The following is a 72,089-nucleotide window of genomic DNA, read 5'->3' as shown; positions in this document are numbered from 1 at the left end:
CACAGTGATTTATAGCCATAAATATATATATATAACCTCTCCCAGATAATAAGCAGAAAACAAATGTAGAAATAATCAAAAGTTATAAGTTATGAAATAGAGAAAATTGATAAGGGAAGCCATAGAGCTCAGGAAACATACATGGTCGGCAGGGTTCCCAGGAGTGAAAGGGTGGGGATGTGAGTTGAAAGGGCCATGAAAGGTGAAACAAAGTTCTGCAGATCATTAGAGGAGATAAGGAACACTGACTATAGGGGGAAAAACTGCTGCTGAGAGTGCTTAAGAGCAGAGATTTCAATTACTACAGATTCATCTTTAACTTCGTAGAAAACAAAAGTCTGTCTAGATTTGCCATTGCCTTTGCAATACAGTTCCTCCTCTTAATGTTAAGCTTAAAAAGTCTTTAATTTGATCTAGTCCTCTATCCACTGCTCCCAGAAGGGAGAGCCACCGGTCTCTGACACAACTCTGACATGCAGATATGAAAGGCAGCGTTGATCCACAAGTTCTATACAGGCTTGAAGGAGGCTGCCAGGGGAACTGAAGACGGGTGAGGGCATACTACATGAAGAAGACATCTCATGTCAAAAAGTTTAAACTATTAATTCTGGGAAGTGTAATTTTACATCTTCCATGAATCTGATAGATGGATTAAAATAGTATGTTGTTGTCATCATCATCATCATCTAATAAAAATGGCAAGTATAGCAAAAGGAATCCATGGGTAACTCACAATTTTAAGGGAATGACGCAAATTACATGAAATTGACTTTTCTCCTCTTCAGATACTTTTGTAAAGATAGCAGGAAAGGAACTGCATGTATTGGGCTCTGATGTTTTTTGAAGCTATATGAATACAGATATATGAAGTGCATCTCAGCTACCAACAACAGTGGTTTGAAAACCAGAGGGATTATCTTATCTTATAACTAACTTCGGAGTATTGTAAACCAAGAGCATATTCAGCTTTGCATCCTTTTGCTTATGCTATGTTCCTTTACCTTTTTCTCTTAGCATCTGCTTTTTCCATTAAAATCTTGACTAGGAACCAGTCACCGAATGACAGAGGAAGATGTCCCTGCTCCACAGCAGCATTATGACTGTAAGTGCATTAAAAATGAGGAAGGTGTTCCAGTACCCTTGAAGTATGGATGTGAACAAAGATCTAAGATGGAAAGCCTTTAGCATGGATCTGAATGTCTGAGATAAGTTTGTCTAGTTAAAAATAACTGAAGACATAATTAAAGAGGGATGTTTGCAGCAGATGTCTGCATTTCAGATGCCACTGGGGAAGCTATGAAAATAGATGGTCAAAACCTTTTTTTTGGTTTAAAAAGAAAGCAGTGAAACACTGCTAGCTTTTCAGTCAACCTTTTCCAGTTCTCCCCTGGCCCTTTTTTGTTTACTGTATATGAAACCAGCTGGATATTACTGTCTATTCTTTTGAAAGCTGAAAATTATTTGAGATGTTTTTATTTAAAAATGTTCCTCTCTTCTTCCTCCAGAAAGCGATAATAATAGAGATTTTTTTGTCTAAAAAGTTACAAAAATTTCCCATAGACATTTAGAAGAAAAGAATTTTATACTGAAAGAGGTCATAACAGAAATGTTTCAACCACTTCTGTATTATAAAAATAACAACAGAACTAGTTTGCAGGTGTAAGACTAAACCAAGGCAAGACCTAAAAGAGTAGGTGTCTAGGGGACACAGATAGCTCTAAAATCTTACACTTGTTTCCTGCTGCCAGAGAAAATCCTTACTTCTTTGATTTTACTCAGCAGCACGCAGAATCGTAGGAAAGAATCACTACCATAAAATTGGCAAGCTTTTTCTCAGCTGTATAACAAAGAATACAAGGTATGTTCCACACCTGTAATTTTCAGTCATAGAGTTTTTAATCATATAAGATTTAATTGTTTTGGCTTCCAGAAAAAAGAGTTTTGAAATCTACTTAGTTAAGGCTGCTATGCAGGCTTGTATAATAAATCCTTCAAATTTTCTGCACCGACCCAGGTCAGTGGTTTGCTCTTTGAAGCTGAAGATGTCTTCAATGCAAGTGTTCAAAAGAATTGTTCGTATAGAGACGTCTGTTTTAGAGAAAGCAGGATGCATTGTTACTAGATTTATGCTTTATTGCAATACAGATTTGTCCAAAGGTATGCCACCAATTTTTAAGCGCATCAGAGGAGAAGTTGTAGCAGATCCTAAAACTCCTTCAAGAGGACTTTTTTTTCTCAACATTAACCTTGATTTGGCATTTATTTAATCCAGATCACAGTTTAATTGCATTTGAAAATTGAAAGGACACTGTCATATCTCTGTATGACGCACTGTTTTTACTGGGTGAATAAGGAGGCTTCCAGACAAACTATCACAATTTGTGGCAGAGTGATTTAAGAAATTATGACCCTCCAGTTTACCTCCCTTTGCAGAGCGAGTAGAAGCAGATATGTACAAGTGTCTAATGCTGCATGGGTTTCAGCCTGACAATGATGTGAGTTTAATGAACACTGGGAAGTATGGCAGTAGAGGAGTGAACACAGGTCTGTTTTTGCTGATTCTGAGAGGGCTGAGGGAAAAAATTCTGGCAGAAGACTAGTAGATACCACCTTGGAATATCTTCTTTAGTTAGCCTGACTCGTCAGGAAGCACTTGAAGTGTTTGAGCAGTTTTAGCTGCCAAACAAAATATCAAAAAATCAGCGTAAATAAAGCCTCAATTATCATAAGCAGAATCTCTCATTTGCCTGCAGAGATTTGGCACATGGACTTCCCACAGCCTTCGTTAAAGTAGTGCTGGTGGCTTCTGTGGGAGGAGAAAAGCCCCCAGATGTTTATTGCTGTATTTATTTATGGATCATGTTTTCTCCAGTCAGGTCACAATCCTGGATAGGAACAATTTTGATCTCTTTTTACATTTAGAGCTTGATTTTTATTTTTTTTCTTTAATTGTTTGATTGACTTATCAGAAAAGAAAACAGATATCATCTTGCTAACTTCCACTATTTGTCCTGCACGTGATTGTCATGTGTTATCTATGACATTTATGTTAATGTATATCAGTCATATAATAAAAGACTATCTCACAGGGTCTGGTATTTATTGCATGGATTATGAGTTCAACTTCTGATCTCATATGGGTAAGAATCTTCAGACATAATGTTTTACTCTTGGAAAGTGCTGATTCAGCAAAACTAAAAAAGATCTTGCAGGAACTTAATGACGGGATAAGCGATATCTCAGAGAAACTTTTTAGATATGCTGTTCCTGTTGGACAGAAATTGCAGCTTTCAGATGTTCCCTTCCTGAGCAGAAGCCCTGCTTTTCCTAAGAGTATCTATATTGCTTTTGGCAATTTACTTTGGCTAATGTTTTCAACAAATTCAGGCAACTTTGCCTAATTTCAGACCATTAAATGAATTAGCTGTGGACAGCTAAAGTTTAAAACTGAAGCATGTTGAGTCCAAAAAAACAGAGACACTGAACTAAGTGGAACAGTTTTGAAAATTAGATCGAATCTTCTGTATATAAAAGTGGAGTGTGGACTTGGACATTTCAAAGAAAGGAAATACACATTTTTGAACATTTACTGTTTTGTTTGTTAATGTTGTTAATCCATTATTTTTTAATTATTTAGCTTAGGAGAAAAAGAAAGAAAAACAATTTGGATTATTTCTTAGATACTGATGTTTGGCCTTTTTACTGTGCCTGTGTGTGGCATGTATAAAACATTACATTAAAAACTTTAAAGAAGTGAAGACTTTCCATGTTCAGAGGCTAGCTGAAGTCCTACAGGTCCTTAAGTGACTGTTAGAACACTTTTTAAATTTTTAAAACATTTTTAAATTTTTAAAACATTTAAAACATTTTTAAATTTTCTGAAGTTCTATGCTTTGCACAGGAATGAGTTTTACTGCTCACAAGCAATTTTAGCGTGAGTGGAAAATAATTTTGCATTTGAAATCATAATATCATCATAAATACATGAAGACGCATGACATATATTAAAATATAAGTGTAGTATTAATTTTCCCTAAACTTTGCATTCTTCCATGCAAAGTTAGAAAAACACACCCAGAGAAAGTATTTTACCAATTTCTGTCCTCGTATTCTTTCAAGAAGGGCAGAGACAGTTCAGATAAAATTGTCTTCCTGTTCAAGTCATTGGCAAAACCTTTGTTGCCTTTATGGGGTTGACTTAAACCCACTTCTGTCTTAAAAAGTAATTGTTCTGTTATGCATCCATCTACACCTTCATGTTGCTTTTAATCTTTCAGAGAGTTTTAGACATTTAGCACTGTTTTTCATATCTACTTGCACTAATCCTGATAAAGGAGCTAAATTGGACCCTGAAAAAGAAGATTCCTGCCCAATTCTACTCATTGCTTTAGAACTAGTTCTTACAGAAGATAAACTACTTGAGGAAAAATACAATATTATATTGTTATTTTGTCCTTTTATCACCAGAAGATCAGTATGATGCTTCTTTTTATTTTATTTTCATTTTCATTTTCAAACATAATCTATTAAAACTCTCTAGACATAAAAAAAATATAATTGGGCTTTCAATTTTGACATTTGGGATTTAATTTAGGATATTTTTATCAGTCAAATTTTTTTCCAAATTAAATTGTTTTTCATTTTGTTAAACTATATTTTTATTATAATACAGAGCAGTTAGTATGTATTCTTAAGACAACAGGGTATTAAATGACTCTGCAGCGTAACCTCTTTTGGAACCCTTATACACTCCTAAGATGAACATTTTAAACAATAGGGAATGTTTGAGACGTTTCTGTATAAAGTTAGTCACAAGGTTATAGGTTTGGTTTTTTTCGTACTTTGAGAAGAGTTTTTATTTTTTTAAAAATATTCTAAACATACCTATGAGATTAAAAATTAAAGGAATTCTGAAGGTAAAATTTAATCTGTTTTCGGATAGGTCATACAGGATACAGGAGATTTGGATTGAAATCCTTCCTTTCTTCATTCTGCGTCTCAGTAAATCCTAATGTTTCAGCCTTTAGCAACTTTGAGGCAAGGTAAAAAAATTATTTTCTCCCCAGATTTTAGTAATTCACTGTTTTTTTGAGGGGGGGGGGCCTGGAGAGCGGGATGGTTTACTGGATGATAGTCTCTCATAACTTTTTTTGCATGAGCATAGCTGTAGGGTCCATTCTCTTTCTTGGCAATATGAGAAGCATTTATCACTAGACAAAACCAGTGGGTGTTACCTGACCACACACACACTTTGATTTACCAGACACCTATATCTGTTACTGTGCACTTATTTTAGAGCAAGTGAAAAAAAAGAACAACCCTGTTCAGAACAAGATTCATCTCATCCAAAAGTAGGTGTATGAAGGAATGATTACTGCAAAACCTGTGACTACTTTTGCTTTCCCCTGAAGGTACATTGTACTTTAGACTTTCTCCCATTTAAGAAATGATTTATGGCTCTCTAATTACTGTAAGTATCAAGTACTGATTGTTTTAATATTAACAATGACTGTAATCTCCATTTGTCCAGAAGGGAAGAGAACATATTCAAGAATGAATAAAAGTTTTCACAGCTAGTTTCTGCTTCTTCCTGATGACTTGCAGCATATAATTCTCTGTATTCATTGATGTAAGGTCAAATGGTATTTTAGATCATCTACTCTAACCTCTGTTATCTCACATGTCATTCAGCCTCATCTAGTCACTCCTGTGTTGAACATAGTAACTTGTATGTAATGTAAGGATGTCTTTGAAAAAACTCTTTCAGGAAGGAATCCAGTCTTAATGAGGAGATATAGACAAGCCAGTGCTGCTTCTCTCAGACAGTGCTTGTATTTACACAGCACACTGTGTGGAGCAGAACGGATCCTGTCTCTGGAGAGAAGCTCTCCCTTTTGGTCATTCCAGATAATATATAATTTCCTTACAAGAAAACAACTCTACTGCTAAAGGATGTTCCCATGAGAACTTCTTGCTGCACTTTTAGATAAAGGCAAGGCCGTGCAGGTGGCATAATTGCCGGTACCCAGTGGGAGCTGCCTGCAGGCTCCTCTGTGGAGGAGTGAGCGGCTGAGTTTATGCTGCAGCCAAGGACTTTGTGCAGAACAATACAGGCCTGAAAGCCATGCTGTATGTGCAGCGCAGCACAGCACCAGCTTATGCCTATTCAGGCTGTTATGTGGATCACTAATACCTAAACATGCAATGGTTTCTTGGTCAGGATGAACACAGGCCCCAAATATTTACAAACATTTAGTGAAAGAATTAGCAGAACAAATAAGACACTGAGCGTTAAATCAGTGTAGCAAACTCACCTCATCAAGATCAAAGCTGAATAGGTCCCTCCTTGTTTCCTCCCCAATATGCTCTCTAGACAGAAATTTGGAGAAATTGTCTGATCTAATACAATAGAGGGTACTACAGTGATGCCGGATGATCAGCTACCCATAGAGCACCATCCTTTTGTTTACAAAATTAAAGGGGTCTTTTTGGCTATATTACACTTACAGCCTTGATCACTGGCTTAGGGCACATGGGATTATGGAGAAGGACAACAAAATATCTGATCTTCCAATTGTACATTGTCATGGTTTAACCCCAGTCAGCAACTAAGTACCACGCAACCGTTTCCCCCTCCCAGTGGGGTGAGGAGGAGGAAAGGAAAGAAAAAAAAAGTAAGACTTGTGGGTTGAGATAAGAACAGTTTAATAACTAAAGTAAAATATAATACTAACAATAGTAATAATGAAATATAATAATAATAGTAATGAAAAGGAATGCAACAAAAAAAAGGAAGGGGGGGGGGAGAAAAAAACCAGTGATGCACAATGCAATTGCTCACCACCCACTGACCAATGCCCAGTTAGTTCCCGAGCCGCGATCCGCACCTCCCGGCCAACTCCCCCCTGTTTATATACTGGGCATGACATTCTATGGTATGGAACATCCCTTTGGCTAGTTCAGATCAGCTGCCCCGGCTATGCTCCCTCCCAGCTTCTTGCACACCTGCTTGCTGGCAGAGCATGGGAAACTGAAAAGTCCTTGGCTTAAGGTAAGCACTACTTAGCAACAACTAAAGCATCAGTGTGTTATCAACATCATTCTCACACTAAATCCAAAACACAGCACCAGCTACTAAAAAGAAAGTTAACTCTGTCCCAGCCGAAACCAGGACATACATCTTGAACAGATGTGGGGATGGGAATGGTGAAAAAATCTTGCTGCATCTTGCTCTACTTGTGGACATGGGGAAAGAGTCTCTATTTAGTACTTAATATCCTGGAACAAAGCAGGCTCACTTGTATAATAATATAAGAAAATAATAATAAGAAAAATATATCTTCTCCTCAAGGTGCACTCTAAAAAATTTAAGATCAAAATACATACATCTTTTCATTGAAAGTTGACAGACTCTAGATACTGAAAGAAGTATAAATTTCTGTATTTAAATCTATTGTTCATTTTAGCATTAGGCAGAGCTACAGCACTATTTAAGAGCTGTAGAAAGCCACTGCAGTGATGATATTAATGATATAAAGCTGTCATGCAAAGGTTAACCTGGATTTTCTGAGGATGATAGATGTCCTATGGCCCTCTCTGACCAGCTGACATTTCCCATCTATCTTGCAAATTTTGCTACTTATTCCCTTCACTACTGCACACCTTCTATACCCTCCTTTCTTGAACTTGTTTGAAGTGGACCTATGTGTTTCTGACCCTAAGCACAGAAAATCCAGTTGCCAAATTCCTACTTTTGCTATCCAGGCTTTCTGAACCTCTTTTCTCCTCTGGGTATGCTATTGGCCAAACAGCCTGCAATTGGAATGAGTAACAGCTATAGCATAAAGTCATTTACGACTGAACTCCTCTTAGACCTTTGTTAATAACCAGAAGACTAGCTGCCATTATATGATTTAAGATTTCTTAAGCAAACAGGATGAGATAAAGTGAGCTCAGGAAAGTGTTTTTGGAAAGGCACAAAAAGAAATGTAATAGCTAAGGCAGGTGAAGAAAAAGCTGAAAGAAGTGTTTTATCAATGCCAAAAAGAAAACTGGAAGGACTATCAAAGGTGACCAGAATAAAGAAACTGTGACTGTGTGAAGACTTTAGATATAAAGTAACTGAATATTCATGGAAAGCTGAAATACAACATAATGACGTTCCTGAGACCCAGGAAGCCTGGCCAACGTTGCCAAAATCTTGTTATAGGGGATGGTTGTGTATATATCCAGTAAAGCTTGCCTGCTGGAACATGGGCTCTTTTTGTCTCTGCTAAGTCCTCACTGCCCATTGCGAAGGTCTATCACTCTGGAAATTGCATTATTTGATACTGAATCTCTGATTTTTCTCAGGGTCTATCCAGTTGTTTCTATCTTGTATTGTTAGAATCACAGAATGGTTAAATGGACATCTGGAGGTTATCTGGTCCACTACCCCTGCTCAAGCAAGGCCACCCAGAGCAGGTTGCCTGGGACCGTGTCCAGATGTTTTTTGAATATCTCCATAGATGAAGACTCCACGCACTCTCTGGGCAACCAGTGCCAGTGCTTGGTCACCCTCACAGTAAAAAAGTGTGTCCTGATGTTCAGATGGAGCCTCCTGTGTTTCAGTTTGTGCCCATTGCCTCTGGTCCTGTCACTGGGCACACTGAAAAGAGCTTGGCTCTGTCTTCTTTACACTCTCCTGTTAGGTATTTATATACATTGATCAGATCCCCTCTGAGCATTTGCTTCTCTAGGCTAAACAGTTCCAGCTCTCTCAGCCTTTCCTCATACAGGTGATGCTCCAGTCCTTTAATCATCTTCATGGCCATTCACTGGACTCTCTCCAGTATGTCCGTGTCTCACTTGTACTGAGGAGCCCAGAACTGGACAACATGATTCAGATGTGGCCTCAACAGTGCAGAATAGAGGGGAAGGATCACCTCCCTCAACCTGCTGGCAACACTGATAAAAATGGGTGTAGCAAACATAATTGTTTAAGCCACTTGTGCATGTAGGAAGCACAATTTTATCCTAATAAGAAATCAAGAAAGAGTATTGCAAGACCCATGATGTTGACTTTAACACAAAATCCATCTGCCAGTCTTGGTGGGAATGGTGGCTCTGACAGATTAAGATTGAAAGAGTGATGATTTTAAGGATAAGTGCAAAAACAATTTGCAGTGCTTCAGTGAGTCATGGAATATATATTCACTTCTGGAAGAAGATATTGCTGTCATGAAATCTCAGTCCTGCTCAGTGATCTGCATATTCCAAGAGTATGAGCCAAATCCATACTGCATTAATATTATGCTTTAAAAAGCAAGCAGGGAGATCTGTACCCCTATTCCTCTCCAAGAGGAGGATTCTGGAAAGGAGTTTCATGAAATGCCTTTTTGTTGGCACTTGTCCTATGAGACCTTGCTGGTAAAGGTGGCATGTTTGTATCTCTGATGAAGAGTCATATAACTCATCCATAAAGCAGGATCCCTCTCAAATCTCCACTGTGGTGAATGGTCTGTTCCAGAATACAGCATAATAGTCTGATTTACTAATATAAGCATTTCTCACTAATATGCTCACTAGACAGAAATTTTGGAGAAATTACTTGAAAAGTGACATGATCTTATCCAATAAAGGGTATTATATTGATGCTGGATACCCATATTCAAGTTGGGAAACAGCTAGCTAGGTAGTAGCTCTTCCATGGTGACTTTGATGTTGGCAACGTACGCTGAATAGGGCTGACATAATTCTCTTGTGTATGAAGAATAGTACAACTTGCAAGGCATCAGAAATAATTCTTTTGTTGCTCTCAGCGCTGGAGACTACACTCCAAGAAAAATTGGAGCCAAATAGAAAGAGTCCTGAGGAAATCAGAATGAACAGAAGCCTAGAAAATGTAATTTTATGGTGTGCAGCCAAAGAAGAAAAGCCCAAGGGAGAGCATGAGAGCAGTTTTAAATTACATAACACTGTTGTAAAGACGCAGGGAATAATCAGTTTTCCATGTTCAAGAGGGAGGTGGCAAGCAGTAATGGTTTTAAATTGAAGCAGATTAGATATTAGGAGTACGAACAAGCAGTAAGAATAATGAAGTAGTAAGTGAGGTTGCTTAAGAAGTTGTAGGCTCTTTATCATTACATGTCTCTCAACAAAAACTTGTCAAGCATGACATAAGCTATTACCTTATCCTGACTGAGGGGATTGGTTGTGGTGATGTCTCAAGAACTGTTTTGAAGTCTGTGTGTCTACCATTCTACGAATCTATGACACAAGTCAAACATTCTTAAAATTTTTCTCACTTCCATTTCATTTTTTTGCAGCAATGGTGTATTAATCATCCTCATCTGTATGATGAGGCTAAATACGTTGTATGGGTCTTCCAGAATGCTACTTATTAGTATGCAAGAAACTTTGAGTAAGAGGGGAGGCAATATGAAGGGAGTAAAAAATATAGAGCAGCTGACACATCTCAGAGAGCTCTAGCTGATTAGTGAGTAGCTGACTTTAAACATTCATATTCATGCTGTGGAAGACTCCAAGCAGGACTTCACTCTCAGTTTGTCTTCAGACAGATATCTGTGTTGCCAGTCAACCTGATGGATCACTGAAGTACCACTCAGTCAAACGAAATTAAATCAGATCTTGGATGATGTAGTGCTTGTGTTACTGCGATCACTAGAAAGAGAATCAAAGTTCCTGTGTGCAGTGCCAAGAATCTACAAACCATTATATATAAAGAAGTTTTGCTCGTAAGAAGGCCTTCCAAAATGGTGGGTGAGGGCTCAGTGTATGGCATATGTTCCAGCACTGGTGAAGACCTTCGAAACAGAGACAAGATTTAATACATAATGATTTGCACTTTGAGTGTGGTGGCTGTCACCATGTAGAGGTGAATGATTCAGGTGGAATAACAAAGTCTACCAAAACTAAGTACACTGGTCCCAGCTAAAAGGCTGGTTCCAACAGATATAGCTACTAAAGTCCAAGTGAACTGGGAGGAGCTTGGAATAGTGTTGGTGTCAGGAGAATCGTAAATGGGTTCAGCAATGGTGCAACAGTGTGGTATGTTAAAGAAAATAAATGCCACGCAATTCCATTATGTGCACAATATGTATAACCCCGAGGTTTTATTTTGTGGGAGAACAAAAACAAATGCTAAAAATTTAAAGTTCCCTATCCAGTTCTAATGGCGTCAGTCTGGAACATAAAGCTCATGTCACAGTTTGCTTATGGATAAACTTTGGGGCAAATACACATTTGGCAAAAGTGACAACCTCAGGCTTGTTAAAAGGATAGTCATATCACTGCCATTTGCAGTAGTAATACGCTCATGTAGCTGCTGTTGGCATGTGGTGAAGACACAATAATGGTTCAGTTCTAGCCATGGAGCAGTTCTGGCACATTTCTGACCATGCTGGTATCATATGCAGAAATGGCTCTGGCTGTGCAGATTCTGTTCCCACGTGACTACTAGAGGGTTTGAAGAATTAATCAATGTGCTTATCATAGTGTGCTACTAAAACCAGAGTATCATTTAACCACACAGTTTGGTTTTAGAAAGGTTTCTTGTTCACAGTGTTACAGACACAAATCACAGTTCTTTCTTCCAAGTGTTTTCTCCCCACCCTGTTTTTATAACAACTTCTGGAAGTATATAACGACTCTTATTACCAGAAAAGAGGAATCTGCTACCTGCTTCATCTTGCTATTAAGCAAGATGAAGAGAATGGTTCATTAATTTTCTTAAAAAAGAGTTTCATTTTCAAAACACATTTCCATATCTAAAAAACTATGAGACTCTTAACGTTAACACTGCTTGCCCTGGGGGTAGGACTATGAAGTAAATACACTGTTTTGCTGCAGTTGATTTCAGGGCTGTCATTCTAGGTTATGACTGCTCTGGCACATAGCCAGATGGATCCCTTCCCTCAGGGATGGGGGAAAAACTGTGAAAAAACTCCTCTGTAACTTAGTCAAACTAAGCTGGAAGCAAATAACTGAAGTATATGCTACAGAGTAAGTAGCAATTTTCTTCTTCTTTTTTTTTTTTTTTAAATTTTTCATTAAAATAATCATTTCAAGTCTTTTAAAAAAATTGACAAATGCTATTCAGCCAGCTCTTCAGTGCAAAACTCACACTAGCTGAGGTCTTGACATAAAACCTCTCCCTTTTAGTATATTTACAATGCTTCAAACTTTATTTTCTTGCATTTCTCCCTCTGAAATGTTGGTCTGTTCTGCAGAATAAATTTTCAAAAAATGAGTTATTCCAGGAGAATTGATCATGATTAAGTAGTGTTGAGATCTACCACTTGTCACTACTTACTTGCAGCACTGTTTGGTTGAGGCTAAGGGGTATTATGAATGTCATAAAACTGGGCTAAGCAACACAGTGCCAAGATGTCTGCATCCTAATTAAACTTTATTTGATCACTATGGAAAAATCCCATCATATAGCGATAACCAGACAAGGTGACATTACATTATGAGCTTCCTTAAAAAAAAGAAAGTGCCAGCAAATGCTATTTCTACTGTAGAAGGCATTCTTAGAGTGACTATTTCTTCCCCAAAGATGTCTACTCCTGTGCCTCCCTACTCCCATAGAACATGGGAGACAGGAATTGAAGTTTATTTGCTCGAGATTAGTCAAACTCCCCTCAGAGGGACATGTCCTAACCATGAAGTTGTAGACTGCTTTGAGTGGGATTGGCTGTGAGGAGGAGAAAATGGAGCTTCAGAAGTAATAAGTTCAGAGATAAGGAGAAAATGAGCACAATCACCAAATCTGGTGCCTTCAGAACAGCTTAGGGCTGATGTATTTCTGAATCTGTTTAATACAAAATACACTGACAGTCCCAGAAACAGATGCTAGAATCTAAGGTTCCCCTTCTGATACAGGTCCCTAAACACGTGGCCACACATTTCTCTTTGGCTGAGGGCAGCTTTAAGTGTTCCATGCAAGTGGAAGATCTTCAGTAGGAGTGACGGTCAGCTGGTCACCTGCTTCCTTGTCTCCTTTTTTCACATGGGAGTTTCCAGGTGTCTCTTCTGTGCATGCCCAGAAGTGCTTGATTCCTAAACAAGCTGAGCAGTGCAGAACTTGCCTGGTGCCCCATCACCCCAGGGAAGTTTAGGGCACTCTCCTGGAGTGCTGGTGGTGACCCATGTATTCCTGTTAATGAAATGTCCTTCAAGGGAAATTCAAAGAAAATTAAATTCCTCTGGGAGCTAAGGCACACTCTGAGAAGGGGAAGCTATAGCTCAAGTTCCCTCAGACAGAAAGACCATATTTTCCACTGCCTAGCAGGTGAGCACCTCTAAAAGTGTGCTAATGAGTAACAGTGTCAGTATTTTAATGGGAGAGAACGTTCACTGATAAATATTATGCAAAAGCCCTTGAATGTTTCCAAAATTACATACTTGGATATGATACACAGAAATATGCCTAAAGATACTCATGCTGGTTGGACAAGAGCCAAGCTCCTTGCGCTTAAGCATAGAATACTTATGAGCACATGATTGTAGGAGTGTGGGAACTTAGTATAAAAAACAAAGATGTTTATTATGATCAGGTATACCCTGATTCTGATAGAAACTGAGTGTGCATTTTCAAGATGACACTTTTGAGGGTAAATGCCTAGATTCTGCCTAAATCCTACATTAGGTCTCCCTATATCTAATCTTGGATTAGTGCTCTCAGCTCCATGTTTTTACAAAAAAGTCGAAAAATACATTAAGAAGACACAGGAAAAAAATCATAAAATTATTGAATGATGGAAGAAGCTCTTTGCAGTGAAAGTGTTAAAGAGCTCTTTCCCTTTAGGTTATTCAAACAACATATGAAGAAGTGACTTGATTAAATTTGTAAATACCCTCATAGACAGAAAATACCAGTTAAAGGAGGAGTCTGGCAGAGTCATAGAAAGGTGACGAAGACCAATTGCCAAAATCTGGAATCAGATACATGCAAACGATAGATTTGGTACACAGTTTTGATACTGAAGGTGACTATTGATTGAACAGTCTACAGAGGCAGTATATTTTCCATTTCTTGATATCTGCATATGAATGCTGTTTACCTTTTGGAAAAATGCTTTAGCTGAACATAACTTACATTTTGTCAAACACAAGGTACAGAAGTAACTGGAAGTAATTAAAAAAAACAGTCTAATGGTCCATTCTGGTTTTAAATTTCAGGAATCCAACAGCTTCCCTGTGTTTTCCTCATTCTGTACTGAAAAAGCTCTAAACCTATGCAATAGAGAGGATTAATAGTAGTATAAATTCATTGGCAAAAGCCATATATAGCAGTTTTGTACACTCATCAAATTGCTCTGAAGTAAATCTCTTTCCACTCTGACAGCATAATATTTAGTGAAGTGATGTCCTGTTCCCAGTATCCCACAGATATCTCACTGAGTGTGGCTCCAGGGACTGGGAATTTAGATTTACCCTGAACATGGCTCAGAGCACTGGGAAAATAAGAAACATTTTTCCTCAGATCCATAATGGTATCTCGTATACTTTTTACATATACAGATTGTGCAGTTGTGAAGATGACACTGCAGTGCAGATCTCAAATTCAGGTTTCCAGTGCTGAACAATGACAAATTTAAATTGAGCAATGACAGTCCAGCAGATGAAATTCAGTTAAAGAAGTGGGAGCTGCAGTAAACCTCTGAAAGCCAAATAACTGTCCTCAATACTCAGTCTGGACTTGGATATTATGACCTAAATCCTGCAACTCTTACTCAGGACAGTGATGGAGGCAGTTTGGCCTATTAATAAAGCACATGCTCCTAAGGTCTTGGCTGTCCACATGTGGCAGCTGGCTCCTTTCCTTTCTCCTCACCTGTTGGAAGTCCAATGCTAAAGTCTCAGTGCAGATGCCTGGCCAGCCCCCATCCCTGCTCCCCCTTCTGCATGCCCTGCTCTCAGAGCTGCTTTTGTTTGCTTGAACAACCCAAGTCTTCCTAAAATAAGACTGTCAGGTATCTTTGAGACCTCAGTTATAAATCGATCCTCTCTTTCTCACCTTAATGATCATATTTTGACGTATTAGTTGTTCTGGACTGGAGGTGAATCACTTGAACTAGTTAAGACCTGTCTTTCATTCATAAGCTCTGGGGTGAGTCCACACACCACTGGTGTGTCTGTCACAGTGTTGTCTTGATAGCTAGGCTGCTTAATAGACCTGTGGCTTATATAGAAAAATTGACTCATTTTCCAGTACAGCTAACAGTCACTCCAAACAGCATAACCCAGGAAGGCAGAAAGACCTTTTTACTGCTGTAAATCACATCCATGTGGGGTTTTTGTCAGCTTAGTGGTATCAGTAGGCCAGCTAGTCAAGCTGTGCAGTGGTGTCCTGGGTGGTCATATACAACACCTGGTTCAGGGTGTCAGAAGTCTTTGCTCTTAAAAAGATGGGGTTAATCTGCCCTTGCAAACTTGGGCATGTTTTAGATATCTTTACTTCCTTTTTTTACAGCATCTCATGGAATTTTTCTGAGGTAAAACATGTGTCCAGGCTGAATGGTCAGGATGCAGGAAGAATTTTCCTGGGTTCAAATTGCACAAATTATCTTTGTTCCAAGCTTGCAGTTTTACAGAGAAAGGATGCCCTGGCCATTTATCATCAAATGTCAAGTTGAAATACTCACATCTACCTGATTTATGACAATCCTGTTCTGCAGATTTGGCTATAGATTTCAGGAAACTCACAAAGCATGATAGCAAGTGGACATCACAAAAAATGGATATGGCAGAAAATGGATATGGCAGAATGTGACAGTTAAAAAGGACAAGTGCATAATGACCTACACTTTCAACTGGTGGGCTTTGCCAGGGCATTGTGACAGCAGAAGGAAGCCCCAGACCTGATCAGTTGTTTAGTGACTGGTCATTAAGTGGGATGAAATGTAGCAGTGTACGATCCAATGTGCAGCATTCTTTGCAGCTGCAAGACAGGTGTCCCTTGAATCTTAAGATGCACAGGGAAGTCTGAATGAGATTTTTCTATATATTGCATATCACACTGCCAATAAATATTCTTTTTCTTTTAAATATCTTACAGGTTTATCACAACAATCTGCTCAAACCTAAATGCTCTTTTCAAACAGTCATTGAAATCATTACCAGTCTTTTCCAATATTAACTTTCCCATATTTTTTAGGAACACTGAGGTAAGTCTTCTGATCCTCCACAGTGCAGATTAGCTCTTATTCTGACAACACTTGTTCCATCTGTCACTGAATATAGTTTGCTTTTCATAAGGTCTGAATTAGCATTAGGATTTCTTTTCACTTCACCAGCTTACACTTTTCAACTGGTTGCATATATTAGCACAAATTACATTTTTAAAGTGTCTTTCTTTGGGTAATTTGTTTTACCTCATAAATCTGTAATGCTGCACCTCCTTTGCCCCATGATACAAACAGCTCAGCTCCCTTCACAGAAGTCTAGGTGCCGTGCCTGACCAGCACCACCTGCTGAAGGAGAGAACCGTGCAGAACCTGTGGGCTCTGAAGCGCATTGAGCAGCTCCACTGAAGTCATATGTGTAACAGTAAGCATATGCTTAAAATTCTTTTTTCAAATTGTCCCAGAAAGTTCAGTACTTTGGAAGACCAAGTCCAGAGCATTTCGGTTTACACCACACAGGTGAAGGGGAACTGCTGTGGAGCAGAAGAATGCACAAACAGTTGCAGCATTGATCTTGGCTCCTGGAGGCATTTTGCACTTTCTGTAGGGAGCCTGGGTGGCAGACAGAGGGAGGGAAGGAGGGCAAGCCTTCTCCTTATCCTGGCTGCCAGGAGCACAGAGTCAGAGAAACCGCTGTCATTGCCACCGCTGCAGTCATGAGAAGGCACCCTAAATGGTTATGTATGTGGCCCTTAAAATGACCTCCTCCAGTTGACAAAGCCCCCCCTCTCCAATCTAGCAGTCATTAAACCTAATGCCGGATCCTGGGAAGTGTGGAAGAGGCCAAGATATTCTTGTATTTTCTCTCAAAGAGCTGCAGAGACGTGACGGTAGATTTTTGCCAACCAAATAAACATTTCAGTGTCCAATGCAATAGATGTAATGCTAATATGCTGCATTGGTCCATTAACTCAAGATATTTTTATGGACCAGGCAGAGGGAAGAATATCTTTTCTCATATTCATTGCTGTGATCATGCAATGGGGAGGAGGCAAAGGCAAGAAGTATCTGACTTTTACTGGCCCAGTGTGCCTAACATCAGACCTCCAGAAAATGTGGATTGATTTTCAGGTGAGCTTTGGTGCTGAAACTACTGCTTATCATGTGATCTAATATTTTCTCATTAATCATGTATTTCTTAGTCTATGCATAGCTAGCTCTTTTTTTGTTTGTTCGTTTTTTTGGGGTAGGTCCTGAACCACAGCAGAGTCTCTTAGAGATCATCATAAATAGTAACATATACTAGTGTAAAACATCAACACTTAAAAATCAAGCTATTTTTACTTAGATAACTAATTAAAAAGTGCCTACCTATTTCTAGGAGTCCAGATGCAAAAGACTGACATGTGCCCTTTCTTCTGTTACACTTACATGCACCTAACTTCATCCAAGGATGTAATAACATACAAAAGATCTTAAATGTACTTCCTAAATTTGCATTTCATTCAATCCATTTTCTCAATTAAAACCAATCATTTTATGCTAGACAGTACAGGAGTTCATTTGAACCACTAGATTTTGTATTGGGTAGACTCTTCAAAGCTATTGATCTTTTTTATGTGCATGCAGAAATGCATTTCACAAAGTGACACACGACGTTCTAAGATCTGCTTTTCTGAGCTTAATTCCAATCCCAGCCTTCAAGGATCAATTGTTTCAAACAGGTAATAAGTCAGTTTTTGTTTTGTTAACTATATTTTTTCAGGACCCAAAAATTTGCTTAAAAAAAAGTTGAATCACCATAGCATTGTATGATCATAACTGCATATTTAGTATAAATTTTCTATTGTATTCTATTCTATTCTGATTTCAGTGTCATCAAGATAACATCTGAATGTTAATAGTGCAGTAAATGGCATAATATTTAGTACATATAGGTAGTCTATACATGTTCTACTCATAAATAGACATATTAAGTGTGATTCATCTAATCAAATGCTGCATTTGTGATGCATGTGTCTAATCTGAATGGGCCCCTTAGACTCTTTTTATAATCAGTTAGAAGAACATTAAATGGGTATGATTCATCTCATTCTAATACAGATGTCTACAATAAATCATATGAATTGCCCCAGACATAGATTTTTCCCTCCCTAGCTCTTAAAGGTTAGCAGAAGGATGACAAAACCTTATTGCCCATTTCACTACAAATCTTCTACTATAGTATGTTAAATTACATGTTGGTGAGGCATGAAATAACAAATGGTGGCTTGATTCAAAACGCAGTGCAGCTTTTCTATACTAGTAATAGTGATAGGAGCAAACAATTATTTCCCAGTGTTACTGACTTTGAGTAGTAGTTTGAATAGACCTTTTAATGTAAATAGGGTCATTCATGCAATACAGTATGAATTGACTTATGGCCAGGAATTATATCAGGTTACCCATAAAACATTGCTGAGCTGCAGTTGAGAATAAGCTACATACTGGCACTCATTATTGTCGGTTTAGTCACCCTTTTATGGGGGATGACAGCCTGGTTCAAGTCTGCTGTTTAATGGTGGTCACAAGCTGAGGATGGTTTTCCCATACCCCCAGGGGAATCTTAGGCATTGAAATACAAATTCAGGTCTTCTTGGGGGAAACTAAGTGTTTAAATAGTGTTTAAACATGAAGTAGAAGAGGCAGACTCCCTTGCTCATTCACTTGAGCCCATCACAACAGATCTTCTACCTGCTTGAAGACTGGGATTGCACCAAGGTTTTTCACAGACTTACTGAGTGCTCATCACCAGACTGTTCATTATTGTTGCTTGCAGCTTGCACTCACAGAAAATTTCATTACAACTTGTTTCTTTTCCAAGAAACAGATGGTATTTTTCAACAGAAAATAATTATAAAAATCTTTGGAACCTGTTCTAGTAAAACAGAACAGTTCTTCAAGCTACAGGAACTTTTCACTTTATTGGAGTTTTGAGCTGACTCACTGAAAATACTCTAGTTTTTGAAATGTTTTCATTCATGTTGATTTTTGGAGAAAATGGTTGCTAACTTGGAGTGAGGGGTGCACTGTGAACTTTGCCCATGTGAAGGATCCTCCACTGCAGAAGATAAATGCTCAGAAACTTGTACTAACAATCTCTCTTAAGATGCATAATCTGGGGGCTAAACTCACAACATCTAGATCTGCAAAGAATTTCTAAAAATGTATTGTGCTGCTTTTCTATTTATTTAGATGCAGCTCTGATAAGTGGCTAGTTATCTTATTAAAGGAGAATTAAATATACTGCCAAGTGATTGATTTAAAAAAGTTCATATTTCAGAATTCACTAATGAACATTGAAACTTAGAAAAAGGGTTACTAGGACATTTTCATTTGTGTTTTGTGCTGGAGGCAGTTGGGTAAATTCACAAAGTTATCCTATGCTGTAAAAATAGAGTGAAAAGGAGGAGTTCCTGCTGGAATAGAAAAGTCATATGAATTTTGCCCAATATGCTCTATCAGAGAGCTGGTTGTTAAAGTAGTGCAGAGGGCCAAAAGGCATAGCAAATATGTCTGATGAGCGCAGTCCATGCTGCTACAGCTGGACTAGAGCTGGTACTCACATTAGTCCAGTTATCTCTACTTGTAGTACAAGTCAAAGTATAGGCAAACTGTAGCGAATGTGGTGTTCACAAGGATGTGTGAGGAAATGCCAAGCAGTGTGTACATTTTTTTAAAGCTCTGATTACAATTCAGCAATTAATTTTTTTCTGCTTTAAAATCAGGTGGAAAAATTGCAAGGTTAAAAATTTCCTTGATGTAATTGTAGATTTATAAGGATTAGACCTTAAAGTCCAAATCCTCACAGGTTTCTTGTACAGCAGAATCCTGAATGAGATATCATTGGAAAAAGTAAATGCATTTCTCTTTCCGCTTGTATAGCTCTACTTCCAAAGCAGGTATATCATTATTTCAGTAGTTAAATTGCTTTTTTTTCATCCACACAAATCAGAAGGTGTAGAAAGCAGTGCTGAAAAAAGCCAGACCCTCCCCTCCTCTCAATTTTCTTTATGTCACTAGTGCTTACTGAATTTTTAGACTATACATATAAATTTTAGAGAAAATGGCTTACGTCCCAGGAATGAAAATGTTAGTTCTCTCTCCAGCTAAAAGCAAGGATTTAATTTAATTTTTCTTTTTTTGTGAGACACTACCCCAATGTATTTAAATAGAGCAGATTATGAGACTATTCAAGTTACTTTTGTTCTCTTTTGCTGCTGGTCTAATGAATGGCAGCAGTTAAAAGCACCACTAATGAAAAAAATTGAAAAAACCTCTCCTCAAGTTTAAATGAATACATTTGTTATTAATTATTTTCTCTCTGTATTTTCTCTCTTCCTTAGCAAAAATGCTTTCAAGAAGAGCGTGTTCTGATTCTTCAGAAACCGAAGAATTGCATTTTCCTCCGTACTTTTTCTTATCTGCTCTCTCCTGTCCTTTGCCTCTTCTGAATCACAGAAAGGGAGAGGGAGATGAATTTTGGGGGCTGAAGCTAAAAAGGAGAGGGCTGAACTGGATGAGAAGGCATTTCTCTCTGCTCCCTTCCCAGAGTCCAGGGAAGGGTGCCAGCCCCCAGCTCCTTCCCTGTCCAGCCCTGCCAAATGCCAGCGCTTCTGCCCACCTCCACATTCCCAGCCCAGAAACCCTTCACCACCCCTTGGTGCCTGGAGGAAGCGCTGGGGAGGGTTGTTTGCCTGGGACACTTAATATTGCTGGTTCTCACTTGTGCTCCTCTCCCTACCCCTCAGTGACACTGCTTTTAACTTCTTGGCAATGGGCCCTATTTCAAAATTATCTTTCTCTGTGGTGTTTGTACGTGAAGGAATCAGGCAATCCAGGCTTATATGCAAGACTTCTATTTTGATCGCACGTCTTAAGTCAGACAAATGGCTTGAAATCTGGTGAGATGCATCTTTGCTGAACTTTCAGCTTTATCCAACTAATTCGCTGAAGTGACGAGTGCAGGTTCAAGTGTCCTTGTTCTTCCCTCTTAGCATGTGGCTCCAAAGCTGGCCAAAGCCCCTCCACATCTCAAACCACGCAGGAGACAAAGCAGTACATCATATCACAAAGCCAAGATAAAGTTTCATTGTCTTCAAGGAGTGATTTACAAAAAGCTAGGGAAATAGCTCTGGTATTCTCATTTCTCTACAGGAGACCAGAATATAGACCTGTCAAAATATTCAAACATACTCCTAAATCCAGATGAGCTGAATAGGCAGAAACAGGTGCCTAAGTATCTTGCTGAATCAGACCTGCAAGTACAGCATATTTAGAACAGACAATATTTGCAATATACAAAGATCTATTTTTCTGAAATAACTGTGTCCACAGAAAGGTAAAGGACGTCAATACACGTTCTGTAACATGATTTATTAACCACTGAGAATATCCTGGAGCAGAGTTTGTTGCACTGCTCAAGAAAACAAGGAAGTGCAGAGACGTCATTATACAAATCCCATGTGGAAAGAATTCTTTAAAATGAAAACCCCATTGAACAAAAATGTCAGAAATACTTATGAGAAAAGGAAGAAACCATTACTTTTGTCTTAAAGACCTTATTAAAAATACTTTTACTAAGGCTTTTAGTATTTTTTACTTTTCAGTACAAATGACCTAAACAAAACACAGCATGCTAGCCTTTATAGCCCTCCTGTTACATAGAGTATTGTATGAAAGAGACGTATTGATGAAGTTTAAATCTTAAGCTGAGACTGAAGCTGCTGGCCCAAACAGTTCATACAGCTATGGTGTTACTTTCAAAGGTGCTTATTTTCTGTTTGCAGGGTAGGACAACCAATTAAGAAATATATATTATTATCTCACATCCAACCAACCAGAGGAAGAAGGTTATTACTTTTTTTATTCAGCATCAGGAACAGACCTGGGTCATTGTTAGCAACATGATAAAGGTTCAGCAGTATGATGTCAATCTGCATAAGGACAAAACTAGAGCTTCCTTCAGTATCAGGGGCCTTCTCTGGTGTACATCCTACAGGTCTTGGTGATTAATTCCAATTTCATCCTTTGAAATGGGAAAGTACAATGGTAACTAATGGTCCCCTCAACTTCATTGCTTTCCCTAGAGCAATGGAGAAGGTAGCCACCTATGATAGTGTGGTATGGTCCATGTTAGAAGGCATCCTCTATCTATCTATCTATCTATCTATCTAGTGAGACAGTTCATACTTGGACACAGTCTGTCCTCTTTCACAGTGTGTGTGCAAAGAAATTGTGGCACAGCAGTGTGTACAGCAGCAAACAGCATGTGAACAAAATGAGGACTGGCCAGTTCCTCCTGAGTGGGAAAGCAAGAGAGCACTGATAATTAGGAAAAAAAAGGAAAAAAACACACAAAAAAATAGTTATTTTATGAAAGTCATGGCCTTTTTGGAATGAAACAATGTAAGAAAGCTCATGCAGCGTGTTAGTTCCTTTTATTTTTCCAGTTTTGCCAGTGATGCCATAGAAACTAATTTTCTGTTCCACACAGTCCTGCAAAACTGAAGGTGAAAGATTAAAAAGTCTGATTTGAGACATAATATGGTTGCAGCCTAAGAAATTTGAATGTTGGGTCCCAGGAGTTGGACATGTGGTAACATACCCTTGGACCTGTCAACTCCCTCAAGCACAAATATAAAGTCCTTTGGCAGTTTATGTATTTCTACTAAAAATCTAGGAATAGACTTTCCTTTTTTTCTGCTTCTTTCAAAGACTCTGAAGACTCTAAGACAGGTTTTCATAACACCTCTTAGGAGCGAAGGAGAAATGGGAGCGTATGTTAGCAGAAGCTGCTCGGAAGCAGTGTGATCCCAAGCTCTGTCTGTCAAGCAACTCTCAAGTCTAATGTTTAAAATAATAATAAGGTATGTGCAAGACTGGTTAAATGATTGCGGTGATTGTCACTGCTATTGGATCGACACTATATCACACATAGTTTAACTGAATTACTGAACAGTAAACATACTTTTAGCTTTACATAACACACTTAACTGTGTGGCAAATTTCCCTGCAAATATTCAAACGTGCAAATGTGTTGTATGCACAAACAAACAGGAAATCACTGCATCACTGAGATTGTTGTTGATTTGGATGGTGCCGTTTCCCTTTGAAGAGACACCCAGGTGATGCTGATTTTCTTTCAAGGCAGAGCTGACAGAGAGCACAAGGGACAGAACTCTGCAGCAGCATGGCCACGATAGGGGATCCTGGCCCAAACACATCCGTGGGTACAAACTCAGCCCTTTGAAATCCAGCTCCAGGAAATATTTCTGAAGGCAAGAATAGTCTTCCTATTGTATTCCTCAGCAAGATCACCTCTGGAGTGCTAATTATGTCTGTGGCTATTTCCAAACACTTACTTGCTAGGAACTGTGCACAGACATCCTCTCTCTCTCTTCTAGCTCTGCACATACCTTTAAGTTGAGTATGCCCTGTAAATCCATCTCCAGGTGGTAGTGGCATTTGGACAGAAGGTTTGGGCCCCAGTATGGCAAATCACATAGTCACATGCCTACATTGACTTCTGTGAGACTATCTACATGCTTAAAATGCAACGTCTGTTAAGTGCTTTTACTGGATAGGGAATGCTGCATATATCATACCATTACCAACTCGTAAGCTATCCAATTTCACTTAGGCATCCAGTTTGCTCTTGCAGGCAGTGTATTAGACTGGATGACGGGATTACAGTAGTCATCACAATGTGTGTAACAGGTGATACATTATTAAATCCCAAAGCTTTGACATTTAATTTTCTGGAAGCAGTTTCAGGTCCACAGTACCCTGGAGTACAGTCAGGGCTGGCTTCCTGATGGTTTGGAAACTCTCAGCTGGAACGCTCTGGTTTAATCACTGAATATTTTCCCCCTCAACCTATTACCGTAAGTTCAAATACAATAAAAGCTTGAAATGCTGAAATGGATGGTGGTTGCAGCACAATGTTAATAGTCCTGATCAAAACTGTTGCATTTTAAACAAGTGTTACATGCAAAATAAATAATTTTTAAAAGTATCTGAAAGTATGAGTGTGCCCCTTATCTGTATGCAAATACTACTCACCAGATTGCAAGTAAATATCTTGAAAGAAACTTTTTGAAATTATAGTTTTTGTGTAGGTTATAGTTATATGTGATGATGCAGTGGCAAAACTACACAGAAAATACTTATCACCAGCAGGGAATGGACTCAGTGTTCTAGTTTGATTCCAGCAATACTTTGCCTTTACATGGCCTTCTATAGTTTTTCCTTAGACCCACAATAACATTCTTCCTTCAGATCCAGATTTTCATCAGTACTATTTCAACTGAAAGACTTACTAAATCATCTACTTTTCAGCTTTTAAGAGCTATTTAAAACTCAACAGGATTGCAATATCTTCCTTTTTTCCCCACATCTATAGGCTGTTTTTATTTTCCAATGAACTGCTTATTCCCGTTGTGTGGGAAACAACATAATCGAGATCAGATGCTCCAAAACATTAAGGAAAAAGAATTATTTCTATCATATTCCTTTATGGACTTTCATTAACATAGAGAATTTAGTAACTAGTAAATAAAAAGTTTGAATATTTACACAAATTTCTTTGAAATACATCCATTTTATTTTCAAATACAGAGAATTAAAGCAATATGGAGAAAGTGAGAAAAATGCTGAACTGTAAACTATTTAATTAGTGTCCCACACAGGAAGACATTCAATGTCCTATTGACCTTGCTGTTAGGATAATTTCATGAAGTTGTGCTTCTGTGGTTCCGTTTCACTGCTATGACCTCAGAAGCGTAGAAACTTTAAAAGTGGAGGTGTGACAGGCAAAAGAGAAAAACACCAAGACTATTAAAAAAGACTGGTTTATCATTGTTATAAGTGTTAAATATCGTATCCCAAGTTAATGAGTAACTGATGTAACTCACTGAGCAGGTAAACAAGTTTGAGAAAAATCTCCTTTGGGGGGAGAACTTGCACATAGTGATCTGCTTTGATTCAAAAGGCCAGGCAAGGGGATAAAAAAAGAGAAAAAAAAGAAGAAAAAGAACAGAAAACCTGTAAAGTCACAGTTGTAACTCAGAAGCAAAGGTGGCACATGCAGGCACAGACTGGAACAGTGAGCTAACAAACTTGCACTTAGCAGGGCCATATTTTGGTAATACTTGATAAGCCACCTTGTGTGCAGACTGTTAATAAATAAATAAATAAATAAATAAATAAATTTTCAATGACAAGGTCTGTAGGTAGAGATAAGACTTTTAGTAGACTAATTCATACAGCTGGAAAAAGTAGACAAATTTTTTAGATCTGAAAAAACCCTTATATGTTGAAAAGTTATCATTTTGCAGCTACCCTGTAGGGTTTAATGACAATATTTCCTCTACTCGTAAAGTTTATCTCAAGTATTCCCTTCTTAGAATATTATGGTTACAATAACACCATCACAAATGTTTTATGATGCATTTTCTATGTAGAGCTTTGGCTTTACACTATGAATAGTGATTTCAAACCCCTTAAACTCCTTTTTCTGTATATGTGAGACCCTATGGGACTGGCAGATGCCACGTGATGGCAGGAGAAGACAGGGCAGTACCTCAATCCACAGTTTGGGAATGTGCAGCCCAGCCTTCCCCCTGTGAAAGACGTTTTCTTCTTTCCTGTGTCATGGATCCTGCAATGGGTTGGCAGACCACGGAGTGGGATCACAAAGCATGACCTCCACAGTGTTGCAAATAAATGAATAAAAGGCCCATTTGGGATGGGACAACAAGACAGGAGCTAACTGCAGGTGTGAGGAGGTGTATCCTAAGTGTTTCGGACTCATCAGGTCTCTGAATAACAAGAATACTGTAGCCATAAAACCTCTGGTCCTAGTGAAATGTTATCTTCACCCAATAAAGTGATAAGTGAAGACCTGAGATAAGAGGTGAAGTCCTGAGATAAGAGGAAGTGGTCTAAGAAAAGAACATGATGCAGATAAACCCACAGTGTGGTGAACACCCAAACTGTGAACACCTCTCAAGAACATTAGATTTTTCAACAGAATTTTTTTTCCACCGATTTTCTGTATTAGCTAGCAAAGTCCTAATAATATTGCTTGATTACATCCTACTACTAGAAATCATGTAGATTAAGTGTTGACAACAAGCAGACATTCTTCTAGCCCTCTTGAAATGAGTGAGAGTGCATCCTGGGCAAACACCAAGTTCTTCTCAGCATTCATAGTGAGACCAGAACCGAGCTCTTTCAGGACTGAACACCCTTCTCATGGCTGTCTTGGAAGCAGGGATTTTGAGAAAAGAGAAGCAAAGACATATCCCTGAAACATACAATTCTTTTCAAAGCTTAGGTTTAATAATTTCCAATGACGCACACTGTGAATTCACTTCTTTGTTTGCAAGAATATGTACAAAGGTTAATTCAAAAGTAGTATTCCTCCAAAAGGGCCTTTTATGTCTCTCCCCTGACTTTAATAGCTGCAAGCGAGTGCCAGATGAGACAGCTGTAGATAGGATAAAAATCAATAGTTACCCCGTTCTGAGTCATCAGTAACTAAGTCTCTTTTTGGTCATTAACTTACAGTTTCCATGACTTCACACGCAGCGTCAGATCCCAAATGCCTGCCACAGTCACTCTATCTTCTTATTACCAGAGGACTACAGTTTTTTAAAATCCACTTTTGTCTCCATACATTTGGTTCATCTATGTACAAATCATCATTAAAAAAGGCAATGGCAGAGTAATGAAGAATATTTTTGCAGAAAATCCCTCCTCTGGGAGCTCTAACCTTTCAAACAGTGGTGCAGATCCTCTTCTTACATCAGCTTGACACTGATGCAATTCCAGCAACAAGGCCACTTTTGAGTTACACTTTCATGAAGGAAGTGAAATCAGGCCCATCTATTGCAACTGATAAAATCTACATATAGATAATGCATTTTTCTTGGGAGAAGACCCTCCTTTCAAAAACTTGACTTGAAGGTGTTTTCGATGACATTGACATCCCGTTCTGCCATCCTGACTTCCACGTTTGTGCACCACCGGAGATGCTTCTGGAAGTTCCCACTAAGCAGGGTGTAGAGAAAGGGATTAATGCTGCTGCTGGGGTAGCTGAGGCAGAGGGAGATGTAGTAGCTCACGTAGAAGGTCAGGGTCGGCTGAGAAACCTGAAGATTCATGAGCTGGATCACATGGAAAGGGGCAGCGCTCACCACAAACACGCTGACCAGAGCAAGCGCCATCTCAGTGAGCCTCATGACTCTGCCTGGGGATACTGGTGGTGTAACTGCAAAACAAAGGATCGCTTCTTTGGACTTGGAAAGTCAAGGTGGGAAAATGATGGCATGGATCGAGTGTACTAATGAATGGCAGTTATTTGAGACCTAATTCACCTACAGCGCAAGCCAAGGCCAGCTCTCAATGACTTAATTTTTTTGTTGTTTGCACATTATTGTTTCTTCTGTTTAGGCTGAATTTGATCCTATGCCACACACATACAGGAGCTGCTGAGAATTGTTTATGTATATTTGATGAAATACTGACAATTATTTTCATTAAAAATGCTTACTTTTTCAACATGAGAGCTATATAGCTTTGCATCCCTTTTCATCTATGACTACGGTTTTTTGCTAACAACTGGAACAAAAATATCCAGTTAAAACATGACTATTATAAGCTTAAAGGAGACTTAGAGCAAAGAAGTAAATGATCCTCCTGCCTGAGGAACTAAAAACCACACTAAAATGGAAATCAATTTCCTTTTTCATATAAAATTGGTACAAGCTGAAATCCAAAGCACGTAGTCCTAGAACTCAAACATGCTGACCAGGAGCTGCTGTCACGGAAACTGGGAAATTGTATTTCATCTGTTTCAAGTGTCAATTTTCTTTTATTGCCTAGACTTCCCCAGGCTGTGAACAGTGGCTAGGGATCCTTGTGGGGCCTGGAGTCCCCTTCCCACAGAAGGGGCAATGCAGCCCGGAGGCACCCAACCTGCAGCTCCTTGGGGCATGGCAGCTGGTACCAGACCTGGCACCCATGTTATACCAGGGGTTCCTAATCCCTGAACTGAGAGCTTGGAGCCACAAGACCTGGATGGGCAGGTGCCCTCCTGCAGCCAGAAGTGCAGGGTTGGATTATGTCTTTTTGTTGTCCTCGGATAAGCTGAGGACTTCAGCCGTAACTTTCTCCACAGTGTTTCCTTCTAACTAACTGGGTTATCTTGCTCCCTCCCCTGAATCCCATCCCTAGTCTGTTTCCTGGGAACCTAACGCAGTGTCTGAAGCACTGAAAGTTACATGATGCAGTGCCTAAATGTTGTTTTAGGACTGTTCCTTTTGGCCTGTTACATATAAAAACTTTCCAGTCTGAGCAGAGCATGAGAAATAAGAAGAAGCATAATAATACTTTACCTTCCTGCTTTCTTGTTTTGCTGATACATCTCCCACGTGTAATGTAAAATTAAAATATAACAAATAAATATCAGTGGTAAAGGAAAAAAGAAAGTTGTTATAGTAAGATAAAATGTATACCTGTAAAACAAAATGCAAAAAGAACAAACAAGGTGATTACACAAAGACCATCTCATAAATGTAAAAAAATATAAATGACATTTTTCATAAAGTGGTCTCTGATTTGTGATGGAGCCTGTTTTAGGTAGCAGCAAGTACCTAGAATGGCAAGTACTCTTAAGTATTAAAGTCTGTGTTCAGCACTTCTAGGAATACTGTTGACTACAAGAAGATAACTAAAAATTATACCTCTCAGCTTTCCAAATTCTATATGTGTGCGCTTTTTCCAGCACCTGTATAATTAGTGAAAATTTTTGCAAGCATTTATGCAGGACACAGTCTGCTTAGTCCCCTGATATTTTGCTAGTCTGATAGTAAACCAGTGATGACCACCTTCCAAGCACAGTTTTTTCAACCATTCTTGCATCATTAGTGTAATCTAATCTACAACATCTTTCTTAGTTGGTTTGCTGGTATTTTGTTACAATTCAAGTTATTTTGTTTCTGTTTATTCTTTATCAAGTGAAGAAATTCCATCAAAGAAGGAAATTACATTGTTTTGTTATAATAAGTTCCCGACAAATAGACATAGTTTTTCTTGTCACCTTACAGATTGAGAGTTTAATAATTTGTTAAACTTTCTGGTTATTGAAGTTCATTGTTTTTTACTCTATTTACCAGAGTCTCCTTTTGCTTGTCTTCATACTTTTCTGTGTTAAAACCTCTAATGTGGAATTAAACAAGCCTCTGACAATTGGTCATGCCATCTGAGAGAGGATGAACTAGACTGAATTCCCCAAATCATTTCAACCCTGTTTTTCTCCTATTTTCTTTGGTTTCTTTCAGGCTGTTGGGGGTATTATGTGCTTCACAAGTTCTTGAAAATAATCAGTCATATTTCAGGGATTGTATTTACTAATACCTTAATTCTTCAGCAGTGAATTTCATCAAGCTTTGTTGATATTAAAATATTTAACTTCTGTACTGTTACACACTTTTTTCCTGGTGCTCTGAAGTTAGAATTAGTGCTGTTAAAAATCTGGTTGCAGTTCAGTTGAAGGGGGGGAGGGGGAAGGGAGGCTGGAACAAAAAAGGTTCAAATACACTCTTTTAGGCTTTGTCTATATTAACAAGTAGTACAAATGAGTAGTGAAAATCTGTAGAGTGAAGTACTTGGTGCTTATGACATGACACATTACACTCATGTTAAGGGGTTTAACTTTGAATTTTCTCTAATTGGATCCTGTGGATTGAGGACTGAGTACACAACAGTAGTTGGAGTCCATTCATTGAGTGCCCAGAGCACTTTTTCCAGTCTGATTTCACCTGAAAAGAATACAGATCATGTGCTCTGAGACTGCTGAATAATGTGAACTCAAGTGTGCTAATTAGAGACAATTGGCATACTCACTCCAAAAATACCTTCCTTATCCAAACGAACATGCTAATATAAAAAACATGCAGTATCAGCCACAATTTTCTTTCTGTTATGTAAGGTTTTGAAAATTTTCTTTTATGTCACTTGCTAGTCATCACTCAACAAGCTAGCTTGAATTCAACAAATAGGCAGGAATCTGCTTGGCCATGAGATACTGGAAAGTCATGTATGCAATCTGAGGAGCGTTTAATCTCTTCTGTGATCTCTACCTTCCAAACATGACAGTCTGCCAGGTCAGAAAGGGCAATGAGATCCCATTTGTGAACAACAGTTACCTAAATGCAGCAAGAGAAGATAAGCAGAAACAGAGGTCCCTCACCGTTACATTTGCTATGTGGGAGCTATCTTGCTGGACTCGATCGTGCTGGGGCTGCTTCTATATTACCAATACAATCTGAGATGCAATGATTTGAATGATACAAGGCTCAGGTTCAGCCTTTAATTCTATTCCATCCATCTATCCATCCATCCATCCATCCATCCGTCCGTCCGTCTATCCATCGGTCTGCCTGTCAGGGATGTCAAAGACAAAAAGGGTGGTATCCTCAACACCAACTGAAGACATGATCCCCTGAGCTTTGAAAGCTTACCAGAGAACATCATCAGGTGAGGTTAGATCAAAAGCACAACTTTCCAAACCGTCTTTGAACTTTATTACTTTTGAGTAGACCCACACAGGGAACATAAGAATAAGTGATGTCACCCATAAACGTAAATTGACTCGGGTTGTCTTTGATCTTGTTCTCAGGTGGGTTAGGTGAAATGGCTGGACAAACACGAGGTACCTGTAAAAGCAGGTATCAGAGCAATATAATAGAAAAACAATGAAATATTGAGGTTAATATTGTTGACCGCAAAATAAAAATTCTAAGAATAGCAATTGCAAAGGAACGAAACTGCATTTTTTAGAAGTTGTCTAGTACAACATGTCAGAATGGCTTTTATTCAAGCAATTCCCTTGACATTCAACAAGAGTTGTTGTAACTGATTATGTTTTTGATCACAACATTATTTAGTTAATATGATAAGAGTTTTTAATAAATTATAATAGATTAGCATTTAGGAGTTAGAATTTAAAACCTCGTACAAGAAGCAAACAGAGACGAAATCTGAGATGAAGTTAGTTCTGGAAAAGGACTGGAGATAATTTCATACAGGCAAGACTGCTATTTTAAAAAAAATTATGGGATGTTCTGATATATCTGAGCTCTAGGAGAGCTCAAGTCTTTTACAGTTGTAATTTAAATGTTTAGTCTCCACATAACTGAAGATACAACTGAAAGACTTTACTACCTTAGAAGTAACCTTCCATTAGCAGCGGCTTGTGATACAAAACAAATTCAGCTTCTGTTTCATGACCTTCACATTTTGTCAAACGTTAGGGTGAACGTTAATCTAACAGATCAAAATGGATTAAAGTGGGCAATCTTTGAGCTGAAAGCAGAATATTAAATGCAACAATTCACATGTCATAAAAAAGAAGGGGATGTTAAAGGGGGGTGTATTTTCCCTCTATTTTTTTCAGGAGTGAGTAGGATAGGTACAAAGTCCCCTGCATTTGGTACACCTTTTCATTTCCAGATGAGATCAGGCTAACTACTAACATGACCACTACTTCACAGTTTAACAACATTGTTGGGAAGAATAGTATCAGATCATATTAGAATAAATTCAACAAACATAAAGAAACCTAACAATGAATTTCTTCCTTTTTCTTTCCATCCTTTGCACACACAGAATCTGGCATACTGGGACCAGCTGTAGGCCTGGCCAAAATGTACTGGGTGCAGACAGTATGTGACAGAGGCTGAAAATTTCCATTGCCCAGGGTCGTGGTACTGCTTTGTGGCTGTCAAACTCTCTGTGCTCTGTAAAGTAGTTTGAAGGGAACTGCAGCACTGCCCTGCGATGGCTTTGAGGTGATATAACCACATGAGACAACCAGAAACTAGCACCAACTGACCTCACTTTGGTGCTGCACAGGCCAGCTGCCACAGATACAGTTCTCGTCAGCAGGGTCTCCTGGTAGAGTCCCTGGCAGAGGGGTGATTCTCATCAGATTGCTGCCAGCTTAAGGATATGATCAGTTACAGTCCCCCCCAATATGTGATGAGAGGTCTACTGCTGAGGTCCTAGCCCTGCTAGTGGCATCTGTACCCATTGCCACCCAGATTGTGGGTGACGAGGCTTATGGTTCTGTCTTGGCCCCATGTCCACCAACTCACTCCCTGCGACAGGGAAAAGGACAGGTGGAAGAACTCAACCTCTGGCAGCAGGAGCTGGTAGGTGGGTGAGGAACCGTAATGCTGAAGAGAAATGGTGGAGATGTAACTTATGGAGAGAACTCAGTTCATCCATTTATCAATTCATAATTTGTCAATTAATAACGAGTAATAGAGCTAAATGAAAGCTCTACTCAACATTTTACACAAAAAAGGAGGGAGGAAGCTTTGGGGCTTTTTTTTTTTTGGTAGAAAATATCTATTTTATGACCAGCCTCTACAAAATGGAATAAAAATTTCATTCTGTCCTCTTCAACTATATCACACATGCCTTTTTTCATGCAAAATGCTGGAAGAGTTTTAGGTAGTAGCAGTGAACACAGCTCTCTTGTGGAGTTAGATTGACTCAGTTTCTTTTAAAAAGACTGAAAACTCTGAATCATAGTCACAGAAATCTTTTGAAACTGTAATTTTTTGAAATTAACTGAAAATGAGTGATTTACTACCTGCTATGAGAAGGACAAATTATTAGGATTTTAAACAATACTTGGAAATAATTTTCTTGGTGATTGAGTATTAGCAGCTTCTCTACCAAATTCCATCCTGTGGACTTCATGTTAGAGTATTTAAAACCCATACAAGTTGAAAGGATAAAACTGAGAAATATTTAAATACTGGTGAAATTTTCAATGAATTTTAGTGCTTGTAGAGCAGAAAAAAATGACAGTTCAACAAAACAAAAAAGTCCAAGCTAGTGTAATAATATGAATGTTATGACGGTTTCAGGTACCGCCTAAGAAGGCACTCTTATTCTAAAGGGTTATCATCTACACGTGGAATCCCACAGCGCTTGTGCTCAACTATATAAAAAAGCCGATTTGGAAAGTACATCATTCTTACAGAACACTTTTTTTCCCCAGAAACTAGTATTTTTGGTGTGTTTTGCACAAGGGCCATTAAATAGGTAGTAACATAAGAGACTAATTCTCTATCACTCTCAACTTATACCTTAGCTAGAAATGACTCTCTATCAGTTAACTGTTTATGTTATTCACAGATCAAGTGAGAAAAATGCGGAAAAAACACAATAAAAGCCTGCAAGGAACAGTCTTCATAATAATGTGATTCCTTCTTAAAAGTATTTTATGAAAGAAAAACAGGTGTAGATATGTATTAGGTTGATTAAAGTATTAGAAAGAAAGGAACAGTTTGGTGGAGGTATTCTAGATTTACATTGTTAAAAACACTTGAAGCGAGATAGGCGTTTATAATACCAACTGCAATGTGTGCAAATTGAACATTGCATTTTGTTTTCAGATACCCTGGTATGTGTCTACATTTACGCTACTAAAACCAGGAACACTGTTATGAATTTTCTTCAGTACAGCTGAGTGCAGAAGCTTAGCAAGTGACTGAATGCTGATGAATGTGTTTGCCAGGCTAAAACCTCAAGTTTAATTAGACTGTGGATTAAATAGTCCAGTACTGGTATCAGTAAATAACTGGAAATATCATTAACTGGGCAGTAGCAACTTTCAAAACCTGTCATTCCTTTTCTGTGTTGCTGTATCTGTATAAATCCATAGCCATACTTGTATTTTATATGATGTAAATATCTGATACAAATCAGAGGATCCTTGTCTGTAGGAGCTGGCAACATGTTGCCTGCAAGACCTTGGGATGTTGCTTAAGGTCCTGTACTTGTTTTTCACAGATCAGGTTTGCCAGCCTGTCAGAACAAGGTGCCTGCAGCACCTCAGTTTCTTGGTGTTGTTGCCCTTGGGCCAATGAAGATCAGGAACCATTGCATAAGATCAAGAAGGATACATATTTCATGGGATAATAAATTATTTTCAGTCTTGCTTGAATATGAGTATGAAATAGATTTCTTTCATTATTCAAGCTTTGTAACAATCAAGTTCTTTTCACTAAATAAGGTTAAAGTAATGGCCATTATTGCTAGAATCAGCAAAAGGCTCTTCTGGCATATGATATCTTAAAAAGCTATGTCTAATTTCATGCAGTTATTCTCAATCCTCATGATAGTGACAGAAAGAACAGAAATCCTCTACATTTGCAATGGTAGAACTACTTTGTACCATGCTTGGTACAGCTTCCTCTCCCGTTTCACTGGCTGCCTCATGGAAATAGCTTCTGACACAGATACTGCTTACAGGATCTGTGTAATTGAGAGTAATTTACAGGCTTCTCAGGTTCTTAAAGCTTGTGATTACTCCTGCTTTACGCAAAATTTGACCTCTTAGTCTCCATGTAAGCACTGTGTACTATGTATGCTTTGAGCTTGCTTTCATTTTTCAAGTGGTGCAAACAACAGCATCTCCATGCAAAGCAAGGGAACAAATACTACAACTCTTTAAAATCAGCAGCAGAGATGTTTCCAAAGAATGAATATTGAAGAAAGTTACCATGGACGTTACAAAAAAATCAGCAAATAAACTGTGAATTAAAGGAAGTATTTGTGAGAAAATGAAAGTCTGTAAGATGGAAATAGGACGCGTGGGGGAAGCACAGAAAAGTGACATTAGTAGCTGACATGGAGTAAGAAGTGCACCTAACCAGGCCCCCCCTCTTCCTGCTGGCTGCAAGGAAGGTGACAGGACATGGTATTCCATCCTATGCTGTGCTCTCCATACACCCTGTGAATCACCTCTTAGACATGCCTACTGCTTACCGTTAATGAGAGGCTGAACTGTAGCTGGTACCTACAGTTGGGTGATACAAAAACTCCTTAATGCTTTCATATGCTTCTCCTTAGCAGGAAGGTTTCAGTGAGATCTCCCTTTTGTTTCAATCTGCTTAAGCTCACAAGGTACCTAACCATAAAAACATTGGTTATTTGCTCTTTCTTTGAGAGTGTATAACTGTGTATTGCACAAAGGTTTTCGAGACAGGTTCACATGCACAGAGATTTATTAGCAGGGTCTGTAGCTGATGGCATATAATTACTTTAAGGGAAAAATAAAAATGAAAGGAGAGAGAGTGGAAGAGAAGCAATGAGGGGGCTCCAGGCAAGCATCCTTCTCTGGGTCTCTTCTCCAGTGTAGTACGTGGTTCCCCCTGTAATGCTTCTTCCACGGTATCAACATAGTTTTCATCAGTTGCTCCTGCCTATGAGGCTGTTGGTGTTGCTGAGAGCACGCTTTGCTGAGGCTGCACGCTGACTTGCCGTTAAGTTCGGGGCATGCATGTTTTTGGGTCCGCTAATGTCAACCAGAAGCTTTGACCACAGGGTAGGAAAAGGGAGGGGAAGAAGGGGCGATTCTCACGCTGGTAGCAGTCACTTCCCATGAGAACCCACTGTAACAACGCTGCTGGGTTTGCAGGTGCAGGGCCGGGAGGATAACAGTGCAAGATCCACAGCGTGGGAACAAGGGGAAACTGCTGCCCCAGAGGCTCTGGGAAAGGCTGCCACGGCAGCTTGGGTGACCGGGCGCAGAGCTGCCAGCAGAAAGCCAGCTACGGAGCTTCAGAGAGAGGGCTGTTAGCAATGCAAAAGGGTGAGGCTCTTAAGGCACAATGTGACACGTGGCTTGACGGATGGTGTTGTCTTTGCTCAAAGGACCAGAGCCCAGCGCAGCTCAAAACTTATCAACAGTGAGTGTAACTCATTTTGATAGGAGCTGCAGTCTAGCCGTTATCAGACTAATGTAGTTTGTAATACAGCTAACTTCATTAACGGGCATTGGAGATCATTAAAGGAAGGAATGGCATGTGCAAAGGAACCCTCTAGCCTGGGATAGATACTGAATCCACATCTTCCAGCTCCAGAGTTGCCTGTCACTGCCTATGTGTTGGCTGATGCTGGCTCCTTTTGCTGTGTGGACATTGTTTTCCTGGATACACAGCTGAATTTTCATAGCATTCTCACAAAAGTAAAGGGCAGGTTACTAATGGTGCTTTAAAATCTGGCCTGCATATAAGTGTATTCCCTTAAGTATCATAAGATGACTTTTCACACTTTCTGGATCAATTATTTTGCTGGACATTTTCATATACTAATATGTGACTATAAAGAATAATTTCCCTGGGTTTCTAATTCTCATTTTTAATATTTATCTGAGCAAAGGAAAAAAAGTCATTTAATGAACTTAAAGATGCAAAGGAAATCATTAGGCTGGATGGAATGAAAACACCACCACAAATTCATTTCAATGTAAATGTAAATCATTCTTTTTCTTGATAGAACTCAAACTTATTCCAGCCTGCCGGTATTCTGACTTCCCCTTCCCCAGACAATAAGAAATTAATCTCACCCTAAACACTTATCAAGCAGCTTTTGTTTCCATTCTTTTGCAGCAGTGGGTTTCTATTGGTTGTTTCAGTTTGGATGTAATTTTCAATCTTGCCTATTGTCCGATGGTGAATCTGTGAAATGAAACTTGAGTGGTGCATTTGGGAAAACATGCTGTTTTGAAAATAAGGAATAATTTCCACTTCAGAGAGTGGAACTTAAAGGCAGACATGTGCCCTCATCTGTCAAAGTAATTATCAGTAATAACAGAGTCTTTTGTTGGGAAAAGTCTGAAGAATACTTACCTGAAACAAACAATAACGGGAGTGTCTGAGCTGCATTTGTGACGCAGAGAGCTGGAGAAGGAGGCAGTGATGGAGCCTGCAGAGCTCTCAAAAAGTTGAAGCACCAGGTACGTGGTGCCTGTTACCCATGCCTATTACCACATTTCTTTTTGCATTTCTGCCAAACTTGCTGTTACAATGCTGCCTGGAGGAACATCTATGAGACCAACCATCACCAAAGTACATGGTATGATCATGAAAGCGAAGGTGACACTTTGAAAGAGAAAATATTTCATGGGAGCATGCGCTCCTAGTCAATGTTGTAGCTAACTGCATGTCATCTTGTCTGATTTCTAGCAAAGTGGTAAACATGTGGCCATACTTCTGTCATGCATATAGGACAAGGAGAGGGAAAACATGTCTTAGAGCTTGGATTTTTCCTCACTTTTTTTCTTCCTACTTCTGAACATATCTTAAGCTATCATATTTGACATCCTACGGTCTAACATTACTACTATGTATTGCATATTGTCACAACATAGTATACTGACACTATTATTATTGATATTACTAATTAGTATAAATTATCTGATTAATGTTAATTATTAATATATTATCTGAATTGGCTTAAAATGTACTGCTGTTAGGATAGCCCCAAGAGGAAGCAAAGTGTACTACACTCAACGGCAAATGAAGGACTGCTCGGGAGATTGAGCTTTTAAAAGGCTTTTACCTTTTCCTCTAGCTAGGGTGTTTGTGACTGCATGTGAAGTGAGGCAAGGAGCGACAGAAAAAGGAGTGTGAAGAATGAGTAAATGGATTAGTCCATGGCAAATCAAGTGGTTCTGGTTTTAAATAACTGAAAGCCCGTGACTTTCGTAGAGATATGACCCCACCCTACCAGTGATACTGCCTTGGTAAATATTTCTTAGAGCAACGTTACCACAATGGGCAAACCAGGAACACATTTTCTCATGCCTGTCAGTCTTGGCTGCTGCAAACAATTGGAACACCTGCCTGTTTCTTCTCAGCCGTCACAGAGCTACTTACTCCAGATTTATCTTCCCAGCTTCACCTCTCCATTTACGTGCCTGAAGCCTTAAGGGGATAGGCTAAATAAATGTTTATGCAGCCCTCAAAATTGACTGGTACCTTGTGTAACTCTCAGACTTCAGGAACTTGCTCAGGGAACTTTTCCCATGCACAGAGATGCTTTGCAAACAGGATATTCACAAAAAGCAATTATTTATTGGCTATTACAATAGACAACAGACAGCTAGGACTAGCAAGCTCCTCAGTTAAATGTTAGTACTCTTACCACCCCTGTACGGCACCCTTGAGTCTTTGCTGGACAGCTGTCAATAGAAGTGAAGGGGCGTCTTCAGACTCCATGATTTTCATTAGTTTTATACCTCTTCGTGCCAGTGTTGCTCTTCTTGAACCTTTGAGTTGCTAACTGTCTCCACCTCAACAATCTTGTCTCTGGCTTCAATCTATCCTACCTTTCTTAGCACACATGATTCTACTCTAGGTAGTTTTGCACAGCTTAGCATTTAGCAACTTTCTCAGGAGGCTGAGACAAAACTATATAGCTGTGCCATACCAAAAGTACGCCTTGGATCACAGGCAACTGAACCCCTATCAAGAGGATTACACCTTTTCTTGTAACCAAAATATGTAGAAGAAGTAGTCAGAAGCAGATGCACTCTGTAAGAAGGGACCCAAACAGTGGTATTTTCCTGTGACATGCTCCAATGGATTCATGCTACAGGGAATGATATATGCCTCACAGTCTCCTGTCACAGAAAGAAAGTCCGGCATAGGCTTTATCGGCTGCATCTTTTGTGCCATGAAGGAATAAGGAATGATGTGACTTCTGAATCTGCATCAGTTATTTTGAACGTGTAAGTCTTGCCTCTTTTTTGAAAATATCATAGGCCAAAGCATTCCTTTGCCATTTTAAAGAAGTCACTAACATTGCTAATTGCAATGTTCATCTTCAGTTGAAGTCAAGTGGTTATTGGAACGTTCCAAGTAACAATGTTAGTGTAGGACATCATACTTGGACCCCCTTTTCACCCATCTCACCATCTCTCCTGTTTCACCAGAGACTGCAACTTAAGAGTATATCAATATTTGGGCTCGAGGAGATGCCGTCTGCAGCGCACACAGTTCTGATTTCACTTAGGCCAGATTTGCATGGTGATATTTTTGTTTAACAGTCAGATTTACTCTTCATGTACATGGGGCTAAATTATATTAGGAGTGTTGTCTGTGTGTGCCTATGTGCATCCTTGTCCAGAGAACAGGTGCTGTGCGTTGCTCTTATGAAGTTTTCTTTTAACCAGTAGGCAAAAGTTCTGCTACCAAAGTTCCATCCAGGTTTAATTTATGTAATGTCTGCCTGTGGCTTAAACATGAATCTATATTAAAAAAATGTGTTTGATGTCAGTTCAGGAAACTTTCTTATAAATTTTAATATACTTACTCAACTTGCAGAGTTTTTACAACTTTCCTTAATGTTTTTTATTTCATATTAAAGTGAGCAATGAAAAGCAAACTTTTATACATTGTACCCCTCATAAATTGACCCCTAAAGCTCCATGGAGAGAACAGCTGTTTTTGCCACTTCTTAAGATCTTATAAAGAAATTTGATTTGCAAAAAGAAATGCTGAAATACTAAAGTCTCTGTTGGACCATTGTGTGACATAGTTCACTCCTATTATGAAGCAGAGGATTTATGGGAATAAAAACATTATCCAGCAATATGACAGATATTAATTTGCGTGTGGTAGTCATTTTATTCAGCTCAGGCTTCTTCTGGAAGTGCCTCCCCAGGTCTGACCTGCTCCTGTCTTCCTTTAGAAGTGCTTTTATTTTTGAGAAATGTGAAAGAGAACATGAATCTGTCTGATGCTGCATTAGCCACAGCATTTACTAAGGCATAATTATGTTTCTTGCTTTGATTGTGAATGTGGGATAATTTTACAGTCAAACAAAGTCTGATAAACTCTGCTGATTTTTTGCGAAACAGCTGGTTTAATCTTTTCACTTTATGAAAGCTCCCGGGTAGATTCAGAGGTGCTTTACTGAAACTATCAAGCACTAAACAGTTTGGGAGCTTGTTATCTGAAAAACCTTTGTCTCTCTTGGCTGTAGTGTCATAATTGGTATTAGCAGTGATAAAACAAATGGGAGAGAAGTAATTTGAAGAGCTTTCCCTAGGCAAGTGTATTTCAGATGGAAAAACTTGCCTCAAAATAGAAAAGAAAGCACAGGCTTACCCTCAGCAATTTGGAAAAAAACAAATGTCTATTTTAAGACATGGCTTTACTTGGGACATAAACTATTTTTTATACCAGGTTTTAATATTCTATCTTTCCTCATTGGGATGTCATGTCTTTTTCCTGCCTTAATACTTACTGTCTTTTGCATAAAAATTTTTCTCTAAACAGCAAGATTAAAGATACTGATATGTGTAAATTCTTTAGGAATATAGGAAAAGACTGTCATTTGCCACATTACTCATATGCAAATATAAGAACAGAGCTTTTAAAATTGAACTTCCAAGGAATTGGTAATTTCTTGACTCTTTTTTAACTGTATGTCAACCAAATAAGACTTCTAATATCATGCATTAGTGTAGCCTCTTTATGATAGCCATACTTTATCCATTTCAAAACTATTTATAACTTTCATTTTTCTACTTTCTGTTTTCTGTTTTCTGATAATTTTTCTCTCCCTCTCTTTACTGACTACATTCCACTTCCATGGAAGCATGCTGTCTTGTATGCTACAAGTTCAATAGCAACCGTTCTTCCCATTGACTCTGTTTATTTATCCTAGAGTCTTCTTAATGATTGACCAGTGCCTCATGCTATGCAGGAAAGTTTGTCTTTTTGTTTTCCTTCATGCTCTCTCTGACATATGAAAGAAGACTTCTTTGGTCCAAAGTAGACTTTTCTTTCCTGAATTCGGTCACTTTTTCCTTAAGATCAAGAATATACAGAAGCTGTTTTTGAAATCTGTAGTTATGATAAAAGCTAAAATTCTTGTTGTACTCTTACTGCATTTTAATAAAGGTTTTAAAAAATAACAGATACAGTAGGCTTCTGCAGTCTGCCTGGAAGACAATTTTTTATCTTAAACAAGAATGGTTAAAACAAATCTAATTTTAGTGACATTAAGCCTTTACTAGAAGCTGCATCTCTAAAGATAAGCCCCAGAACAGTAACACTGGGAGTGACTAGGATCCCTTAAGGCCTTGTGCATAGCACGATGCTATAGCAAGACTTAAAATACTTCTGTCACCTCCACAAACATCAGAAAAAGGTTCCTGCAGTTTTCAAAAAATCATTAACCGTGACTGATGGCATTTCTCGTTCTTGAATTACTACAGCTTTGCATAAGCACAATCAGATATTATTGTCCTGGGGTACAGAATGGAAATGTGAAACCACGTACCTGTCCAAACTCATTGTGATCATAATGGCACTGCATGTAAACTGGTTGCATGTGTCCAGGGAGGTAATGATGGCGCAAAGAGGACTGCCAAAAACCTACTCACCTCCACGTGCCCACTGGTGAATGAGAAAGGGCGTGCTAATGATATGAACCAAATCTGCTATAGTCAGATTGCAGATGCAGATATCTGGGATAGTTTTCTTCCAGGTTCTGAAATAAATTGGAAGACACGAAGATGATTACTTGACATAGTTACTGTATTGTTTGCCAGCTATACTGTTGAGAGAGCAGACCTCAAAACTGAACTGCACACAAATAAGTACACTGTCAGAATCACTGTTTTAGAGTCAGGGGAAGTTTGTCAACCCAAAGGTATTATTTCGAACTAAAGATTTTAGGCTCAACAAAAATATGTTGTTCATAATTTTGCTTTCCAGTGAGGTTGAATGGGCTATTTAATTTATTAACATCAGCACAATTATCCATATTCTCCTTGGAAAACTATAAAGTGTTCAAAATAAACACAGGTCTGATGGACATAGGAACTCTAGAAATATCAGCCTAGCATAAATAGGAGGAGACATCAGAGCCTTCCTGCAATGCAGTTGACCCAGGGCTGGATCTTGCTTAAAGATGCAGACAGGAGGTTCTTGAGTGCTCAAGGTAAAAAGGGAACTGCTGAAAGAGGAATGATCCTCTGGGAAAAAAACAGCATGCAATGAAATATTTAAAGATAGTCTCATGAAGTTTACACATACATAGGGAACGCAACTGAATTAAAACCGTATGCAGAGTCTTCATCTAAGTACTGAGAGTTTGGCTTTGCCAGTTTCATAATGTCTATACTGCTTAGCTTTTGTGTGATATATATGCTTTTCTAGATTCCTTTACCAAAAGGTAATCCTTATCTTAGTACAGGCCCTGATTTAGGCTTGGAGGAACGTTATACATGCAGTTGAAAGAATTCCTGACTTTAAATTGCCTTATTCTATACAAATCGAGGAAAGAAGCACAAAGCATCTTTGAAAGGCACTGATATTTATAAAATACTTTTTAAATTACAGGACGTTATTAAAAAGGTCCTCATCCACAGTCTCCATATAGAAAATTACCTAAATTCACTTATAAATTACATGTCTGGTCTAAGCTATTTGTCTAGACTACCTCTCAGTATCTCTAATAATTTTTTTTTTTCCAGTCTACTGCAAAGTACCAGTTTATTTGTCATTCTTACTGGAAGACACAGAAGAACCTGCAGCTGGGAGAACTCCACCTGGCCACCCACAAACCATATTCAGAAGCCCAACTTTATGACCATCATTTCCTAAAAAGACCTGTGTGAGTTCCTTATTTCATATTTTTCATGTTGCCTTCACTGCATGCTACAAGCTATGATATAACTATGTTTCCAAAGAAACAAATTTAAGCTAGAGGGAATGAGCCAGACAAAAGTATTTTTTTCAAACATTTTTAATAAATTATGAAGTATGATTCACTGTCATCTGGTTATGACGCTGAAACCAAAGCCAGACATCTATAAAGTGTATCTGCTGGCACTAATCACTGGAGCTTGTGGAGAGAATGACGCATATGTGATCTTTTTTCCTCCAGTGCCTTTAGCTTTGTGAACATTGAAGGATGCAAAATCTCCAGGAAAAGAAAAGCCCCAAGCTGTGTTTCCTGCAAGGCATCAAATGGTACCATTATGCTCACACACAGGTTTCAAAGCATCTGAAAACTGCCTGTACATGTCATTTCACGAAAAAGTTAAAATGGTCTTTTTCTGCTTTATTATTTCAGTCACATTAACAGGATAAATCATACTAAATTGGAAATTATGTTTGAACTCAGAATGAGCATCTCAAATTCTAAACTTGCACACTTTATGCTTGTCATGGTTTAACCCCAGCCAGCAACTAAGCACCACACAGCCGCTCGCTCACTCCCCTCTGTCAGCAGGATGGGGGAAGAGAATTGGAAGGGTGAGGGTGGGGTGAGATAAGAACAGTTTAATAATGTAAATAAAAGAAACAACAATAATAATAATAATAATAATAATAATAATAATAATATATTGTAATGAAAAGAAAAATAACCAAGAGAGAGAAATGAGACCCAAGAAAGACAACTGATGGAAATGAAAACCATTGCTCACCACCAACTGACTGATGTCCAGCTAGTCCCCAAGCAGCGGCTCCCTGGCCAAACTTCTCCCTAGTTTATTGCTGAGTATGATGTCATATGGTATGGAATATCCCTTTGGTCAGTTGGGGTCAGCTATCCTGGCTGTGTCTCCTCCCAACTTTTTGTGCACCCCCAGCCTACTCGCTGGTGGAGCAGTATGAGGAGCAGCAAAGGCCGTGACTCTGTGTAAGCACTGCTCAGCAATAATGAAAACATCCCTGTGTTATCAAGACCGTTTCCAGCACAAATCCAAAACTAGCTACTATGAAGAAAATTAACTCTACTCCAGCCAAAACCAGCATAATGCTAAATTTAATCAACAAAGAATAAACATTGAACAGCTATCCCACTGTTGATGTAAAGGGAAGTGTTGTAATATCCACTGTCTCATGCTTTACACTGAGGTTCAGAAAATTATGCCTTTTTAGATCAGTGTCCAGAGGCCAGGACACGTATTTTCATACAGATTTTCACATAGTTTCCTATGGTGGCTCAGAGTCACAATATTTAAATGGTAACTTATGCAGTCAACTTTGTAATCTCAAATAATTTTGGCCACATTTTATAGTTTATAACTTTCTTATATTTTACTAAGACAGTGGTGCTTGCCTTCTGCTAAAACTATCATTTTACCAAAAAAAAAAAAAAAAAAAAGGGAAGCCAGGAAAATAACAGTGATAGCCTCGATTTCAAACTTCTTTCTTTTCGTCCTTTCAGTGTTTTCTACCTTCTTGCCACAGATTTGAAAACTTCTCAGCAGTTTCTCAAGCCAAAGATATTAGCTGGTCAATTCATCCTTCCACTCATGCCAGGTTAATTTCCATCTCTGAAACACCCTATGAAAAATGTACAAAAGCACAACTGCTGTTCTGCAAAATCTGTGAATATGTCAAATCTGTGGTTAGCCCTACCTTCTCTTCAATTCTACTTCTACAGATTAAACTCATTAAAAAAATAGATTTGAATGATCCTAATCCATTAAAAAAAGAAGTGTGGAGCAGACACGACAATGTGATAATCCATATACTGGCTGTCACTCCAGTCACAACTTCAAGGAACAAGACAAGTACCTTATGTGTTGTCATCAGTCATTATTTATCTCCTCTGACTGCGTTGTGTGCTATCATCAGAATTTATTTATACCCTCCTGGACAGAGAGTCTTCATTAACTAGAAGCTTAAGTGTTAATTTGGAAGTGATCTTTCAGGTCAAAGACAAGATGATTTATAGGTATCACATTTAAAAACACAAGCACATACCCTTTCTTCAAATAGGAAAGATGAAAATGGCATCCCTTATGGGCTATGTCTGCAACGGCAAGTAACACCAGCTTTAAAGTCATCCTCCCACCGAGGCCTGTCCTCCCCTGCAAAATCTAACCGTTCCCAGCAAACCAGCTTGACTTGGAGGAAGCTCTTTTAAATTTCCAGCTCTGACATTAACCACAGTCCACTTCCCTTCTGGTCTCACTTGGGCTTTACCTAGATCCTTGGTCCCTGAGAAGCGCAGGTCCAACAGCAGCAATCCTATACTCACTTAACACTGTCTTGTAGCCCTTTTGTGCTGGTAAGCATGCACTGTGCTCCCTCTTGGATCATCTCTGTACATGTTATTTTCCCCTAGTGACTGAAAAATCTTCTTAATATTTATCAGGAAAAACTTATACTATCTTTTCTCCTTTTAACTGAGGGTGGGATTCTTCTAAGCTAATTTTCTCAGTTTGAAATTTAGACCTCTAATGTCTCCAAGTGATCTTGGCTCCTATAATCACTGCAGAGAAACAGAACTCCGGGGGCAATTTATCCTGTCTTAGATAGGTATATGACAAAGATGATACGTATTACTCTCAGTAGTGCCTCTCCATGGAGAGACCCAGATGACTGGCTTGGGCAATCGAAGTTAGGCTGAAAAAAATTTGCTCGCATCTGTACAATTGGATAAGCCTGTAAAATCTTGTGAAACCGAATCTTGCTCAGTACCCGTTATGAAAAACTGCACAAAGAAATGGCAGCCATTTCTGTGCTACAACTCTGCCTCTGTGCCTTCCCTCATTTAACCATATCTAGCGATGAATATTTCCAAGTAGTTCAACTATCATCTAATTTGTTGTTGGATAACAACATTATCTAATGTTTAGCATTAGATTAGCAATAGCAACAGAAGTTTGTCCAAGATATTCTGGTCCAAAAATATATTACTGTTTGACTAAATCTCCCAGTCAAGTCAGATAACATCACTTAGAGACATATGTCAGTTGCTGTGCCAAGTGTCATCATGGGAAGTCCCACATTTTTAACATTAGCTTGTTTTTTATTTCTGAAACAGATCTAAAACAGAATCATAGAAATCAGAGTAAACTGACAGCATGCTGTCTCAGTGCAGAGACACTTAGCTTCCCATCTCAGCGAGGAATAAAGAACAGAACAGCTGAGGTATGTTGTAGGGTACTGGGTACTTTGTTTAACATGTTGGGGATTTTTTGCTAGTTTTAGGAAAAGCAGGAACCCAAGATTGGAAGAGATAAACCTTGTCACAGAACTGAGCCATCGACTGTCACAGGCAACAAGATCAGAAAAGACCTCCTTGTAACAGAGTAATTTCATCTCAGAAACAATGATTTTACTTCCACTACTACTGAAGGCTATCACAGGACATCACTGTTCTGGAAGGTAAAAATCACCTTCCAGTTATCAGCCTTTAATACCTCCTGACAGCAGTCTACCCAATTGCTCTTGTACCAGTTTTGGCCTTTAATTTAAACAGTGCTTTACCCTTTCTGCTGTATTTGATCCTGATTTATAGAGAGCAAGCATACACCTCTGAGCCGTGTTTTTAAAAACAAATTTATGTGAATTTTCATAGTTCTCCATTCTTCTGGTTCTAGTAATTGTTCTTTTCTGTTCTTATTCCAGTCTGAATATCTTATCGTTCCTGGAAACAGCTGGTGAGAGTTGTATTTCAGGCCTTGTTATGAGCCTGGAGAATGGCATTAGCATTTCCCTCTTTCCCCTGGAAAGGCAGAGCCTTACATGTATTACAGCTGTGTGTGCTTCTCACGTAACTTTAGCATATTGACAGCCAACAGCAATCCCAGGGGTTTTTCCTTTGTTGTTTTCTAACTGACAGCAGTGCTTCCTATTTATAAAAAAATATTTATAAGAAAAAAATTCTATGGCTTTGTGCTACTAAATGTTACTGCATTTCTATTGCTCTAGTCCCTCCTCTATTCTCTATCTGGTTCTTTCTGTATGACAGTCTTATACTCCTTCACATCAGCCACATCTACCCAGCGTATGTCATTAGGAATACTATTGACACACTCCTACACTTTGCCTGAGGTCTCTGAGGGAAAATATGAAATCTGGCTGGCCCCACGATCAGTCCCTGAAAGTTCCACGTTAACCTATTTTCTCCCGAAAATCTTTTCAGGAAACTTGTTTCTTATCAACATCGCCTAGTACCATCCACACTTTAGCTAATTTTTTTCTCATGTTATAATTCTTGAACTCATTAGATTATTCTTTAGCTGACTTAATAACTTCCAACATGATAACATATAAAATCTGATAACATAAAATCTCTGATCTGGATAGACTAGCTGTATGTAGCGGTTTCAAAAATTTTCTGCTGATGACTCTACATTCAGTTGCAAATACACCTTCTCCAGCTGAAGACTCAGAGTGCAAGTAATAAGTGTTGTGACACTTATTTGCAATCTCTATTTTAGGAAATGCTTTTTTACCACTTGCTATTAGTTACCTTATTAAAAATCAAGTTAATCTGAAAAGACATACTTACAGATAATTGAAATTGTATTTGATTCCCTTTTCTCTTCTGTAACATACTCTTTCTTAAAAATATAAAGTCAGACTACTGCAGCTAATTGGGGTTGTCTGGATCATATTTTCCCCCTCCACACAAAAACATAGCCATTCTCCCAGCAGCTGGTCCACCAAAGTCAGTAGATTTGCATAAAATACTTGCTAGCAGAACTGCAGTTTTAAGGACCAGCTTTTCTAGGTTGCTGGGATGAAGATTATTGGGTACTTCTGGCTGCCACTGAGCTCTTGCAGCATTTTCTTCACCATTTTCTCTTTAATAAGTAACAACATATCTCAACTCCCTCTATTATTCCCTAGGGATGAAATTCATTCACCCAAGGAGGGCCAGCCAAAAGTCATTGAGTTAGTAGTTTTTAAATTAAATCTCACTGCATAGGCATACATTACTATCTCACTGCATAGGCATATATTACATGCAAGGTTCTCTAGGACTTTTAGTTATTTTCTCCCAGGAAGTTGCAGATAATATCATTTTAATTCACACTCAGAAATGTTTGTCCCTAGCTAGCAGACTTGCAAATGAAATTGGGGAGCTGAAATTCCAAGGTTCTTTCTTTATCATGTTCTACCATCAGTAAAGCATTTGCTACTGAAGAGTAAATAACTTTCTACTTAATTAGAGAGAATCTAGCTTCTTTCTCTCTTAAAAGAATTGATTCTGTAATGCTAACAAAATTAAAATGTATGAATGAGAAAATATGTTCAATAAAGAGAGAAGACACATCTCTGAAGCAGAGCCATTGAGTAGAGTCAGATCTGTTTAGTAGAAGGTGAGAATTTGACATGGTTATTTTTCAAAACGTAGCTACATTTTGAATGTACATTCATTTACAGAATCTGAGGTTTGTGGCTGTCTTTTTTAGTGTTGATAACTACCACATTAACTTTTTAATACACTATTTCCAAATTCTTTTCCTGTGTATAAATGTTCATGCCCATAAATTTGAATGCTTGTAATTTTCTCAAGCAAATACGGTTTAAATTATATTTTTTTTCCAAGTCATTGTCTGTGTCTATTCCCTCTGTCTCTCATATTTTTATTTAAGTTAGACAAAGGCTTTTCACCAGGGGAAAAAAAATCTTTGTTCCTTCTCAGTTTCCTTCCATTCTATTATTTTAGAGACTCTATAACTAATTTTTAGAAACTCAATGATTTCTTTTTTCCTTTCTATTCATTCATACATTTAAAAATTCATATTGCCATTATGTTCACTTCAGACATACTGTTTCCACATTTGTTCCCTTCTGCATTCAGATTATGAGCTACAATGTTTTTGAGTGTACAGGCATTAGATTTCTGGTAGTTTCAAGGGAAGTTTACTAAAGCTCAGGGGCTGACAGACCCTTAGCCCTAGATTGGCCTTTGGAAAACTTTCCTTTAAAAGCACAGTATGTAGGGGTGGAGTCCATCTATTAATCCTTGTAGAGTGTAATGTATATTAGCCTTATGTTGCATATTTCTTTATGTTAAATTTGCACCGCAGATAAAAGCCACTTTTTCAAGATACATGCTTATGGATTCAGAGTTTGTGGTAACATCAGCCAGTTGAGAGCAAATTCTTTATTATATAGAAAAATAAATCTCTTGTTAAAATTAAGAGGCTAGAAGATATTTTCTTGCATAAAGGATGGCTGGGTCAGATTTTATGACCCCCCAAAATTTAGCAACTTCAGCAATTTTATGATCTCAGTATACAACAAAAATATCTTGAGGTATTAATTCCTGCCATGTGAGAATCCTCTACTGGCACTAAGGCCCTGTTTCCCGAAGTATGGTGATGCTGGAAAACAGCAATGAGTTCTAGGAAGCTGCTGTAAATGGGTAAAAGTTAGGTGGAGATCTGTTATTAAAATAATCTGAGGTAGAAGTGCAGTTTTTAAAGGAGACAAAGACTATATTTCAACGGATCTTAAAAGAATTCTGTAAAACATTGTAATGCCTGGCTAGTACCATAACTAAAGTTTAAAGTTTAGTCTAGCTTTTATGTGTGCTAGTGGGAAGACTGCTGCCAATTATAATGGAAACCAGGGAAGGCGGCATGTATTTCGGTTTCCTTGAATACGTTTTAAGTCAATCATGCACTTAAGTGCCTTCTCATAACAGAAAAGGCTAAGCAGGCATACATTACCGCTATCTATAGTCATGATTTAATTTTTTTTTAATAAGAAGTAAATGTCAATGACTAAATGGAACATGAAAAACTTGCTATCCTTGTCCTTGCTGGGCAATTCACTTCCTTAGTGCAGTTATTTATTTTTTCAGCAATAAATCTTATTGAGCAATGTATTCAATTCCATACCTTATTATTGTGAACACAATAAGGATATTTCCAGCTAAGCCTGTTGAACAGATAATCCCAATCAGAGAGGGAAGGATGATTGTCTCTGCAGCACCGATCACCTGGTAATGGTGTCATCCACTCCAAGATCTGTTAAACAAGCCTCGTGTACCATTCTGAAAGGAAGGCTGAAATTCACTCATTCTTCAGTGACTTTAGGACTGTAGTAGCAAGAGAAAATAAATTATTCATGGACTAATAATTTGAATATCATTAGTTAAGTCTGGTATCTAACCGTACATTACTGTTTAATGATTATCTGAATTTCACAAAAACTTTTCACCAAAAGATTTTGTACATTCAGGAACGTGCATAAAAGAACTGGATGATGTTTTCAAAATGAAATCTGTGATGTAATAACTCCATTATAATTTAAACACATTTGTAATCATCCAAGATACACCATTTTATTATCACAGTGTTTATTCTACTCTCAGAAAGCCCACTGTCCACTTTTTCTCTTGGCTGGGGTGGTCCCGGTAGACAAGAAGTTGAACACAAGCCATCAATGCACCCTTGCAGCAAAGAAGGTCAATGGCATCCAGCGCTGCATTAGGCAGAGCGTTACTGCAGGACAACAGAGGTGATTCTTCCCCTCTACTTAGCCCTGGTGACACATCCGCAGTGCTGGGTCCGGGTCTGGACTCCCAATTACAAGAGAGACAGGGACTTACTGGAGGGCCATGAAGTTAGTGAAGGGACTGGCGCATCTGGCATATGGGAGGCTGAGAGAGCTGGGGTTGTTCAGCCTGGAGCAGGGAAGGCTCAGGGGAATCTGAGCAATGCGTGTAAATACTTGGTTGCAGGGAAGTGAAGACGCGGGAGCCAGACTCTGTTCAGTGGTGCCCAGTGATAGGACAAGAGGCAACGGGCACAAACTGAAACACATGAAACTCCACCTGAACACAAGAAAGAAATTTTCCCTGTGAGGGTGGTCAAACCCTGGACCCAGGTTGCCCTGAGAGATTGTTGAGTCTCCACATATCTCCATCTCTTTGAATATCTAGAGATGTTAAAAAACACAACTGGATGTGGCCCCAAGCAACCTGCTCGAGCAGACCCTGATTTGGGAAGGATGTTTGACTAAGTGATCAGCAGAGGTCTCTTCCTACCTCACCTGTTCTATGATTTCTTGAATATGTGAAATATGAGACAACGTTAGATCTAAAATTTTTTTATTCAAAATCACCTCTAATCTTGTGTGTCTATTTTGAGACGCATGAAGCTACAAGAAACCTGTGGTTTTCTCATCTATAAGTTATACCTGAGGACAAAGCTATTAGTGTAGATGCATATAGTCCATTTCTTCAATAGCTCCAGCTGTTGCAGCAAAACAATGTCTTCTACCCCATACACTCGCTTTCCATAACACACTGAACAAAATCAGAGTCTTTACCTTCAAGATTCTTAACTGTCTAGATATGCAATCCTATATTTCCTCAAGCAAAGATGATATATTGTTCCTTAGATCATTTTTTTCCCACCAGTTCACCTATGCAACTGTAGCCTGGGTCTCTGCTTTATTTGCCTAGTGCAACTGCAGGCTGGCAGGATCTGAACAAGTATATAAAGGCACTCTGCTCAAAATAATTTAGTAAGCCCTGCTGAGAGTCCAGTAGCTTCAGATAAGGCACTGAAGAAGAACAATACTGCCTTGCAGTTACACCCACACCCAACTTTAAAAAACAGTAAATTGAGAGGCAGATCATACTTGTGTATTTTTAATCGCAATTTGAGATAAATTTACATCTGTAGCAAATTTGATCTTTATTTCAGTAAATACAGTATCTTAAAACAAAATTGCAGCCTGGGATGAAGTAAAAAATTCCTTTATATAACATAAAATTCCCTTATGCATTTGAGAATAAAATCTCCCTTTTACCAGATTTTAGTCTTTACTAAGTGATGACGAGTCACTGCTCTTCAATAGCATCAAATTAACAGTAGCAGGGTTCTGCTGTTCAAGATACAAGGAAGGCAGTGGGTAATACATGCTTAATTTACTTGCTGAAACCAGGGGGTCCAGGAGGTTACCAGAAATAGGAAAAATTAATGAAAATAAAATGCAGGAACACATTTTTTAAAATTGAAGTTTCCTGTTGTTTACAGAGAAAAAACTTACCTGCAACAACATGTTCCCTGAGTACAAATTGGGGGGTAATTTTTACATTTGCATAATGCATTTAACTCAAAGACCACCAAGAACTTTACAAACTTTATGTTTCACAGCAAAGCCATGACATAGGGAAGTATCTTTTGATGGTGAAGTACCGTTTGTGCCGTATGAAGCCTGAGTGAATCACATGTGATCACAAACACAGTTATTTATATTGGTGAAGACAAAATAAATCCAGCTACCACAGTGAAAACAATTTCTTTTCACAAATATACTTGAAACAATGCCTTACTAAGGCATTTATAAGATACATTAGAGGCATGATCGTTATATATATTATAGCAAAATCACATACTTTTCAAGAATTAAAAAAGTGCAAAACCCAGAATTGGTTCTGTTATTGGTATGGCTTCCCATTCCTAATGAGTGATTGATCCAATGGTCATTTAATAGTAAAAAGCTGCATTGAGCTAAAAAGAAAATTGTACCTGTTTAGTGCTTAGCTTCTATGAAGTAAATAAGTGCTATCTTGTTTGTAAAAAGGGCAGATGAGTTTTTCAGCCAATAAAAAAATCATATTTCTTTCTGTTTGAAAAGGTAAAATCAGCACTTCATGAAAAAATTGGGAAAAGGATAACCATTTAGTTTTGTAAGTAGAGTGTCAGATATAACAGACCAGCTTTAAAGCTAATAAGTCCTTCTTTTTTTCTAACTCTTTCCATTGATTTATTAAAGAGCATTATTTTAGTACTTGCCTCCAAAATTACTGACATCAATCATCCTTTAAATTTCAGCTGGGGAGTAGAAAAAGCCTTATAATTTAATTAACATCCTGCATGAAAGGACAGACTATTCAAAAGTGTATCATCAACTTTTTTTCAGTGACAAAATGTGAAAGCTAAAATATATTCTCTGAAGCTTCAAGTTTTTAATACATCTGTTCTGTGTCCGCACTCCCTCTGACAAGTTATTACCATACAAAAATGGAAGGCTGAATCAGTAAGGAAAACATCTTAGCACACCTAAGTTCAACTACAAAAGTGAAACCCATATAGTCAACATTGTGAAGATAAACAAAGGGATGTCCTCTCACGGGCCCTAATGATCTAGTCGCATAACTCTTTTCTTGTACCTCTCTTCCTGTAAATTCTGGCAAGGAAACAAACTCTTGCAAGTGTAACAAGACCTATGATGGCACTATAAGTCAGGGTTTTTGGGATGTTTGGAATAAGGGCAAACTTCTTGACATTCAGTATCTTAGACAAGTATCTTGCAAGAATCTATTTAAAACTAGGTACTGATTCCAGCTGAGCTCTTAGATATGTTTTCTTTGTTCAAATATAAAGGACTCATAAGAACTAATATTTTGGTGTTCATTGGAAAATATGCTGTCCTGGTTTTGGCTGGGATAGAGTTAATTTTCTTCCTAGTAACTGGTACAGTGTGTTTTGGATTTAGTGTGAGAATGATTTTGATAACACACTGATGTTTTAGTTGTTGCTAAGTAGCGCTTATCCTAAGTTAAGAATTTTTCAGTTTCTCCTGCTCTGCCAGCAAGCAGGTGTGCAAGAAGCTGGGAGGGAGCATAGCCGGGGCAGCTGACCCGAACTAGCCAAAGGGGTATTCCATACCATGGAACGTCATGCCCAGTATATATACTGGGGGGAGTTGGCTGGGAGGGGCGGATTGCTGCTCTGGCATCAGTCAGTGGGTGGTGAGCAATTGCACTGTGCATCACTTGTCTTTTCTTGGGTCTAATTTCTCTCTTTTTGTTCTATTCCTTTTCATTACAATTATTACTATTGTTATTGTATTTGTGTTATTGTTGTTTATTGTATTTGTGTTACTATTGTTGTTGTTGTTATTATTATATTTTAAGTTATTAAATGGTTCTTATCTCAAAAAATTAATAATAACAATAATAATAATACAAATATAATAACAATAGTAATAGCTGTCCTGGCCATGCTCCCTCCCAGCTTCTTGCACACCTGCTTGCTAGCAGAGCATGGGAAACTGAAAAATCCTTAACTTAGGTTAAGCACTACTTAGCAACAACTAAAACATCAGCATGTTATCAACATTATTCTCATACTAAATCCAAAACACACTATACCCGTTACTAGGAAGAAAATTAACTCTGTCCTAGCCAAAACCAGGACATATGCTTATTGCTGTTAGAGTGATCTCCTCTAGTAATTCATTTTTCTCAGCTAGGAATTACAGTCAGTCATTTAGTAACTTGTGTGAAGTAGGCATATTTCGGGAAGTGCAGGATGCTGTGCATAAGCTGGTAGAGAATGATATTCAACATGTTTTGAGAAGCTGGAAATGGAACATAGTTATTCTGGGTTTGAAGCATATGGCCAAAGCTTGGGGAATAATCACCTGCGAAATTACTCCTTTTCTAAAATTACTTCTCCAGTGTTGAAGTGTGTTTTGAATCCCAATCAGTAAAGGCATGAATTCTGCAAATGACTGATACATTTTAATCCTTTTTTGTTGTCGTGGAAAGAAATTATTTTACACAGTACGACAGAAAAAAAAACTTACAAGAGAACAAATTAAGAAGAAAGGAGGAAGAGAGATTTGGGAAAGGAAAAGAGTCCTGAGCTGACAAGTCTGAAGACCATAACTCAAGAGCAGAAATTTGAAATTTATGCAAACTTGTTAGAAGCAGTTACATAAGAATGTGGGGCATCCAGAAAACCTCCGGGTTTCTGAATCCATTCAGAAACCTGTCCAAGGGAATAAGTGAGAACACTGACAACATTTACTATATCCATTTCAAGACGAGATTGCTAAACTCTGACTTTACAAAGGCTAAGAATTATCTTTCCTTTTTTGTTGATGTGGCAATAAAGGTGGAAAAAAGTTAATTGGTTATTTGTCTAAGGTTGTTGTCCAAGGAAATGACTGTGATATGTGCTGAAATATGCTATTAATCCTACTTTTGATTAACCTTTTTCATTATCTACTTCTGAAATATTGAAACACCTTAATTGCTTCCCTTCTTATGCTTCCTCTGGCATTTGCGAAGATTTCACTGTTAAAGCTCCTTAAAAAACCTGCCTACAAATTGTTTAAAATAAGTATGATCTGAGCACTGTCTAACCTGGTCATCTTCCACCTAAACAAAACTTATCTTGTATCATAAATCAGTTTGAATGGGTATGCTAGGACTCTGGTGATGCTGGGATGCTGCTATGTTAACAAGAGTGTCCTGACCATGTTTCCCTTGGAAAATTTGCAGTCTGTTTGCTGTGAGCAGCACGCCATACATTACATGGCAAGGAGTTATTGTTTAAGCAGTCAAAGTGAATAGCAGCTGTGGAATGGGTCAATTTAATTTGCTGACACAAGTGTGAGAGAAATACCAGTTTACCTGTATATCAACCATGCCCTTCTTGCAAGTGATGATACAATTTTGTTTCTTATTTCTAGTAAGAAATAAAATAAATAAAAAAAACCCCAAACCAAAATAAAATAAAATATATGAGATTGTTCATAAACAATCTGGGGGCTGGGGTGTACTAACTATTGGGTGAGGGTAGCTGTGTTCAAATGCAGAGCAGAGGAGAAGGAAAGTAATTAAACAGAGATCTACCTACTTGGCTCAAGAACTGAAGAAGAAATTTGGACCACAGGATATCTGCCTCAGTTCTGTAAAGCATCACTAAGACAAGCCCTTCCACCATCATGCAACAAGCCCATCTGCACCATGATGACAAGATCAGTGCTGGAAATGCAAGGTAGACTTTACTGCTTAGGTTATCCATCTACATCCACTGAGGCTGAAGACCTTGAAGCAGCACATATATTTAAACAGTTTACACAGCTTTTTATAAGAGTGGATACAGGATACTTCCCGTTACTTGGACATAGTACTAAGTTTCAGAATGAGCAATTGTCGTGGTTTAAGCCCAGTCAGCAACTAAGCACCAAGCAGCCGCTTCCCCCTCGCCCCTCCCAGTGGGGTGAGGAGGAGGAAAGGAAAAAAAAAGTAAAACTCATGGGTTGAGATAAGAACAGTTTAATAACTAAAGTAAAATATAATGCTAACAATACTAATAATGAAATATAATAATAATAATAGTAATGAAAAGGAATATAACAAAAAAAAGGAAGGGGGGGGGAAGAAAAAAACCAGTCATGCACAATGCAATTGCTCACCACCCGCTGACCAATGCCCAGTTAGTTCCCGAGCCGCGATCCACGCCTCCCGGCCAACTCCCCCCTGTTTATATACTGGGCATGACATTCCATGGTATGGAATACCCTTTTGGCTAGTTCAGGTCAGCTGCCCCGGCTATGCTCCCTCCCAGCTTCTTGCACACCTGCTTGCTGGCAGAGCATGGGAAACTGAAAAGTCCTTGGCTTAAGATAAGCGCTACTTAGCAACAACTAAAACATCAGAGTGTTATCAGCATCATTCTCCCACTAAATCCAAAACACAGCACTATACGAGCTACTAAGAAGAGAGTTAACTCTGTCCCAGCCGAAACCAGGACAGCAATGAACTGGACACCAAGTTAAATGAGAATGTAGAAACATGAATCTCTGGCCTGTTTAGGGTTTGTCCTGCTATTTTAACCCACTGGGACATTATCACAGGACCAGGAGAATTGCTACTTATGCTTCTTCTATATTCCCGTTTCACTATACATACAGCTCCACTGTATCTTTGCCCCCACATAGCCAATCTGATGGACAAAAATTCAAGACCAGGTCATAGCTAAGTGATATTACATTTCCTTGTCAAATATAATCTTCCTTGGTCTTTGTATGTGATACACTGCCTACCACTAGGAGAGGTAACAAACCTTCTGGATGTTCCTCCTTTGCTCACAACAGACTCCCTCTGCCTTTCCTTGGCTTCCCGTGCAGTCTACTGCCTACTTGGTTGTATCAGAGATAACTGCAGATAATCTGGGTTTATGCTTTCACAAATACTCACCTAAGAGAACAACTGTAACTTTCCAAACAACTATTAAAGTTTTCACATTGTTAATAAGACTTCCTATACAAAATAATAGCCCTGAATTAACAAACCGCTGTGGTGTAGACAAACTTCTATCCCTTTGATAGGTCCTTTTGGGGGGGGGGGGGAAGGGAGGAATGTAAGGACAGAAACCTAGAAAATACTGAAAATGTTGCTCAGTATATGGCATTTTCACTGAGTCATAGAATTTTGATAACATCATAGCAGAAGCTTGGTTTGGAGATTTCTATGCAAGACTGATATAAATTCAATAAAAGAATTGCTTCCATAGAATTTTTCCATAAAGCCCTAACTACTCCTTAGCTGGTATTACAAAGCGGATGTTTATTGAACTTGAGTTAAACTATTAAGGGAAGACATTTCTCTTTACGTGGTATGGCTTGTCTTCACGTGAGTCTGATACCAAAATGCAAGAAAATGAGGCAAACTGTCAGGAGAAAGAGTATTTAAACACAAAGCCCCATCTGATTTTTAACCCTGATTTTAATACTTGATGGTTATGCTGCACAATAACCTTTAAAAAAACCCTCTGCGTTTCATTTTTGACTCAAATTCTGCTGCAAATTAAAGATATTTGTGTCTTCTTCAATAAATGTGAGGCAATGAATGACTGGCAGAAAAGGTCATTCTGTCTCATTCCAATGAGTAGGACAGGTTGGAAAATTATGATTCTTTTAGAAAGTTGAATTGCTTACTTAAAACATAGCTGTCATATCACACAAATCTTTTCTCAGCCTTCCTCTTTTCTTCTTTATAAAATCACCATCCTAAGTACTTTGCCTTAAATAATGCCACAGCATCTTTCTCTGCAAGGTAGGCTTGGAGAGATACTGACTCTCACCATTCTCCCAGGCAACTAACCCTCTTCAACATTTACTGAAGGCACACGCACACCTTTCCACTAAAGACAAGCACCAATCCAAAAGTAGAAATCTTTTTTTTTCCTCATTAAAAAAACAAAAGAAAAAAAAAAAAAGAAACCCCTTAGGGCTGATAGCACACAGAGCACAAAAGTTCAGAAAACCGCAGCATCCTCGGTCCGGCATCCCCCCGCGCCGCGGCGGCCGTGCCGCTGTCAGCCCCGCACGGCGCTCCTTGGGACAGCGCCTTCCCTCTCCCCGACCCGCCTGCCGAGCCGCCCCGCCGCTCGCCCCCGGGGCGCGGGAGCAGCCCGCGGAGCCCCGCCACCCGGCTCCCGCGGCACCCCGCCACCCCGCTCCCGCAGCACCCCGCCACCGCGCTCCGGCGGAGCCCCGCTGCCAGGGCGACGACGGGGAGCCCTTGCCGAGGTGTCCTGGGGAGCCCCGGCTTCTCGCCACCCGAAAGCTTCCCCCCCGGGAGTGAGCAGCCCGCTGAAGCGGAGGGGTAAGCGCTGCCCGCCCCGGCCCCTGTATCAGAGCTCACCTGTAGCCTTGTCGCTCTGCTCCCATCCACTTCTGAAACCGGACCTGCCGCTTTGTCAAGCAATATCTTCGGCGGAACACGAGGGAACGGCGTGTTACACCCAACACACAGCCTGCTGCTGTGCCCATCTCTAAACGCTTACACAAACGTTAAATATAAAAAAACCAGCACGATAGTTATCGTGGAGAAAACAAACAACCAACCAAACAAAACCTCACTCTCTGAAAGAAGTTTAAAGATCGTAGGAAAACATGATACCTATTTTACTGCCTACTCCAAGTTCCACAGCACTTACATCTTCACAGTTTTAAACCTCCCTGACATTTCAGGGAGTCCTTTTTACAAAATAAGAAAGAAGAACAGAGGGAAATGGCCATATCTGCATAAAGTCACAATAATTGTCAAAGAACCCTGGCAGTTGCTGAACTATATTGAAGCAGAGATGATCGGGTAGCTCTGGTTCCGGCTTTTCAAATTATAACATCTGGTTCTGGTTCTGATATGCAAAGGTAGTGACCTAAATATTTTTTTTAATTCCCCTTCTCATATAAGTATGTGAATGCATGTTTTGTTTTAACTGTAGAGTTAGTCCATTTTTTTGGTAGTAAATTTTCATAGTATATATGCAATAAATACGTGAATGGAAGACTTCTGAAGCCAAGACAACACAGTACTGTAGTGCTGACAGAAGGTTATTGTCAGAACTGCCTTTCGCACTTAGTTTTGGCAAAAATATTTCAGATTTGATGGAAATCTATTTTTGCTGAAACATTCCTGATTTTTCTCATTTCAAAGACACATCTCAGTTGACTAGATTTGGAACGGACTTTACCATTTCAGCTCCTGCAGAAAAAAAATCTTACCCAAAAGTTCTGAATTATCTTTAAAAACCAGACACTGCCCCTATACCCTCTCAGAGAACTGCAGCTCACGTAAGAGTATAAGAAACATGAACTGTTTCAGTAGAGTGGACACATAAGAAAGGCTACTAGGAAAAAAAAAATCAAATTGGGATAGAAGCTTTTCATCCAAAGGAAAGAGAAAACCTCAGTGGTATATTTCTCAGTGATATGCCCCTTTCCAGCCCTGTGCCCTGGAAATGAAAGTTTCTCAGACTGCTGCCAGCTGCCTTGCCCTGCCCGTGGCTGAGCCAGCCCAGTTGCCTTTAGCTGCCCCTGATACTCCTACCGGAGATTTCTGCCTCCTCAGATGTGCCAACAGAACTGCAGGTTTCATCCCTCCCTTACCTGCTTCTTGTCAAAAGATCAAGGTTAGAAAAGCTTACTATTAAAAGAACTTGAATGAATCCCTGTCAATCTGACAGAACCAGCCGGCAGAGGCAATTAAACACATAGCACTTGCAGATCTGGGAGAAAAGTAATCTCTGGCAGGAGGGAGGCGATGGGCAGCCAAAGTGGTAACTGCTCCAGTGGAAAGGATCGGGGTACTTTCTCCTCCATACGTGCTGGAGGGAAAAAACCCAGCATTGGTCAGAGTCCTCTGTGAAGAAAAGTCCAAGTAAACTGGGCAAATGTAGTCAGGTAGCCAAAAACAAGGACTGTAGTTCATATTTAGGGAGTGGAAGTGTCTGTCTCAGGATGTAGTATCTTTGGAAAGGGTTAGAGGGGAGGGGGAGAGAGGAACGTGGGTCATTGTGGAAAATCAAAGAAACACAGGCTCTTGGGTGAGACAGTCCAGATAAGTGGCTAATACAGTCCTTAGACATATAAACATTAATACCGATAGGAGGGAGAGGAGGAGAGACACTATCTTTATTTGGTACAGCGAGTACTGTGCCCTGTTCGCATTTTTACAGCATAGCAGAAATCACAGAAGATTTAAAAGCAAGATAAGAATTTTAAGACTGGAAATCAGGCATGTAGAGAGAGACAAGGGGGGGGGATACACATGACTGAATCTCTTTTCTTTAGCAAAAAAAGATTAGAAGCTTTTAATTTCATCAGTTTATGAATATCAACATAAGCAAAAAAGAAAAAAAAGTTTTAGAAGAAAAAGCTCTTTGTCCAGCAGATGGTAATACAATTAAACTGAAAATCTGAAAACTGAATTAGAGAAAAACCACAGTGGAAATAAGACATCAATTTATAGCTAAGAGCTTAGTGGTTAGTAGCCATTGGAACTACTCATCAGGTTGAAAGGTAGGTTCTGCAACACTGGAAAAATTCTTAAAGCAGTTCGGGTATTTTTCTGAAATATACATTCTTGCTCAAATGGGAATTAATTGCAAATTGCGTATTTTGCAATATTTTACAAGATGGCAGACAACTGCTCACAGTTTCTTCACTAGCTTTCTAATCCATGAGAAAGCTGATGCAGTAGTTAGGAAGTGTGGTACTTATCCCTTTGGATGAAGCTTTAGATATGGATTCATACTTTTTGACTCTGCAGATAGTGGCAGAATGGAAATCCTGGAACTTTTGATAATTTGTGATGCTGAGTACGTTAAAGCAAGTAAGGTGGAAAATATGAAAATTCCTACTGAGAGGTGAATTAAGGCCAGACTACCAGACAGTTTCCGTGTCTTACTGAAAACTATTACTGCTTTACTCTTTTCTCCAGACATGGTATAACTAGAGCAATTCTAAAAAAGTTTTTCCTTTCAAAAGGAAAACTTAAACCTCTAGAAAATTGCTCCAAGGTAAAATTAAGATCTGTCAGTCTATAAAGGTAGTAAACACACTGTTTATCGCTTACTGTGATAAAGCTCAAAATCTGGCAGCTTATTTTTGGCTGTGAAAGCTTTTATTTGCTTGTCTTAATCATAATGTGCCCATACATTACTTCATTTCTTTCTATTCTTAATCTTTAATAGAGACAATTGACAGTTGTTTTTGATTCATAACAGCTTTGACTCATAATTGGTGACATGCTGCAAGTTATCAGATCCTTAACTGATCGGAGCTGCACAAAAAATGTTGTATCTGGTTTGGGTCAAGTAATGAAAGAAAAAGAATGGCTCTGAGATGATTTAGGGGATGCTTACCTGGAACAGAGCAATAAGAGGAGTAAGTATTTTGAATTAAGATTTAACTGGAGCAGAGACTGGTACTCTGGACTCTCTGTGTACTCATTCTTTCTCTTGCTCTCCTTTTGGTACAGTGAATTTTAATTATTTAATGAGAAATGGAAGAGCATGAGGAGGAGATGGCAGAGCTCCTACCTCAGAGTGCCCACGTGGTTAGACCATGTTCATCACAAACTCCCTTGGGCAGCACAGATTAATTTATCCAAGTCTACCAAATCCAGGAGAGTTATCCAGCATCTCTATGATCATAGAAGTAATTTCATAATCATCATCTCTGCTTTCTAAGAAAGGCAGTTAAGCCAGAAATTATTGCAGAGTTGGGGTGGAGGGAGAGGAACAGATGGCACCAGAGATAGGCTTCCTGGATGGAGGGTGCTGCCTCCTTCCCATGGGTGCTAGGAACCTCATTCCCTTGGAGAAGCAGGTGATAAGCCCTTCTCTTTAGCGTTTCTGGCTTCTGCAGTTTCTGGGTTTTGGCACAGAGCTTTCCTCATGTGGCGCATGTAAATCTTATAAGATAGCCTGTGAGGGAGGTTGTAACTTTTTGTGAATAATTCATTTTTCTGAATATATTAGCCTGAGAAATGGTTAAGAAGAAAGGTAATTAAAAAAAAAGAAAAAAAAGAGTTTGACTTAGAATTTTCCCGATGGCTGAAGTTCAGCTAAAGTTTTCTACTTTCACTAAGGTTATCTATCAGTATATTGACGTAACAGCCTCATATTAATTTGGGTTTATTGTTATAAGTTGTTTTCTTCCCTCAAAGTAGTTTCCCTTAAAATAACCTTTCTTCAAAAGAAAGGCGAGTTTCTGTGGATAATCTAGGGTTTTGGTCCTAGCCTCTAGTTCTCACTCACTGGCATTTTAGAAGTCAATAGCAAACATGTATAATTTACAGGAGTTTAGCTTGCTTATTTTTTGGTTCCAAGGTGCTGAAAGACTCCAGATTTTACTTCTCTGAACACATCATACCCTTCTTGACCAGGATTTCTTTATCAGGTTGGAGAAGAGGGCTGAAGCATCCTCTTTTTCCTAAGGAATGATATGTTTGACACCCCGTTTCTTTGCAAACACATTTCTACACAGGAGGCTCTGTTGTTTCATAGGACGTTCAGTACAAAGCTTCAAATGCCTACACTCTGCTTTCCCACTTCCCCACGAAAAGGGACTGCTAAGAGCAGTATTACAGCTCCGCATTGTTTCCATCTACTGCCCTGACACAATTCCTTTCTTACCTATGCAACGCAGGCAGGATGCTTCACAGGGCTACACTAAATGACTACAAGAAGTCAATACCACCAGGTGGTGCTGCTAAACATAGTTTTCCACATCCTTTTTATCCCTGTGAGAAGCGAAGTAGTCTAAAGAAGATCTACCCAACAACTAATTTGAGCTTGCTCAGTTTTATAAAGAAGTCATTCTCTTTGGGGAGGAGTGAGTAGAACAGCGTCCTCTCTGCCTGGGTACCTGAGAAGAATCAATACCTGAGCCAAATTGCCTGGTACGGGAGCATTTTTGAAAGATGGAAAGTACACAAAGTAAATACATTTCACTACTACTACTTCTGCCAAGCCAAGCCGGTGTGCAGGGTCCAGCCATTACCTTCTCTTTGGCAGAGAGTGAGGGGTAGCAATGAGTTTGAATACTGAGTTTGGAAAAAAGGATAATAAAATAAAATATTTGTTAATAAGTTTCCCCTACCCAGATAGCAGTGTTCCAGGTAGATATGATTTAAAGGGAAAACTGGAGGAACTGGAATAAAGACAATAGTTGCTACCTCGAGACAAAGCACAGATTGCACTTTTTTGACTCTGCATTCTTGTGTGATTCCTTTAGATACTCCTACTGCTCCAGTGTGCCTAAGAGTGAAAAAGCAATATAATCCTGGTGTTACATAATAAATCTCAGGATTACTCCCCAAGCTCTTTCTATCTGCAAAATATCTAATTGGAGGGAGCTATTATCAGTTCTGAAGTGTGTGCTAGTATCATATGAAATGAGAAATATTTATTGAAAATACAGTACCAAATGTTAATAAGTTCCTCTATGCCCTTGCCTTTTTTTAATTAATGAATTGGTACTTCAAAATGTCTTGGCTCATTTGTACATTTCTTGAGGTAATGTTTTCACAGCAAGCAATTGTTTATTGCTTGAATCTGTATTTTTCATATTACCATTGGCTAGAAGCAATGGCACATTATGTAAAAAAAACCACAATCTGTTTCTAGTGATCTTTTCTCAGAGAAAGGTTTCAGAGACAATAAAAAAGATATTTTTATACCATCCGTAATATTTTGAGAGAAATATAAAAAGTCATTCAGGTATTCATTATCCTGTTTGGTTTTTTTTTCTCCTTCAAGTTGACTTTTCTTATTTACACCTCAGATCATTTATGGTCTTATAGCCAAGGAACTTGCAAGAACGCACACAGAAAGTCATGATTTGAGACTTGATGAGGCTATTTTCCTTGCTGACATGGAGTCAAAGATATATCCTCAGCATTTATTTACATACTTTCCTGCACAGCAACAGTCATATATAACATAACTTCAGAGCCAAGCACTCTGGTGCTGTGCCCAAGAAACGTCTCCTCCCCTTTGCCACTTTTCTTTTCTTTTTGGAGTTGTAAGTTTTTTTCATTATGTCTCTATCTGGCAGTTTCACAAAGTTCCTTCTCAGAAGTTCTTTATTTATTTCTCCTTTTTTTCCTTTTAATGTTGATTTTTATTTAAATTGGCAGCATGCTACTCCTTCATGTTAGGCAAATCAGAGCATACCTGGAAAATAAAAGAGGCTCATGGAAAACACATCTGTAGCCTTTAAGAGAACCCCCTAGAGTTGGAACCCACTTTGTTTAACCATCTGTCCACCTGCTCACACAGTTTAGGAGAATGATCTTGGTTTCGAGGCATAATCTCTGTCTGGCTATCTGGCTACAGGCTATGGCAGCAAGCTACCATCTTCAGGTGAGCACACCCAAAATAACAATGTACAAGCATGTTCTATCTGCTCACAAGCCTAATGAGACCCCATCTGCAGCCATGACAGTATTGTCCTGGTGGTGAGAAGGTCTGATGAACATTGCCAGTGTCAGTGCCAATAAGCAAATTCTTTATCACCAAATTTACGATCTGCCCTCTTAATTTTAACCTTTCTCAGCATCGGGACATCTGTGAGGCAGGTTTCAGACTCTCAGCTCAGTCAACACTTGCCAATGGAAACCGGTATGACAACTGTTCTGTGCATTTGAGTAAGGTCAAATACATATTTTTATGGGGGCTGTTGCTTTTTAACAAAAACAAACAAACAAAAAGTATTTTCCTTCAAACCCCTTAGCTGTATCCCTGGTCACATTATAAAGGAAGTATGTTTTGTTCTTTGCAGTCTCGCCAAGGTGTTGACTATGCTGCAGGTAAGTTCTTTTTCCTGTGACTGATATAACAACCACTGATACAGCAGAACTAGTACAGGCTACAAATTCAAAATGGGAAAGCTTTCAATGTGAGCCAGTAGAGAGGCTAGAAAGCTATGTCAATTCAAACTTTTTCAGCTGCATTTTTGTGGCTGAAATAATAAATTCCAGGGTACAACTAGGTCCTCCTTCTAGAGTGTGCACCTAATATCTTTAGAGACGTGTTATTAAGCCCCAGTTCCTATTGTACAAATGTATCCTTCTAATAGTCCTGCACTTAGTTTTATTAATCTCTTTCTCTTTCTCCACATTTATCTGTCTTAATTATTTTTTTAATGTTGAGAGATCTGAGGGATGTGAAATTTTCTGCCTTGATAAGGCTCTACACATTTCTGCTTCTGCCAGCAGAAGTGCCTGCACGACTGAGACCTAATACCACTCTGCAGCTGTGGTTTGTGACAGCCAGCTCTTCTCAAGTGGAGGAATAGAGTAAGAATCAGAGTTGCCCAGGAATGCCAGTAGAACAAGGATAAAAGGCTAACTCAAATGAGGTGATAATGTAGGTGTCACCTGGACAGCAAGAGTCCACATCAAAGTGTGCTTTACTGCCTTATACTGCAGTAGGAAAAGACAAAGTTGTATACATAAAATGATGTATATATAAATATGAATAGTGTTTGAATCAGCTAGGCACTTGGTGACATACTTTTTTCTGCACTGAAAATGTAGGGAGATTGTTTCTCCTAACAGTTTTTGCCTTCTACACCAAACATCAAGCTACCACTCTTACTTTAAGTTAGTCTCTAATGGAAGAGAATTGTGTTTGCCTATAATGAATAATAGCATGAGAACACTCACATGACCTCATTAGTTAGAAGAAATAATCAAAAACGTTAGGCACTGGTAGTTATTTTTAAGCACTTAACAATGGGCTCTTCAATCCTAAGGAAAAATGTTGAAAGCGTCTCCTGAATAATGAGAACAGGAAAAGTACTTCTTCATTAGAAAAGTTCAGTACTTGTAGTTGCTGGCAACTACCATCAAAGATAAAATGCAATCATAATCATAATTGCATTTCAAACTTCATCTTGATGTGAGATCTGTAAGTCTTAGCAGTTAATAAGTTTTTAGATTTTTGTCTGCAGGAAACTGGAAGGTATTTCTTTTGAGTTCAGTGGATTTCTTCAAGCCCATGGTGAAAATTTATTTTAAGAACAGTGAAACAATTTCTAACAAGTAATACATGCTTGGATAGCTCTGCAGTCATTTAACTTTGCTGATGGATATTAACTTCCTTGATAAGAAATTCAGATTATATATAAATCTGGTAATGATAATTCATATCACTTCTAGGAGAAGGCAATTTATTTCAGTTCAGGAGCAAATTTTTTTCTTTAGACTACTTAAAATACAAATCTTTGGAAATCAGAACTATTTTGAAGAAATTACACTGTAACTGAAATATTCAGAATAAATAGTTCTCACAGCTTTTCAGACTCTTCCTAGAAAGTTTGAAGTTGAAAGAGATTTTAACATCCCCATTTCTTTATAACACTTCAGATAAAATATAACATTTTTTTAATACTCTAATGTTAGAATATAAAGTAAAAAAGATGATAACTCGAGTTCTTTTCAATTATATTGGTAGCTTAGATTGCAATAGTTACTTAGGTAAAACATTGAGATTGTTAATGATTAGTTCTAGTTCTTCAACACAACCAAATATATTCTTATAACTACTACTGTATTAAAATGGAACAGAATAAAGCAGAAGAAGCAAATACGGAGAACAAATATGGTCATTCAACTATGCAGCTATTTTAGAAGAATATGACAAATACCGAAGGATATTGTCATATTAAGGCCTTAACATGCCTGTTAAGGCTTAAAGGTATGTAGAACATTTGTACATAGATTTAAAAACTTACTGAAAAGCAAACAAATTGCTTCAGTAGCTTCCTCTACCTTCTGCAACTGTGTGTTTCCCTTGTACACGGTAATACCTGCCTCTTGGGGAAAAGAAATCTATTGAGAAACCTTTCACATATTTGAAGACCTGTATCAAGAATACTCTCTTTCATTGGTTGTAGTTCTTTCACTGAACCTTATTGGCCATGTTTTCCAAACTTCTGTCACTCTTGCTGTTCAATGAATTACCCCCAATGTGTGCTGTCCCCTTACTGGCACAGAATGGAGCAGAAGGGGGCCACTACTGAGTACAGGAAAAAGAATACACTGTGCAAAATACACTATTTACAATAATCCTAGGGAGACTGTATTTCACCTCTGAAACAATCCATGATTTTATCAATTCTACACATTTTACTTGCAAAATAATTAAGAATAAACTAAAGTGTTCTACTCTAAAAATAAATGCTCAGGTGCTGGCAATTAGGTGAGGTGTAAATGTTCTGCTCTAACACAAAGAAATCTTTAATTTCCAAAGTGGATTATACTAAACTGAAGGTCCACTTACACCACAATAAGGACAGTCTATACACAAAAATTATTTACAATTAATTACAAACAGTTTCTTATTTGGACAAACTACAGTCCTTTTTTTATTGTGATGCATGATGTCAAATAATTGACTGACCTCTGATAGTCAGGAAAGAATGTAAGAAACCAAGGACTGCTAGGTTACAAACAATCCCTGGCCATTTTCTTTTGGAGATACCCATAAGTTCCTTTGGTAACTGATGTGACTGGGTAGGACACCAGCACTACAGTGAGGGTTGCTCCGTACTGGAGGGATTGTCCTATGACTGGTGTAATTCGGTCCAGCGGAAAAATAGCGGTACTAACCTAATTCTTCCACCAGCCCAAAGACATCTTGCCCTCAGGAGGAGCTAGTATGTGTTCCAAAGATTTTTTTGTTTGTTTGCTATTGAAAAGGACAGTCTGTAATACAAGTATTCCTGCAAACATAGGCAATTTACAGAGTTAAACTTGCTCTTGTACTCTCCTTCAAGTCCAGGGGAGTTTGCTTTCTCACCCCACGATACAGTTCATGGTGAAACTTTCCTCTTTCTTCCTCTCCTGTCCCTCATTTGCCAAGCCAGTCACTAGGAAAGGGTTTGAATGCTCTCATAGAAACAGCAGCAATGCACCCTAGTCCCTGCAGAAACGTCTTCTGCATTGTGTGTGTGACTTCCACACTGTGTGGTTGACTTCCACACTGTGTGGTTTTATTTCTGGTTCTGATTTAAAAGAAAAAAAAGATTATTGGCATATTTTCTGGGCATTTTGAGCCTGTCAGTGTATTAAACATCCATCTTCAGTGAATAATTACAAGAGGAGGTGTCTCCAGAAACTTATTCAGAGGATTAGCTAGCTTTTTGGAGCTTGAGCCATGGCTGAGCTTGGCCATCAGTTCTTAGACATGTCTAAACTGCGTAGTTTCTGAGTATATACAGAGTCACAAAGCAAGAGGTTTTAGAAGTTCAAGTGGTGCCAAATTTCAGAAGCATTGATGAAGGAGGGTTTTCAGGACTCTGGTTTTAGCTTCAGTAGTCTACCTTCTAGTAGTACTCTGAATTTCACTCATTGAACCTGATCCTTACGTGTATGTTTCAGCAGTGTAAAGAGAAGAACCATGAGAATAAAGAAGAATTAAAGAGCATAAGTATTTGCTAATTTAATCTAGTGTCCTGACTTCAGCAATGGCTTAGGACAAGATGACATTTTGAAAGCTCTAGTACTCATCCTCTGTAAAGACATAATAATTTGTTCAGTGCTGTGAATAAACAAGGGAATCTCTCTAGTGGTCATTGAATGAGCTGAAGTATGAGCCTGATGTCTTTTATTATCTAGAGATAAGAGAGCACACCTTGTTTCTGCCTTAATTTTAGATCATCAAAGCTCTGACTGTTTACTACCTTGCTTAGTTCAAACTGTATGTAGTGGCCACAGATGTGTTTTGTTTGAATGAAATATCATAGCCAAGTTTGTATGAAACAATGTATTCTCTGGCAGGGAAGACCAGAGAGCTTAAGAAAAATGCTGACATGAATTGTTATACAACAGACATCAGCCCTAGAAAGCATTTTTCAGACCAACGAAGTTTTCTTACTGAATACTGAAATGTGTTTATATGCAGACTAGTGCAGCCTGGCCATAACTTACTACAGTAAATTAATATATTCTGTGACACTAGCTAATTAAACCAAACCTTGTGACCTTCTCATAATTAGGAATTGCAATAAGTTCTGTGGTTTGTGAACCACTAAACATAGTTACAAAAATCAGGAAAGAGAATCTATTATAGACCTACCATTTGATACATTACAACTTGATGAAGCTTTTAATTGGCGTATTCTAATTTCAGTTGCAAAGCTTAGCATAATTGTGGTAGCAGAAACTACAATCAATTAATTGCAGCCAGGGCATTGAACATGCTTCAGAAGATACACTTACCATTTTAGGGCAAATAAAGCTAGACAGGCAGAATAGCTAGATAATTACTGAAAACAGTGTGATGTTTTTTTAATTATCTTTAAAAAATCACAAATAAAAAGACCTGATTTTTGAACAACACCACATGTACTATACTATTCATTTAGAAAATGTGTGACAATGTGATGTTTTGTCCCATGTTAATTTGATTTATAGTGTAAATTCAAGTATTGTGGCTTTACACGGTCCAAGAAAAATTTTAATATAAGAACAGATGTCATTGACAGAAATGACAAGAGTACAGCATACTCGCATCAGAAATTCTTACGTAGATGATGCGAAGGGACATTGTGATCCTTTTGTTTAGTCTTCTGCAAAACAAAGAAGGAGGGGAGCAGGTTTAGGGGAATAGTTTCTCTGCCATGATTGTGCAGAATCCTTTAAAGGTGTGCAGCTTCCCCAGTCAGCACAGAGCAGAATCTCCCTTTAATAGGCCAGATGCAGACATGGGATACTTTTCACATATTTTCAAGTGATGCTTTACTGCATAAGCCTCTCAGTTCATAGTGATAGAATGTTCCACTCTTTGTACAATGGCATAACTAAAACACATGTCCAGGAAGAGGAAACTTGGGTTCTGAGCATATCTCAAGCTTAGCAGATATATGCCCACATTGCCAGGAAATTGTGCTAGTCATCAATGTGCAGATATGTGGAGTGCCTGACGGACTAGCGCTGCTGTTCAGGTTGAGTCACTGTGTCACCAGGAATACAAGAATCATGGAGCAGGAATGTGGGAAAGAGGATACCTGATTCTTGCCTTTTCTTTAGGGTTCTTAGATGAGGTAGGAGAGACCTACAGTTTTGCCCTACTCCTAGTAAGTTTTTCAGATTTTATCTTATGAGCCTTTAGATGAATGAACTTTCCAATAAAGACTGTGAAAGTCAGGTGAAAGTTAGGCTCTACAACTCTTTTACGCCAAATGCAGTGACCAGCTTCAAGAGATGGTGACCAAACAGAATAGTCTAGAGCACAGGGGTTGCTCCTAGCAGAATGCCATGGATACTAGGATGTAGGAGGCGTTGGTTTTACTTTACTACCCACAGGTGGAGATATACCTGAGGTCTACATTTCTGAAGTAAGTCTTCTAAGTGCAAAGCTATTGAGAAAGTCATAAAGTGCATCACCATCTTCTGTTACTGAAAGAGTTAACCATGCTATGAGTTAACCCTTAGATATTATTTTAGAATGGATTAGTACCACTAGATAGCCTGAATCTCATGTAGCTACAGCCACTATAGCCTTTCCTGTAGAATTCATATACTGCCAATGGAAAGAGGTGGATACCTGCATTAAGTGGTCTGGATCATCTTCCACAGGTTCTTGACTTTCCTAAATGATTGGCTGAGGGAGTCCACCTTAGATTGCATCTTCTCTAATGGGTGGAATGTATAATCAAAATCTCCTTCATCTCTCCAATGAATATATAAAGGCTAATGAACTCTATCCCTTCCTTTTACCACAGGGTTAAGTATCTGAAATGTAGATTCTTTCCCATCACAGAATATGTGCTGGGTGTGGAAAGTATTTTGAATAGCCTGATTTTCTACTGTCGGGTCAAAAAGAAAGAGACTGTAAAAAAGAATAGGATTTATAATGTGGTTATTTGACAGCTCAGTCCAAAGACTACTAAAGCTTTTAAGGGTTTTTCCATCAACGTATTTGGAATTGGGCCACTAATGACTAGGAGGAAGGGAATTTGGAACCTAAGCTTGTTTAGTTGAATTTTATTTGAATCTAGATGACGATTAGTACTCACTAGTATGTCTGGCTGCTGCAATAAGACTTTGTGCCAGGGGAATTTTTTCTATCAAGTGGCCAGTGTACTAAAAGAATGGAGTGCATAGAATATAGCTACAAGTACCTAGTGGGTTAAAAACAGAGAAATGTGATATGTGAAATAACACATATTACATGCAGAGAATATACATGCAGTAAACAGTACGGGATGTCTTTTTATTTCTTCCATAAATTTGACCATATTAAAACAAATTAAGAAATCCAATCTCTATGTCTCATCTTCATTGAGAAAGTGCTCTATGCTCTTTAAAAGAAGGTAAACATAGAGCTCCTGTTTGGATGAGGGAGCGTAAGTTAAGGGATTCTCTTTATGCATTCCCATTTCACTAACCATGTAGGGCTCTTAACCAACTTTCTTTTTACATGGTAGCTATGTTTAAGAAATCAATTTTGACTCATCATTTGTTTATTTACTTTCTAAGTAACACCATTAAATCTTTTTTGTTCTCCAGCAGTAAAAAGGACAAAACCAGAAGAGTGTCAATTTTTAACAATGACTTAGAACCTATTGCGTCCTACGTATAATTATTATAAAAGTGTAAGACAGTATCTGAATGCTTTTTAGGGCTTGAATTTTGTACCCAACCAGCAGAATCTGTATACCAAGTATTCCAATGGCATAAGGAAGGGAATTCTGAAAGACCATATTAAATCATAGTGCTGTGATTCTCTTACTTTTTTTTTGAAATGCTTATTTTTTTTCCATCAAAAGTAAGTAGTTGTTTTGTTTGGTTGGTTGTTTGCTTGCTTTTCTGGTAATCAAGTTTTCAGGGCTATGATTTCTATAGTAAGCAAATACTCTCAATCCTACCAGTAGGTTTAAGCCCAATACTCAGCCCAACACTGATTACAGAGTTCCAGTCCAGAGATTAATGAACAGTTCACTATATTATACTAGATTTTAGCAGTACGGGGATTAGTGTGTTGATAGAATCTGGACTAAATTCATTCTGTTTAGAAGTAATGAAAAACAACGAACAAAACAAATGAAGGTTATTCTGTGGCAGAAACATTAAATTATACAGAGAAAAGTTACTGAGTGTACAAGGTAGGAAACGCCCCCCCACATCAAAAGTGTGTTCTAAGGCATATGGAAATCTCTTTGTCTTCACTGGGTTTTTGATTATCCTCCACAGAAAAAGAGAAAAGCAGCCTAGCTC

The 72,089-nt window shown here is 38.5% G+C and overlaps 1 protein-coding gene across 1 annotated transcript; it reads right to left on the bottom strand.

Moving 5' to 3' along the window:
- Positions 1–27,098: 27,098 nt before the first annotated feature.
- MCHR2 (melanin concentrating hormone receptor 2) lies at positions 27,099–58,345 on the bottom strand. The gene is given in 7 exon segments (XM_050893963.1): positions 27,099–27,422; positions 27,424–27,444; positions 28,571–28,690; positions 30,698–30,892; positions 41,331–41,540; positions 49,657–49,764; positions 58,218–58,345. Coding segments are annotated over 7 exon segments (1,083 nt in total). The 3' UTR covers positions 27,099–27,121.
- Between the last annotated feature and the right edge of the window lie 13,744 nt (positions 58,346–72,089).

Source organism: Gymnogyps californianus, chromosome 3 (genome assembly GCF_018139145.2).
Source record: "Gymnogyps californianus isolate 813 chromosome 3, ASM1813914v2, whole genome shotgun sequence".
NCBI lineage: Eukaryota > Metazoa > Chordata > Aves > Accipitriformes > Cathartidae > Gymnogyps > Gymnogyps californianus.
This window is presented reverse-complemented; position numbering and strand designations above follow the sequence as displayed.